We start from the raw sequence: 61441 nt of genomic DNA, 5'->3' as shown, positions 1-61441 counted from the left end.
CAAATAGACATTACAAAAAGTAGATTCAGAAAGAAATATTTTATTTGATTGAACATAGAATTTATTACACAAAGTTTTGGACCATGAGGTTGAGTAAATGATGACTGATTTTTAATTTTTGTGTAAGCTATAACTTGATTTTTTTAGGATTTCAATATGGAAATATGAAATTGAAAGTAAAGATATGGGCAACTGTTTTATGAATTATTTTCTTAGAGAAGTTAATTTACTGAAGGCTACCAAGAAAGCTAGGCTACTAAGTTTATTGAATTAATTCACAATATGTGATTCACATTTATTATTAATGTGGGGGGTGACTTGTCACGCAGGCACAATAGCGCCTATATAGGTCTGGGGGCGGGGCAAGTGCATTAAAAATGTTAACACGTTTTTTTTCCCGTAATTAATTAATCTAATTAATGTGTTAAATTCACAGCCCTAATATATATGTAAACTTGAATGTCTCAAGTAATTTCTCACATAAAAAAAATAATTAAACAAATCAATATTTCTTTTTTTTTGTCATTTAATAAATGGGATAGTTTACACTCAGATGGCCATTATCAGAAAATAAATTCTTAGGAAGATCTAATCAGTTTATTTTCATGATAATGACCGGCTGATCACTTACATATGATGACTCACATTATCCGAGTGTTCTGTGATGTCGTTTACACAGCGTTAACTTGAGGGAGAGATATTAACAGAGCTCTGATGTCAGCTCTTCTCCCATGAGATTCTCAAATTCACAACGAATGTGTTTGTCAGATGTAAATATTGACAAGACAAACTAGATAACATTAAACCATGAGTCAGTGCTGCTACCTGCAATCTAAAATGAGAACATTTTAACTACATTTATTTATACTGTATAGGCCTGTTCATTCATTTACATTTATAAAGCTTATAAATCTGTGCTGAATTGCATTTCACCTGGATTATTCTTGCTCCATCCTGAGTCTCTGTCACACAAACCAGTCTAGAATGTTAATCAAAGGCACCACATGTGACACAGAGGCCTCCCGCTCATTTCCCATTGTTCTGACATCACAAAGGCTTTGGGGGCAGCCAGGAATCGGGAATGGCATTATTATGTCTGGGATGATGAAACCCTGTAAAAGACCTTATAGATCCAGACTGAAGGTAATGAAGTTTTTAGCTCAGTGTTTTACACACAACATTCTTATGTACTCTGTTGCAGTTTGACAAACTTGTATCCTGGTTTTGAGATGCAGTTTTGAAACAGTTACAGTAAACGGTCATCGATAGTGAGGCGTCTTTGTTTACACTGCTCAGATTAACCTCTCTGAGAAGGAAATGATTGTTTTGTTGTCTGAGTTCATTAAAATACACTTAATCTCAGTATATTCCACTGATTTTTAAACAGTATAATCTCGCCCATCCAGTCCAACTAGATAGTTTGTCATGTTTCTCTGATAGTTCCACTTCCTAATAAGCTTGTTCTGCAGTCACAATAAATGCCCGGCACTGTGCCGCGTCCTCAACGTTTGCTGAAAGGGGGTTGTATTCCCCTGGGGATAATATCAAGCCAAATGGCCAGTCAGCCAATAATGATGGAGAAAAGTAGGGCAGAAGGCATCATCACAACGTTTGGAGAAAGAAAAGCTAGTCACTCATTAGGTGACACATGAACAACTTTTATATCTACACACACACAAACACAAAACAAAAACATCACTGATAAAAAAAGAGTAAAGTAAACTTAAAAACACAATAAACCATCTTACAAATTTGCCTTACAAATAATGATGCATACTTTGAGTTTTCATGAGGCAAGTTCTGCATTATGGCTGCTAGAATAACAGCGCAGCTAAGCAAACAATACATTCATGAAAACAGAGTTAATTAAACGGCGGTATGATGTGTCTGTGTGAGTGTGTATTGAGCAGACGGCACACATGTGTGATGGCTGCGCTCTGAGTGGCTTGTGAAGTTTGCTGAAGACTGTTTTTGTCTTGATGTGTCAGGAGCAGCTGACTTCATTGTTCTGCTTCGACTGCTCGCTGTCGAGAATGAACCGCATACAAATGTGTTCTCCCCATTAATGCAAAGATTGTGATATGTGAGATTATTATAGTCACTCATGTTTGCTATGGCTCATACTAAAAATGAGAGCTGCGAACAAACCCCAAGTATAACTTTTTGACTATTTCTCAAATAAATTATTGATTTCCTGTGTCATAAATCAATGAACTTATGCTTAAAAACAATAAAAAAAGGTTTTTTTTAAAAAAGGTCACTTCAGATAAAAAAATTGGAACAAATATAACAAACTTTATAAGTAAGAAGCACTTCCTAAAACTTTCTAGAACTGTTTAGAACTTTCTGGAACTTTCTAGGACTTTTTTTTAGAACAAGTTATAGCTCTAGTATGCTACTCTCTAAAAAATGCTGGGTTAAAAACAACCCAAGTTGGGTTGAAAATGGACAAACCCAGTGAATGGGTTGTTTTAACCCAGCAATTGGGTTGTTTTAACCCAGCGAATGGATTGTTTTAACCCAGCGATTGGGTTGTTTTAACCCAGCGAATGGGTTGTTTTAACCCAGCGAATGGACTGTTTTAACCCAGTGATTGGGTTGTTTTTAACCCAGCGAATGGGTTGTTTTAACCCAGCAATTGGGTTGTTTTAACCCAGTGAATGGGTTGTTTTAACCCAGCGAATGGGCTATAAATGTTTGCCCAACCTGCTGGGTAGTTTTATTTAACTCAACTATTGTATAAACATTACTGTATTTCTTGCTTAAAATGAAACCAAAATACGTTTTAAATTAACATTTATTAATGTGTTTAATAAATGAACATTTATTAATAAGTTTAATGAATAATAATTATACAATAAACATTTATTAAATTGCTTATTAATAAATGTTCACCTTTTGATTATTATTGTTGCCTCTAGTAATTGAGTGTCTGATTTTTAATTTCCAACATATTTTGTGTTTATTTTAAGGCAGCCATATAGTAATTTTTAAACAATAGTTGGGTTAAATAAAACTGCCCAGCAGGTTGGGCAAACATTTACCCAACGCTGGTTAAAATAACCCAATCGCTGGGTTTGTCCATTTTCAGCCTATTTTGGGTTGTTTTTAACCCAGCATTTTTTTAGAGTGTATCTAGCAACCACCCACAACACCATAGCAACATGATAAAACCACTCAAAACACCTTAGCAACCACTAAGCAATGCCCTGACAACTTCCCACACTACCCTAGCAACAGAACTTTCTTTATTTTTTATATTAATATTATTTTAATGGCAAAGTTGTTACCTTTAATCTTTGTTTTTGCAGTAGTGGTATCATTATTGTATTGTGTTAATATATTTTTAATTGGATAAAGCATTATTTAAATAAAATAAATAGAAAATAAATATATAAATAGTACTTAAATTACATTTTAACCATGATTTATTTGCATTTTAAAGTTTAATTTATGTTTGTTTTTGGTTGGTTATAATATAGATGGTTAAACTGTCAGATACCATTAAGTCTTTTTACAAATCAGCTTATGTAAATAAATAGTAAATAAATTACATTTGGTAAAAGTTACTTAAACTTAATCTTTATATATTTACTTATTTATTTGCATTTTTTTGAAGTTTAATTTATGTGTTTGTTAGTTGGTTAGTTAGTTTTTGGTTGGCTGCCAAACTGTCAGATCTCATTTACTGTACCATCAAGTCTAATCTCTTTACAAATCAGCTTATTTAAAGCAAGAATTCCAACTTTTGTTTTTTATAACACCAAGTTTAACTACTTTTGTCTCCTTCAAAAATGATTTTGAAGATGGTGGGTTTGCCAATAAACACTACAGAATGGCAGAATGTTCCAAACTTCAGGCTGTGTTAGAGGCAGGTTAGTGGTCTATTGTCCTGCAAATCCACCATTGAGGGTGAAAATCTTGGAGCTTTTGAAATGGAAACACGCGGCTTGACGTGATGTGACACAGACAGTGGGGGGAAACACTGTGATCCAGAATGTTAAGCTTGTATGCTCGCTAAAGGTTAACACCTCATCTTGCTGACTATGTTGTCTTTCTAAGAAGTTTTTTTAACCAGGGAGAATTCTATCGAAATCAACTCCCCTACAGTATGTGAGATGGCAGAAGCTGGGAAAACACCTTTGAAAATAACTTCCTGTGTCTTGAAATGGAGATTACAATTTCCCCAATGATGGACTTTGAGAAATGAAAACTATGTGAACAAACAGAAATTCTCTGCCTGTACATGAAAGCAATTAAACAGGATGTGCTGCTTAGTCTGCGGGTCAGTCTCAGGCAGGAGGGAAATACATCTAATAATAATGAAATAAAATATAAAAAAAAAAAAAAAAAAAAAAAGTAAAAATACACACACACACATACACACACACAAAAAAGGCAAATAACTTGAACATGAGCAGGTTCCTAAAGGTAACTGGAAAGTTTTATTTTGCTTTCAGTTCCTTTTTTTAAGCATATGATGTATGTGTAATATAAAAAGTGGATGACTCTTCTAGCAGAATATATGTGCTGCTTGGTGAGTTTTTCAGCTACATTATCATTTTTAAGAGACTTTATTAATTTTAATGATATAATGCTGAATAATATCCACTATAGTTCAAGTTAAAATTAAGATATTGCTGGTTTGGTGTTGATAAAGGAGTAGTAGAGCTTCACTGACGGAGCTTTAAGTAAAAAAAAAAAAAAAAAATAGTTGGAAAACACTGTGAAATCTGGTTCCTGGAGCAAAACCAGGCAAGTGGTGCTCACGGCAGAACCAAATGACGTCCAGCTCCACCTTGAATGTAACAAGTGTGCCGCACAAGTCCTGAAAAGTGAAGCCAAAATGTTTCGATCGCCCCCAGGTGGCTGGTCCCAGTATAGGTCATAAACCCCGCCCACTGTAGGGTACGTGAGACAAACTAAACGATCAAATGACACTTCAAATAATTTTTTCCCAAAGATGGTTTCTGTCATTTTAGGTAGTTTTTATCACGCTGATGTAAGTTTTTTTTTTTTTTTTTAAATTGGTTTTAGTCAGTTTTTTGATGCTATAAAAACGCGAGTGTGATGTCATGATTGACAACTGAGATCGACAGCTTCTCTGAAGCACCAACGGACTTTTTTCGGGATTTTCGGGAGGAGATTGGAGCTTTAACTTTAATTTCTATATTTTCATAGCTGTGTATTTTACACCAACATAACCGATTCTGCGGGAGTGTGGGCGGGATCTTGATACCGCGCCTCCACATTCCGCTCACTACTGCGCAGACTCAGGTCCCGAATCAGCGCAAGATGTCAGCACCATATTGGGACATTGGTGGCTTCACTTTTCTACAGTGGAAGAGAGTGAAGATGCGTCATCCATCTTTTTTTAGTCTATAGCAGGGGAGGGCCACTGTCCTGCAAAGTTTAGCTCCAACTTGCCTCAACACACCTGACTGGAAGTTCCTTGTGTGCCTAGTAGACCTTGATTAGCTGGTTCAGGTGTGTTTAATTGGGGTTGGAGCTAAACTCTGCAGGACAGTGGCCCTCCAAGAGCAGGATAGTGGCCCTCCGAGAGCAGGATTGGACACCCCATGGTCTATAGGATATAATGGATGGAGTTTGACCTAATCCAGCTCCACCTCTGTGGACCTAATGGGTGGAGTTATATTTAGCAATAGGGTTATGGGTGGGGTTAGGGTGTGGTTGGACCGTCTAGCTACACCAATCACATCCAGCAAGGGAGAGTTATAGATGTCAAGCTCAGATCAGCCTCTCAAACTAGGAGAGAACTACTGGTCAGTGTGATTTTGCCAAGACATGTTACTGGATCAATAGCTGTATTTTTTGTTTTTTGGATCCTGGAACAACATTCCTGTCCAAACATGTAATCCTAACCCTATCCCTTAACTTCATAATTTATCCCTAAAATCAGAGGGAAATGATAGGTGAATAAAACACATGTACAAGCACCTAACCCTTGTTGTAAGCCTAAACTTGACATAAACTGTAAACCTGTCTCTTAAATCTTATTGGTTGATTGAAATGTTGTTTCAGGATCAACAAAGATGTCATGGTGAAGATGCGGTGAAATCACATTCACTGAGAAGGTCTAGTGTAGAGACACCTTGTGGTAGAACAAGGAACTGCAAAGACTGTTTTGATGATGTAACTATTTATGAAATAAAATGTGTTGATGAAGAGGAACACATATATATATATAAAATCACTCTCACCATGTTCCTCCAAACATGTATATGACTATCTTTCATACAAGTTTCAAAAGATATTTTTGTGTGAGCTATTTCTTAAAGGGTCACCAGGCCCCAGCCTCATTTGTTTGAGGTTTGCGTGAGCGTCTCGGAGATATCACATCTTTCTAAGAGAAGCGTTCATGACAGTTATGAGAGCAGTCATGGGTCTGCAGTACAATGGCAGCACTGTTCACCCTCCCAGAGCAAACCCTCTGTCACCACACCACACCAGCTCTCTTTAATATACAAATACTTGAAGGTACCACACCTAATAAATCCTCCTCAAGCACTGCAACAACTAGATCATTGTAACTTTATAGCTAACATAGCTAAGTTTTCTTCCCAAGATTGTGTGTGTGTGTGTGTGTGTGTGTGGTCCTGGTAAACGAATGCAATCTCACAGAAATTCATACGTATTTCACGAGGTGGTTAATTCTTATGAATTCGTATGACTTCACTCGTACATTTTCGTATGATTGGTCTAGGTAGTTTAGGGGCGGGGTTAGGGGTGGTCCTTCCTGGTGATGCTTTTTGAAAAATCATACAAATTGTACAAAAGTGCACAATAGAATATACAGTTTGTACAGCATAAAAACAATTATGTCTCTGGAAAACCATGAAAATCCTACGTGTGTGTGTGTGTGTTGTAACACTTTACAACAAGGTTTGTTTGTTACTACTAAACTACATTAATTAACATGAAATATTGTGCAATACTTCTACAGCATTTATTATTAGTCAATGTTAATTTCAGCATTTACTAATACTATTTTCAAAGTTCAAACGTGATGAAAGGTGACAGAAAGACTACAAAAAATATACGTATTTCAAATAAATGCTTGAACTTTCTATTCATCAAAGAATCCTGAAAAAAATGTATCATGGTTTCCACAGAAATATTAAGCAGCATAATTGTTTTCAACATTGTAAATAATAATAAATGTTTCTTGAGCAGCAAATCATTATATTAGAATGATTTCTGAAGGATCATGTGACACTGAAGACTGGAGTAATGATGCTGAAAATTTAGCTTTGATCACAGGAATTATTATATATTATTAATATATTAAAACAGTTATTTTAAATTGTAATAATGTTTCACAATATTAGTTTTTACTGTATTTTAAATCAAATAAATGCAGCTTTGGTGAGCAGAAGAGACTTCTTTCAAAAACATTTGAATTGTATAAATGTGCATAAATATACAGAAACTTTGTCTTTGATAAAACAGAGCATTTTGAAAAAATAATTATATTGGAAGAATTAAGAGTGGGGTTATCTTTCTCCAGTAATATGGCCTGGGAACGTCTTGGCCCCCTGAGGGTCTAGGAATCTGATCCATACTCTAATCTCTCTCTATCGGCTGTGACACACATTAGTGCTGACAGGGGTCCTCCCAGCTGCCCCCCTCCCCCGGCCCATGATCCCACACACAGCTGGGACAGTGCGCCTGCGCGGGAAAAGACAAGCATGCAGCAGCAGCACACTGCACTCACAATAAGTGCTGAGAATGCCATGCATCTTTTGTCACATGTTAATTGTTTTCCAAATTTTTGTTGCCCTGTAGGCGGTCCTCACAGACTGCCAAAGCTCTCTGGGGAAATATCAGACTTCATAAAGTAAACTATTAAGAAATTAGCTGTAGCCCAAATCATAATTTATCATGAGCGGGTGGTGACTTGAGCCAGTAAACAACCACCTAGCAACCACCCTAGAAACCACATATCATTTGCATAGCAACACCCTGGCAACCACCCACAACAAGTGGCGGCAAGTTTTACAACTGCAAAAAAAAAAAAAAAAAGTTTCTTCCTCTTCCTCTGTAAATAACATTATATCAAGATTGAAATTAAGTGACTTTACACTTCATTCAAGAACATGTCTGCCAGTGGTATAAGAAAAACTGTTTCCCTTTAAATTAAGTTTATTTTTCTTACTCAATTGGTAGATATTTTTTCTTGTTTAAGCACAGTCATTTAATTTTGATAAATTTTTCAGGACTTGTTATCTTACATAGGTTTAGATATTTGTACTGGAAAACATGACAAAACTGAGAAAGATGTGTGTTTTTTTTGTTGTTGTTTTTTTTGCCGTGCACCACTCACATTTTTTTAGAAAATGTAAAAAAAATTTTTATACATATTCCTTCATTGTTTTAAATACAGAATGAGTCATTTTACAGAAGAGAGAAATGATTCTTTTATTTTTATAAATCGGTTAAATAGACATAAATGCAACAAAGGAGAAAGATTCATAGATATAGTCTGAATTCTGAATTAGGCCCATACTCTTTACAAATGTAGAGAAAATTAGGAAGAAAATCATAAAACACATGTGACGGCAGCAGAGAGTTGGATGTACATTGTATATTGCATAATTGTATAACATAATTATATAAATGTTCTAATAGCAAGTGATGTGTTCGGAAAATAAGAAATAACAAAAAAACATGAAAGAACATGTAAATAGATTAATTTCCTTTAGTCTCCCCTGGTGAGAACTGGACGGCCAAGCAAAAAAAAAAAAAAAAAAAAAAAAGACAATAATTGAAAAGTTATTATAATCTGTTAGGTATTTATAGAGGAAATTTTACAAAACTGGGTCGAACAAAAATAACCAATATGTAATATATGGTGTCCAAATGTTGAGATTGATATAAGGTATAAATAAATAATTTTGATTTGTATGGAACTATTAGGGCCCTGTCCCAAATGGCACTCTACTCACGGTCTTCCTAGGAGTCTGCACTTTCGTGATGTTACGCCACTTTGACTGACGGGTAAAAGTCTACTGCAAAGCTCGCTTCAGTGTGCATCGAGGGTGCATATCGACCACAAAGGGGGCGCTCGCGAGCACTCTTCTGAAACCTAATATGACAAATGGGACGACACCTTACAGTCCGTTGGACTTAAAGGATACGCGCATGCCTCCAAATGTGTCTGATTGCATCCTGCAGTACTGCAAACCACGCCCCCTACTACAAATCATGCCCCCTACTACAAATTATGCCCCCCACTACAAATCACGCCCCCTACTACAAATTACGCCCCTACTACAAATCACACCCCTACTACAAATCACGCCCCCCACTACAAATCACGCCCCCTACAACAAATCACACCCCCTACTACAAATCACGCCCCCTACTACAAATCACACCACTACTACAAATTACGCCCCCTACTACAAATCACACCGCTACTACAAATCACGCCCCCCACTACAAATCACGCCCCCTACAACAAATCACACCCCCTACTACAAATTACGCCCCTACTACAAATCACACCGCTACTACAAATCACGCCCCCTACTACAAATCACACCGCTACTACAAATTACGCCCCTACTACAAATCACACCGCTACTACAAATCAAGCCCCCTACTACAAATTATGCCCCCTACAATGAAACAGCCAATTAGCACCTCCCTCTAGAATCATCACTAGTACCTCTCTTCTTCTACTTTCCTTGCTTTTTAAGCTTCACTATCGCCACCTAGTGACAAGCATACAGATCCTATTACATTGATCAGCAGACACCGTAAGTCATCCTGTTTGCTTTTACTCAGATTTAAAAGTATTTTAATTATGAAATTTTAAGCTATAATTACCATAGGTCTGTATTTGATTATATCATTTCATTTTACTAACAGCTGTTATTTCATACTTAAAGGGATAGTTCAACCAAAAATGAAAATTCTGTCATAATTTTCTCACCCTCAAGTTGTTCCAAACCTGTATGAGTTTCTTTCTTCTGTTGAACACAAAGGAAGATATTTTGAAAAATGTTTGAGACCAAACAATTGATGGACCCCATTGACTTCCATAGTATGAGAAAAAAAAAAAAATACTATGGATGTCAATGGTATACTACGGAAGCCAAAACTGTTTGGTTACCGACATTCTTCAAAATATCTTCTTTTGTGTTCAGCAGAAGAAAGAAACTCATACAGGTTTGGAACAACTTGAGGGTGAGAAAATGATGACAGAAGTTTCATTTTTTGGTGAAACTATCCCTTTAAGTAATATTTGAGAGCAATATAAGTTAGCCTTACAAACATGTCATACATAAACATAAAATACTTCAAAAGATTGTTTTAGTCAAAGACCTTCACGCTTGTTTCTTTGTCGGAGGCGTAACTTGTAGGGCATGGTTTGTAGTATTGCAGGACGCAGACAGACCCTTCTCCATGCGGCGGCCATTTTAAGTCCACTAGACCGTAAGTGCATATGAAGTGTGCCATTTGGGACAGGGCCTAAAACGATTCAGAAGTTTTGCATTTTAATTTAATTGCAGTTTCAGTGAGAACGCCGATTGAATTAAGCAGACGATGGGTCATTGTTTTTACAACCAGATAGTGTATGATTACATAAATAAATACTTTATGTAATACTAAATACTTTACATGCGCAAACTCGCATGTTATTTACTTTGTCCCGGTGAAAAGGCATCTTAACGTGATGCAACCGTTTTAATGCGCAATGCAACGTAAGATGAGTAGTGTTAGTTAAAATTTTTTACATACCGTTACATTTTAACATGCACAGAAAATAAAGAAAAGGGAGTTTATATTAGATGGGATTACATTTTCACCTTCACTTTTCCATCTTATGACATCACTTAACTCTGACACATTTCTCTGTGGGAAAACAATAGACGTTCCTCCCTCCTGTCAAAAACACATGTAGCACTTGCTTAACAGGGAATCGTTGCACTTACTTCCGCTCTCTTTAAATGCATGGGGGTTCAGCCATGATTCATGGCATGATTTCAGATTTAGAGTCAACCTCATAACCAAATAAATGAAACTGAGGGTGATTTATATGTAGGCCTATTGCATATGCACAATCGTTTTGGCAAAGATGAGCGATCAAAACAAAGGCGGGGCTTTATTTGGACTTCTCGGGTGCCACAGGGTCCGTTTGCACTCCGGCATCAGAATGGCGTTTTTGGCCCTGTGAGACACACCAACGCATAACGCAACATTAGTGATCCTAACTTAGCAAGGAAGTGTTTGTTTTTTTACTGCTCGTCCGTAATGGTGCCTGAAGCAAAATCCCTCACAACCTGTCTGACAACTGCTGTTTTTTTTTTGCTAAATAATCAACAGTGGATCTTGCTCCAACACGTCCCTTTTAGTTGTAGTCAATGGTGAATTTGTGCGCTTTATTATGCTTTAGTTGTCATCATACTTTTGTCCGAGATAATTGAGATCATCCCACTTGAAACTGCCTATAACTGTGGACAATTATATTTATATTATATAACACAAATTTATCTTCATTTATAAAGAAGCTAAAAAAAAACAAATATTGCAACAAAGATTAGAATAACACATTTAGATTATGAGATTTCATGCAATATTATTAGATTTCATGCAATAATAAAATATCATATGCATATATTTTGTTCCCAGTTTAATCTAATGATATTTAAAAATCATTTTAAATATTTTAATTAGCATTTATTAAAGCGCAATACAAATAAGAGTTCATATTTATGTGGAATTGATTAATCTAGATGTTGGTAATTGAGGCCATCTAGTGGTCATACACTGTTGATTCTTGTATCATGTTCATCACCTCGAAGATCATGTTTGAAGATTAACAGCCAGCAAACAATACCAAAATCATCAGGATGGTTAGACGTCGGACAGAATTACAAACAGCATTTAACTGGCAAACTACATGCAACTGAACAGGTAAACTACATAGACATGTTTGTCCTCTGTCAACTCACTAGCCCTCGATTATCTCTGGATTTTTACTTAACCAGGTTTTTGAAGAACAGCTGGAGGGAATTCCTCTTCTCCAGCTTTCGTGGCATGTTGGGCGAGGCGTCTGTGCTTCCGACTGATTTGTTGTCCGGGGCCGTTTGTGGTGCTGGCGCGGCCGGTTTTGGCTCCTCTTTGGCCTTCACGGCTGGAGCGGCTTCTGCCACAGGAGGTGGAGCTGGTGTCTCCTTCTTGGGTTCTGGTGCCTTGTGTTGATATAAATGAACGGTGGTTAATGAGATGAATTTTGAAGTTTTGTGCACATTATAATTTATATTATGTACACTCCTGTTCAAAAGTTTAAGGTCAGTATTTTTTTAAAGAAATTAATATTTTTTGAATCAGCAAGGTCACAGTTTTGATCAGTAAAGACATTTATAATGTGACAAATGATTTCTGTTTCAAGTAAATGCTGTTCTTTTGTATTTTAAATTCATCAAAGAATGAAAAAAAAAAAAAATAGTGTAAAAAAAGTGTATGATGGTTTCCACAAAAATATGAAGCAGCAGTGTTTTCATCATTGATAATAAGAAATGAGTAACACTTTACAATAAGGTCCCATTAGTTAACATGCATTAATGAGCAATACATTTTGTTACAGTATTTATTAATCTTTATTATTGTTAGTTAATACAAATGCAACTGTTCATTGTTAGTTCATGTCAGCTCAGGTACATTGAATTTTATTAACAAATACAACTTGTGATTTTAATAATGTATCAGTAAATGTTGAAATTAACATTATCTAAGAATAATAAATGCTTTAGAAGTATTTTTCAGCGTTAGTTCATGTTAACTAATGTAGCTAACTAATGTTAACAAATGAAACCTTGTAAAGCGTCACCAAGAAATGTTTCTTGAGCACCAAATCAGCCTATTAGAATGATTTAAGTTATTTTAAATTGTAATAATATTTCACAATATTACTGTTTTTGCTGTATTTCTGATCAAATGAATGCAGTTTTGATGAGAATAAGAGGCGTCTTTCAAAAACATAAAAAATCTTACCACCCCCAAGCATTTATTAATAAATGTATTTTATATATTATAAAAATATATAATATGTAATATTCTACTAAATATAAAATATTACATATATATTAAAAACTAAATTTTCAATCATGTAATTATTTATATATAATATTTAATACTTAAATATACTTAATATTATGGAAGCTTGTTTCCACCGTGAAATATTAAATAATAAAGGTGTAATAAAAGTACAATTCTTACTTTTTTCTCACAATTGTGAGTTTATATCTCACAATTCTGACTTTTTTTTCCTCAGAATTGTGAGTTATAAAGTCAGAATTGTGAGTTATAAAATCAAAATTGCGAGTTATAATGTCAGAATTGCGAGATATAGGCCCGGTTTCACAGACAGGGCTTAGCCTAAACCAGGATTAGGCCTTAGTTCAATTAGGATATTTAAGTAACTTTTATAAACGTACCCTAGAAAAAAAACATTACTGGTGTGCATCTTGAAACAAAACAATGGCACTGACATATTTTAAGATATGTCAGTACAAGTTGCTTAACAGCTCAAACATGCATTTTAGTCTAGGACTAGGACTAGCTCGTCTAGGACAGCCTTGTCTGTGAAACTGGGGGATAAAGTCATAATTGTGAGTTATAAAGTCATAATTGCGAGTTATAAAGTCAGAATTGCGAGTTATAAGGTCATAATTGTGAGTTATAAAGTCAGAATTGCGAGTTATAAGGTCATAATTGTGAGTTATAAAGTCAGAATTGCGAGTTATAAAGTCAGAATTGTGAGATATAAACTTGCAATTGCGTGTTACAATGTGCAATTGTGAGGAAAAAAAGACTTACGTTTTTTCTCAGAATTGCAAGTTTATATCTGACAATTCTGACTTTATAACTCGCAATTGCATGTTATAAAGTCAGAATTGCGAGATAAAAAGTCGCAATTACCTTTTTTATTTAGTGGCGGAAACAAGCATCCATATAATATACATATATAATATGAATTATATTAAAAAATAAAACATTATTATTAATATATTAAGTAAGTAAAAAAAAAACCAAATAAGTGCAATACAAAAAATTGTCACAATATATCATAGTGATCAAATAAATCAACCCACGGACAACCAATAATTTCCAAATCTATATCTCAAATACACTGTCACAGAAAGAAAGAAAGAAAGAAAGAAAGAAAGAAAGAAAGAAAGAAAGAAAGAAAGAAAGAAAGAAAGAAAGATATGGGACTAAAGGATTTTAATTGAAATTAATCACTGAGAAAACGGTCCATACAGGCTATATAACATTGCTGAAATATTAACTCGATTAATAACTGTGCCACTAAAGGCCTGTTCACACCAAGGACGATAATTATAACGATAACAATAAAGATATAGTTCTAAAAATCGTTCTAAATATAAAAGAATAGCAGAGTCCACATCACAAGTATGACGAGAAATGATATTGTTGAAATCACTTTCAGAACAATTTTTTTCCAGCTGATGAATGATAAAAACATTGAAAGCCAATCAGGATCATTTAAAGAGCTCAAACATTTAAAGCGTCAGATGACATAAACTGCAGTGCGTGCTTAGAATAAACAGAACGATATCGTCTGCTGGTGTGGACGCTAATATAGTTATCATTATAGTTAATGTTCTTGGTGTGAACGGCCTTTATATATGCGTTTTTCACCCTGTAAAAATCGATTAAATGCGCTAGGGAACATATACAGACAGCACAAACACACATGTCAGATGTAAGGTTGAGCAGGGCAACAAAATCAATCAGTTTGGTTAATGCAAGAATGGCCACTGTATAGTGCCATTTACCGATCGAGTAGACATGAGGGAGATGCTGGCGGCAGCACTAGACGTGGCTGCCTGGATCCTAGTGCTCACTTGGCCTAGCAGTACCTCAAATTCACACAAATCTGTTATTGCATGCAGTGCTCGAATGCAGAAACACAATCTGAAACACTCACACATGTACCTGGACTTTAATTATTCTGAGGTTTACCTTGGGTTTGAACATGTTTCCAAAAGTCGATTTTTTCTCTAGTTTCTTTTCTTCTGGTTTTGGCGCTGGAGGTTCTTCAGGTTTGGCAGCGGCCTCAAGGGTGCTGCTCTTAGATGCGTCTACCTGGTGCATCAGAGAAAGAGCAGAAAAAGATTATTTTTATAACAATAAATGAAAAAACAGTGTGAGGGTTTAAGAAGGAGGTCAAATGATTGTGAATCATCAGTGGAGAGGTTAAAACAGATAACATCTAACTTAACTACTGACTGCTGCATTTTGATGTGTATGTCTGAGCCTCTTATTCTTGTGGCACTTTCCAAAATGAGGGTATAAAACAGTGAAAAAATGTTTAAATTCTATATATATGTAAATGTATCCAGACATGTTTGAAGTTTTGTTAACATAATATATATACACACACACACACACACACACACACATTATATATATATATATATATATATATATATATATATATATATATATATTTAATTTAAATTAGATTTATATTTAATTAATATTTTATTATGACTGGATACATTTACTCATACATACAATGAAACTCTACAATATTATTTAATTTTTCATTCTTATTTAAATAATTTTGGAAAATTTCATTGACAAAATTCAGACATAATAAATTATAAATTAAATATAAATATAATATATATGTATATATATATATATATATATATATATATATATATATATATATATATATATATATATATATATATATATATATATAATATTGAACAGTTTCATTAAAAAAAAAAAAAACATATATTACCTAAATAAAAATCCTAAAATTACTCACAAATCAATATTTCAAGATTCTATTGTTGGTTTATAGTTATTGATAAACTTATATTTCCCATAAGCTAAAGAAATATCTATCTATCTATCTGTCCGTCCGTCCGTCCGTCCGTCTGTCCATCTATCCATCCATCCATCCATCTAAGATCAAAATTTAATTTGTGTAAAATGTAGATTATTTTAATAGTTTCTGTCAAAGCTGTGCCCCTTTTCATTGTAAAATTTGGATACATGTTAACATAAAATTCACCATTCTATGTTCAATGATACTTCATCTAACATGTCTTCTCTCTCAGAAGAACACAGTAGTAAAGCAACACTGTTTTATACCCTGTTTATAGAAAGTGCCAAGTATGTAAATGTAAGTGCGTAAATAGTAAACAAAGGATTTTATTTAGGAAGACAGTCCCACCACCGTGCCGTGCACAAAGAGACAATCGATCAGCTAAATATATTTACCTGTACCTCAACCGGCTTTTTCTCTTCAACCACAACAGGCTGCAGGCAAGCAAATATTGGCATTAATTTTACAGTAATCTACAGTTCCCATGGCACTTTACACTGCCCGTTTAGCAAGGACAAATACTGAGTCACTGGTTACACGAAGCCTTTACATGAGCCTCGAGTCGCTGAATAAATCTGATGTAAGTATGAAGTGGAGGAATGGAGAGCAGTGGAACCCAAAGCACATGGTTTAGTTGGCCGACTGTTGTGACATGAGGTAATGGCTGCTGTCAACATGATGTCACCATAATGGACGTTCAGTGACTCATTCATTATTTTCAATGAGTTTTCCGCTTATTGAATGGCATAATGTATTATGCCTATGTGTGAAAACATTGCAAACACATTTTATACCTCAGAATATTATATATTATAGCTCTCTCAAAAAGGGAAAAATAATAGTAGCTCCTTGGATTAATTTGCATGTCTGGAGTTATGATAAAGAAATGGGGTCAGTTTTGTTAATATCAGAATAGCCTATGCTTGTTATCATTTACCACTCTTGATGTCTTAGCACTGGCTCCACTGGTTGTCGCCGCCTGAACTTTTGACACCACCTTGCCTAGCAACACCTCAAATTCACATTACTGTTATGGTGTGCCACATACACTCTATGCATATAAAGTATAAGAGTCTAAGGCCCACCACACAGCCAAAAAGAGAAAGGCTTTATTTATGTGGTTTATTGTAACCTACATGTACTCCTGCCAGGTCTGGGCTTACCTTTGGACGGAAGAGTTTGCTGAATGAACTGTCTTTAGTTTTGGTCTTGGCAGAGCCCTCTGCTTTTGTTGCAGCTGCTGCCGCTGCTTTTGTTGCAGATGTTTCCTCTTTCTTTACCACCGGCTCTGCTTTACTTTCCATCTTAGGTGGCGCAGGGGGAGGTGGAGGAGGGGCCTTGGGTGCTTCCTGTACCTGATTAAAAGAGTGCAATTGGTTTTATTTAAAGCACAGAACAGCAGATGGTATACATTTCCATCCATCCATCCATCCACCTATATATATATATATATATATATATATATATATATATATATATATATATATATATATATATATATATATATTATTTTGGAAAATAATTAAATGACAGTTCAGAGTAAATATATCTGGACATCCTTAATTTTCTTATTGGGGTTGCAAACTTCATGCAAAAATAAATAAATAAATAAATAGATAATAATAATAACAACAATTAAAAAAAAAAAAAATAATTAAATGACACAGTTCAGAGTAAATATATCTGGACATCCTAAATTTTGTTTTATATTATATATATATATATATATATATATATATATATATATATATATATATATATATATATATATATAATTTATTTGTTTATTTATTTTTAGGATGTCCAGATATATTTACTCTGAACTGTGTCATTTAATTATTTTCCAAAATAATGTAAATAAGCATGAAAAATTAAATACAATTTTACAATTCCATTTTTTTAAAAATACTTAAAAAAAATCTAGAATGAGTAACAGGATTGCAGCCTGAATGACTCCGTAGAATCAAGGTAGTTATGGACCAAATGTTGGTTTATAGTTATTAGTTATTGATAATTATTAATCCCCATAAACTATATATATGTGTGTGTGTGTGTGTGTGTGTGTGTGTGTGTGTGTGTGTGTGTGTGTGTGTGTGTGTGTGTAAAAGGGTGAAATATTAATATATATAATATAATTATATAAATATATAATATAATATAATATAAATATTATAATTACATTCATATATATTAAAATGCTCATAATATTAAACGGCTCACATTTGTTGATGGTGCTGGTGGGGTCTCTTTCTGTGACTGAGGAACAAACATTAGGACAATAAATATCAAGCATCATCTGCATAATCATACATATTTTTTTGCAAAGTAATCTTAAGTTTGATTACTAATATTGATTATAAAATATACTAATACTAATATTGATTATATACATTTGTATTAATTTATTCATCATGCTTTATTTATACATGTGCCGCAGAGCTGAAGTCCAATGAAAAAAGGTCTGATAAACAGAATTTAGGGTGTCACTTTAAAAATGCTCAGCTCTATAATGATAACTGAAAACAATCCTGAAAACCTTCAACAGTATACTGATACTGTAGATTGCCAGATTGGAACAAAAACTTCATAAAGTGAATATTTATATAAAATTTAAGTTACAAAAAAAGAAATATATATAAATATATATGCATAATATATTATAATATTAGTAAAAAAATTGCAAATTTTAATAATTAAAATATAACATAACATAACATAACATAACAAGCTCATGAATATGAATGAGTAGTGTTGTGCCAGTCAAGGTGTTATTACCTGTTCTTTTGAAGCTTCAGGAGTGGCTTTGGCTTCTTTGCTTGTTTTGGTCGGAGTGACCTTTGCATGCAGAAAAGAGAATGGAGACAAGTTAACATTAGAGTGACTGTGGAAAAACGTCAGAGTGGCATGTTTAAGCATATATTGCTCCTTCAGGTACTCCATGTCAGAAAGCCGGGCCTGCTCATCTGCATGGAGATGAAGATTGAGATATCAAAAATGTAACTTTTGTGAGGATAATGCCTGTCTGTCAAACCCCAGACGCAGTTTAGACGGACTCGCTTTGCCACAGGCGCACAAAGAGCTCCCTGGCAGGGACCGTTCTGAACATGTTTCTCATATTGAGTCAGCCTTTGTCCTCTGGAGATGGCGTAGGCCTACCCGTGCTTTATCACAGCACATCACAACTCCAAACGCACAGGCCTCCCTTGTGAGCTCACATTATGCAGCAAACAAAAGACTGCCACAGTCTGACATGTCCAAAGGCTTGATTTAGCAGAGTGCCAAGGATAGTTTAACAGATTAAAGATGCAGTGTAACAAATACCACAATGATGGAGTAAAAATGCATCATTGTGGTCTGGTACAGCAAGTCTAGATTGTTGAATAGGGGTCAGTTATACAGAAATACACACCTTCTTGCTATTCTCTTTAAGTTATATATTATATAAACACTGCACACTCAGTAATATTTCCTTAAAAAAATATTTTCATTAGGGACGCACGATATATCGGCCACCATATCGGCCGATATTTGTTCATTTTTAATGTTATCGTTATCGGCCCGATAAGAAAATTTGTCCGATATATTAAAGCCGATAAATAATGGATTATGTCCTTCAGCTGAGACACTTCAGATGCACACTGTCTGCCATTATGGTTTTGAATTGCTTGAAATATGATTTAAAAATCACTTCAAAAAGGAAAATACAGTGCAACATACAGCTCAAGTCTTTCATATAGGTTACATAATATTATAATGAGAACATTATAACTGTGTGCTTGGGACCTGGCTTTTAATGCTGAGACTTTTGTTTTTTTAATCAGGCACTCAAAAATTATATAAAAAATTTTGATTTAGATTTATCGGCCAATATATTGGTTATCAGCTTTCAAATATAAAGAATTGGTTATCGGTATCGGCCAAAATTTTCATATCGGTGCATCCCATAGCCCAATTGAGAGAACAATGCACTTGAAACACCAAGGTCATGAGTTCAATTCCCTCAAAAAAAATAAATAAAATAAAATAAAAAAATCTCTTGAATGCACTGAAACGACTGAATCTGTCGAATGCATAAATATAAATGTCATTTTAAAGAAACTTATAAAGTTTAAATGATTAAATTATAAGGAAAATAATTAAATTTGTACTTACAAATGTTTTGAAAAAGTTCATAACTGACTTTTCTGCTGCTTTAATGTCCTCTGGCGGGTTATTTTCTTCTGTGACTTCCACAGGACTGGGTTCGAGAGCTTCACCCTCCGGCTCCGGCTCAGGCTCAGGCTCTGTGCTGGTCTTTATGTCCACTGGATCCTATAGAAAAATCCAGAGAATTAGCCCTTGGAAATGTGTTACAACCCTTACAGCTGATGTGCAATAGATGCATTGAAATAGGGGCACAATTCCATCCATGCCTCTGCCTACTCGAGCCAGCACCAACAATCATCCTATTATTAACGCCTGTTTCCCCCCCCTCACTCATTGATATTCAGCAATGTGCTGGACTTAAAGTCTGCATGTGCTTTATCTTACAGTAAAATGTGTCATATTTATATTATAGTATGTGTTTGGCTTAATGTTGAGCATGTCACAGATATAACTGTGATGTGGGTGCTGATGACTGGAGTACAGTTACAGTAGCTCTTCGTTAGCTACTAGATGTTATTTGCATTTCATGCAAATTTAAAACAAGAAAAAGACAAAACAAATACTTATGTCTGAGACAGTTACACTACTGGTCAAAAGTTTGAAATAATTACACTCTAGAAAATGCTGGGTTAAAAACAACCCAAGTTGGGTTGAAAATGGACAAACCCAGCGATTGGGTTGTTTTAACCCTGCGGTTGGGTTAAATGTTTGCCCAACCTGCTGGGTAGTTTTATTTAACTCAACTATTGTTTAAAAATTACTGTATTGCTTGCTTAAAATGAACCCAAAATATGTTGGAAATTAACATTTATTAACAAAAGTTTAATGAATAATAATGAAACAATAAACATTTATTAAATTGCTTATTAATAAATGTTCACATTTTGATTATTATTGTTGCCTCTAGTAATTATGTAACAAATTTTTAATTTACAACCTATTTTGGGTTCATTTTAAGCCAGCAATATAGTAATTTTTAAACAGTAGTTGGGTTAAATAAATCTACCCAGCATGTACTAACCAACTTGTTTTTAACTCAGCATTTTTTAGGATGTTTTAAAGTTTTTGAAAGAAGTCTCTTCTGCTGCATTTAATTGATCAAAAATACAGCAAAACAGTAATATTGTGAAATATTATTACAATATAAAATAATTGTTTTCTATTTTAATATATTATACAATTTTATTCATTCCTGTGATGGCAAAACCAAATTTTCAGCATCATTACTCCAGTCTTCAGAGTCACATGATCCTTCAGAAATCATTCTAATATGCTAACAGTTTCCACAAAGATATTAAGCAGCAAAAACTGCTTTCAACATTCATAATTGTAAGAACCATTATTAATAATTGAGCAGAAAATCAGCATATTAAGAATGATTTCTGAAGGATCATGTGACACCGAAGACTGGAGTAATGATGCTGAAAATTCAGCTTTGGTCACAGGAATAAATTACATTTTAAAATGTATTAAAATAGAAAATAGTTCTTTTAAATTGTAAAAAATATTTTACAATATTACAGTTTTTCCTGTATTTTTGATCAAATAAATGCAGCCTTGGTGAGCGTAAGAGACTCCTTTCAAAAACTTTAAAAAAAAAAAATCATTTAGAGACAACACAATAATCCAACATGCAAACAAACTTTCAAGTGTTATTTTTTGATGTAGTAAGTTTCGACGGCACTTTCAGGAACAGTTCATGTTAATTGTGTGTTAATCGATGACAGGCATCTTGAGGAAAGGAGCTAGTACGTTTACATTTTGAGTGAATTGCATGCGGTGAGTTTGTCCATGCAGTGCCTTTCTCGTTGAAAGAACATCGGTGTCGTAACTGACCTTATTCAGAAATGTGAACTCATCCGGGCAAACCTCAATTGTAATGTGAATAGTGCTTTCATCAGCACATACATCTACACTGAGCGGCTTATAGGAAGCATCTTCTAAAGCCTTAGTGCAAATGGACTTGAGTTGGGAAAGAATTTGAGTAGATTCTGCTGAATTACATTTACTTTTAGTGAGCGCAGGTTCTTTTGAACGTCCACTATGGGCAGAGATGTACAGTGGTCGAGCCGGTTCCTCAATAATAACCCAACTTTCCTCATCTACAGCTGCCTTTCCATTAGCATCTAAGATAAATTCGAAAGCGGCAGGGGAAATTTCTTCTTCAGCAACCAGCGCTGACTCCACAGATGTTGTTAATGGTTCCTCTGCAACAACCAATGACTCCTTGAAATTGTTCCTTAGGACTTCTTCTGTTTCATTTGCATGGCTCACTGTTTCTTGTTCCTGAGTAATCTGCAAGATTTCCTCAACAATAGCCGCTATTTCTTCAGCAACTAGCAATGGCTCCTCAGTTCCAACGACTGGTTCCTCAACAGGAGACAAGACCTCGAAAGTATCAACTGCTAATTTTACAACTGAAGACATGCCGTGCACAATAAAACTATCAGCTTCATCAGCTACTTTCGTCAGTTTTTTGGAAATAGGTTCAAGTTCATCAATCAGATGTTTGGTAGCTTCACACATTGGAATTTTTTCACATGCTAATTCTTCCCTTTCATCTGATATTATGCTTTCAACAATTTGAATAAGTTCCTTGTCTTCTAACAAGGCCCGTTCAGCATCCTTAAGTTCTTCATCTTCTGGAACCTTAGCATCAACCGCTGGTGGTTCTTCAGACTTCAGATGTACCTCACTGGCTTTTCTTGTAACTGGTTCTTCACTTAGTGGTTCTTCAGCAACAGCTACTGGTTCTTGTTTAGCGTGCAAATCTGGCAGGGCCTCCAAGCATGTCTCGGCTTCAACATTCATGCTTGATGACTCCATTGAGATGTTCTTTGTCAATGAGCTTGGGCTTTCGTGTTGTGCGGGAATGGCGTCAACCAGTTGCAGTTTAAGCTTCTCCGCAACCTCCTTGAGAATCTCCTTTTGGTCTGAATTAATGAAGACTTTTTCCTTTTGGAACGAGAAATTGGTAAATGTGAATCAGAATGCACTATTTTTGCAATTTACGAGGATTAGTTGTTACCTGGTAGATGCTCGGCAGAACACTTCAGGTATCCATCCAAAAATAACCATGAGCTAAAGCACAGTTTAATAACAACACGTGTGACATTTTCTAATAACATACTAAAACATTCTTTATTTTATGATGAATCTGCTTCGAGCTTTTTTTACATACTGCATACTATATTTTCCGATGTCAAATAATGGTAACACTTTAGTTTAGGGTCCAATTCTCACTATGAACCACTTGCTTATTAGCATGCATATTACTAGGATATTGACTGTTTATTAGTACTTATAAAGCACATATTAATGCCTTACTCTGCATGACCATATTCTACATCCCTTAATCTTACCTAAACTTAGTGTTAGTTCACCCAAAAATGAAAATTATCCCATGATTTACTCACCTTCAAGCCATCCTAGGTGTATATGACTATCTTCTTTCAGATGAACACAATCAGAGATATATTTAAAAATATCCTCGCTCTTCCAAGCTTTATAATGGCAGTGAATTGGGGGGTGCGATTTTAAAGCAAAAAAAATGCATCCATCCATCATAAAAGATATCCACACGGCTCCAGGAGGTTAATAAAGGCCTTCTGAAGTGAAACGATGGGTATTTAAAAAAAAAAAAAAAATCCATATTTAAAGCTTTGTTAACTATAATAACTAGCTTCTGGCAGACGGTCGTACGCAACAATTAGTGGTGGAAGAGTAACCTCTGACCTGACACATTATGTAATGATGAAGCGCAGAGGAAAACAAAACACCGGTCACGAATTAGACGTCTAAAATGAGGAATTTTAAAGAGAAATGTTGGGGGATTTCGATATAAGAGAAAAGGAACTTGAGTTTGTTGCCAAGCCCTATTTGTTTAGACTGCGAGAGGCGCCTAAGCTTATGATACTCCTAAATACTATGTCATACATCGCGTCAGAGGTTACTCAATATGGTCGTCCTCTGGAAGCTAGTTATTTTAGATTATTAAGTTTTAAATATGGATATTTTTCCTACAAAAACCCATTCAGAAGGCCTTTATTAACCCCCTGGTGCCGTGTGGAGTACTTTTACGATGGATGGATGCACTTTTTTTGGCTTCAAAATCACATTATAAAGCAATTATAAAGCTTGGAAGAGTCAGGAATTTTTTTTTAAATATCTCTGATTGTGTTCATATGAAAGGAGAAAGTCATAGTTTCTTCCAAAAGTCATAGTTAATAGTTAATAGTGAGAATTGGACTCTAATCTAAAGTGTGACTCAAATAATTTTTCTGTCCACACTAATAGCAAAAATGCTGTGCAATGTGACAAATCAAAGCCAACTTGATGTTTAAAATACAACCATGTTTCACTGTGGACAGAGAAATCAAGTGGCCGGAAAAAAGAAGAAATGATACTGAATTAGTAAAATAATAAACGAACAACTTTGCAACTTCTACTCACAGGCTGCACGTCAATTTTCAGATCCACCGCTGTGACCTGATGTGCGTCGACTGAATCTTTGCTTTCTGACGCAGGTTTCGCAGGTTCGCTCTTCTTTTTGAACATTTTACCAAAGAAGTTGGTCACCTCATCTTCACTGGGCTTTGGGGCTTTTTTGGGTGGTTCTGCATCTTTTGTGACAGTCGTTTTTTGCTCAGGTGTTGTTTCCACATGTGCAGGTCCGTTGGGTTTACTGCTGTCTACCTCGTCTTTTACTGGTGGTTTTGGTTCATTTTTGATGACCACTGGTGGGGTTTCACTCTTTTGCTTCACTGTTGCTTCTTTGCTAGCCACTAGACAAAAGAAAATAAAAGAAATGATGTATGCAATGCACAAGGACACATAATATCTATGCTGTCTTTAGTTATCAATTTGATAATCTTTTTGACCAATAATAAATCATAATCCACACCCACTTCTTATGGCTTAGGCCTTATTTATATCCAATTTAATGGTCCTAACATTTGAAGGCATGTCCTGAAGTTACCGCCAAAGTTACACAAGCATATTCAACAGGACTGTGCACATGCATCTGCATAAAGTGTGTTTCTGGCCTTATTTCTACATGCATGCATCTGTTCTGTGGGATATATATCACTCACATCCAGCAAGTCTTTCAACAATCAAAGAGCATGGAAAATGTACTTGTGAGTACACTTCTCTTCCATAAAGGCTTTGTGAAAGTGTTAGCCACCACAAACTTGCAATGCATACAAAACGCAAATTAAACATTGCTTTATCCACCATGCATCTGGCTACAACACCCAAAGTTTATACAGAGCTTTGCACCATGTTCTCGACTTGCTGAGTTAATCCAAACAATGTGAATGCCAGCAAGTTTAGCTTGAAGTTACTGTTGCAGATCTTTACTTTGGGAGTATGAGGGGAGACACATTGGTAACACTTTATAATAAGGTCTAGTTTGTTAACATTAACTAATGCATTAGTTAACATGAACTAAGAATAAGCAATACATTTTTACAGCATTTATTAACCTTGTTAATGTTAGTTAATAAAAATGTTCATGTTCATGTTAGCTCAAAGTGCATTGATTAATGTTAACAGGTACAACTTTTGATTTTAAACTACTAACTAATGTAGTTAACTAATATTAACAAATGAAACCTTATTGTAAAGTGTTACCGATACGTTTAGTCACATAAACAAAATAAATGTGCAGCATATCATATACATACCAGGTTCGGTTACTTCTGGAGTCGGGACTGCATGTCCATTCATTTCTCCATTCTGGACTTTTTTCTCAACATTGGTCTGGTAAATGACATTGGTTAGTTTTATGATCTGATGTTATTTTACATTTTTGTTTGAATCATTGTGCCTTGGTTTAAATATGCAAAGCTGTCTCAGTAAACACACTATCACATGATCATCTTTAGCTGAGAAAGTTTCACATTTTTAAAGACCTTGCCCACAGAATTATTTAAGAAAATGGAAAAAGAGTTGTAATCATTTATATTAAATCATTTATAATCTGACTTCATCAAAATTACATACAAATATCTACCAAAACAAACACATAGCTGACATGAAATTACTTGCCACATTGAAAACATTTGCTATCATCTAAAAATGTAAACAAAATAGTTTTAAGACTATATAGAATATTTGCACTTTTAACAATGTGTTTTATGACATTGCTAAAAACAAGCTTACAATATTATTTAAATGCTGGAAAAGCACCTAAATATAACATTTTCTTGTATATATATTTAACTTAAACAATATTGATGCTTTGAAAAAGAAAGTTCTGTTAAGATAAGGTAATAAAACAATGTTATATGTCAACTGCTTACAAAACAAATAATAATAATAATCAAAAATTAAATTTACCTTCTGCCGTTTTTTCTGAGTTGATTGCTCGTTCCCCATCTTCACTTCAAGTCAGCAACTGAATCAATCGGCATTGACATTATGCAAAGCACATATTAATATGAGGAAAATATCCACTAAATATTTTTTCTAAAGTCTGTTACAAGGGTTGAATTCAATAAGATCACTAAAAGTCCCACACTGCAAAAAATCATTTTCTTCCTCAGTATTTTTGTCTTATTTTCCGTACAAATATCTAAATCAAGATGCAATTCCTTAAGATTTTTAAGATTTTTTTTATTCAAAGTCTTATATTCTAAAAATTAAGTGACCTTAAGCTGAAAAAAAAAAAGAATAAGTTTGCCAATGACGTGAGAAAAATAATCATTTTCCCTTTAAATTAAGTTTATTTTTCTTACAAGATTGGCAGATATTTTTTAAAGCATAAATTCACTGCTTCTCAAGTAAATATATCTTGATTTAAAAAAGTTTAGATACTTGAAAACAAGACAAAAGTGCATCGCTACAGGGTGGAGCAGCTTCTGACTTGTTTTGTGAAGGTTGTAGGTTCAATCCCAAACTGGGATGATAGTTATTAAGATATTAAATAATACTTCTAATTATTATATTACTTAAATATAATTGTACATACTGAAAATACTTGCATTTACCTTTCCACTGTCTTGTGCCCCAAACTGAAAATTAAGAGTCTGTGTACAGTTTCCAAACCTCGATTACAGTAATCACCAGCGGTCTGCTATCTGTCAAGCCTGTGTGTGTACACATATACCTGTCCTAAGAGAGGGTGGGGCTCAAAACTTATTACCTCAAGACACTGTGGATGAGACATGGCCTGTGAACCCATTCGCACTGATGAACTCAGCATCATGTCCTTTTGTTTCTCACTGATGAGCTTTTCCACCTAAAAAGTGACAGGATTATAACACACATTAAAGATAAGGCATCAGACAGTATCATCCACTCATTCAAAGAACTGAGACAGAGAAAGTGTCAAGCTGATCTGAGAACAGGTCTCATGGGCGAGTCTGTTTTGTAGGTGTGGTTGGCCCCAAACAGGATGTGTGTAGAGGATACAAAGCAAAAAAAAAAGTTTATTTGCGCAGTATGACTCTCATCCAGGGCTTGAGTACAGAGTACAGAGTACATGATATCAAGCTTACAAAACTAAGCCTTTATTTATTTAATGATTCCTCACTTGCAGAATACATTATGACAAACATAATGTATGTAAGAGTGTGAATAACAAGAAAGGCTACAATTATAATATTTTGGTGCCATTTTTTACACTACCATTCAAAAGTTTGGACAACTGCTTTCAACATTGATAATAATCAGAAATGTTTCTTGAGCAGCAAATCAGCATATTAAAATGATTTCTGAAGGATCATGTGACACTGAAGCCTGGAGTAATGATGCTGAAAATTCAGCTTTGATCACAGGAATAAATTACATTTTTTAAATACATTCACATAGAAAACAACGGTTTAAAATTGTAATAAATTTTCACAATTTTTTACTGAAACTAGATTTTCAAAGAGGTCTCAAACTTCTGGATTTCACTGCAGGTTTATTGATTGGATTATCTGATCTTTACAGCCGGTTAAACTGATCAATTTAAGGTCATCATCAAACAAAGAGAATTTTTTTTTGATGTACTGTGATAAACCCTGGGATTGATCAGTCATCGGCTCCAGACTGTAAAATAAAGTGAATCTAAATACAAAAGATTTGTAAATGGATTGCTGTGGACTGTAGGCAAATGGAAGGCTTATGTTTAATGACATGGAAACTATATTTTGATTTCTAAGGCAAATATTCAGCAAATAATGATATATGTTGTATAATTAATCAATATATTACACTTGCGGTCAAACATTTGGAATAATTACGATTTGTTAATGTTCGGAGAAATGCCTCTTATGCTCACCAAGACTGCATTTATTTGATAAAAAAATACAATAATAACAGTAATATTGTGAAATATTATTACATTTTAAAAGAACTGTTTTCGATTTGAATATATTGTAAAATGTAATTTATTCCTGTGATCAAAGCTGAATTGTCAGCATCATTACTCCAGTCTTCAGTGTCACATGAACCTTCTGAAATCATTCTAATATGCTGATTTACTGCTCATTTCTGATTATTATGTAATAATATGCAGTTATGCTTCTTCATATTTTTGTGGAAACCGTAATACACTACCATTTAAAAGTTTGGGCTAAGTAAGAACTTAAAAAAAAAAAATAGAAATTAATACTTTTATTCAATAAGGATGCATTAAATTGATTCAAGTGACAGTAAAGACATTTATAATGTTACAAAAGGTTTGAACCTTTATTCATCAAAGTATCCTGAAAAAAATGTGTCAGTTTTCACAAACAAATTAAGCAGCAAAAACTGTTTTCAACATTGATGATAATAAGTAATATTATTAAAAATTGAGCACTAAATCAGCATATTAGAACGATTTCTGAAAGATCATGTGACACTGAAGACTGAAAATATTTTATTATGAATATAGCCAATAATTTATTCACAATAGAACATAGATAACACAACAAATGTTTAAACTGAGAAATTTTACATTTTTATGCTCAAAATGAGCTCATTTCAAATTTGATGCCTGCTACAGGTCTCAAGATAGGGGGCAACAAATGGCTGAAAAAGCAAGAAATTTTGAAAAGATTCAGCTGGGAGAACATCTAGCAACTAATTAAGTTAATTGATATCAGGTCTGTAACATGATTAGCTATAAAAGGGATGTCTTAGAGAGGCAGAGTCAATCAGAAGTAAAGATGGGCAGAGGCTCTCCAATCTGTGAAAGAGTGCATAAAAAGATTGTGGAAAACAATGTTCCTCAACGTCAAATTGCAAAGGCTTTGCAAATCTCATCATCTACAGTGCATAACATCATCAATAGATTCAGAGAATCTGGAGAAATCTCTGTGCGTAAGGGACAAGGCCGAAGACCTTTATTGGATGCATGTGGTCTTCGAGCCCTCAGACAACACTGCATCACTCATCAGCATGATTGTGTCAATGACATTAATAAATGGGCCCAGGAATACTTCCAGAAACCACTGTCGGTAAACACAATCCGCCGTGCCATCTGCAGATGCCCACTAAAGCTCTATCATGCAAATATATGAACATATGTGAACATGGTCCAGAAGCGCCGTTGTGTCCTGTGGGCCAAGGCTCATTTAAAATGGACTGTTTCAAAGTGGAAAAGTGTTCTATGGTCAGAGGAGTCCAAATTTGACATTCTTGTTTGAAATCACGGACGCCATGTCCTCCGGGCTAAAGAGGAGGGAGACCTTCCAGCAAGTTATCAGTGTTCAGTTCAAAAGCCAGCATCTCTGATGGTATGGGGGTGCATAAGTGCATACGGTATGGGCAGCTTGCATGTTTTGGAAGGCACTATGAATGCTGAAAGGTATATAAAAGTTTTAGAGCAATATTAAATGAAAAATATGTCAAAGACAATCATGAACTCTTTTGATTGTAGCAGCTTGAAACCTATATCAGGCAAGAATGGCACCAAATTCCAACACCAAAACTCCAGAAACTCATAACCTCGATGCCCAGACGTCTTCAAACTGTTTTGAAAAGAAGAGGAGATGCTACACCATGGTAAACATGCCCCCGTTCCAACTATTTTAAGACCTGTAGCAGGCACCAAATTAGAAATGAGCTCATTTTGTGCATAACATTGTAAAATTTCTCAGTTTAAACATTTGTTACGTTCTATTGTGAATAAAATATTGGCTCATGTGATTTGAAAGTCTTTTAGTTTTAATTTTATTCAAATTTAAAAAAACATCCCAACTTTTCCAGAATTCGGGTTGTGTATATATATATTATATATATATAACAGTTATTTTAAAATGTAATAATATTTCACAATATTACTGCTTTTACTGCATGTTTTATCAAATAAATGCAGCTTTGGTGAGCATAAGAGGCTTCTTTCAAACACATTAAAAAATCTTAATTATTCCAAACTTTTGACCACCAGAGTATGCAACATAAAACTTTTAATTGATTAACAGACCTAATTTGTAATATGTTGTATTAACAGATTTTGACAATGATTCTCTCATTCTTAGACTATTTGGAAAATGGAGGAATACTAAGTGACATTAATAAAATACTATTTTTGCAAACAACAGTAGCAAAGATCAAGTTTACTGTATTAATTCTGTGATGTAACCACAGAATAACTGACAGTAAATGCATGTCATTGTGATCCCTGCTTATATTCTTGATTGTTTTATCATAAATTACCAATCTACTTGACCTTTAAGATATTTTTCTCGACATAATATTAATTCTTTTCATTGCACAAGCATAAATACAGGCTGTCCTATACAGTATATGCTGATTATCTCCCACGTTTTATTCATTCTCCAATCCTCAGACTGTCCTCTGGCAGTAAATGCAACTATTTGATTCACACATGGTCGTTTGAGCTGAGGAATCCTCTCGCTTTGCCAAAGTGCACTGTACACCCTTTAACATCTCATAAAATAAATGTCAAACAAAACTCTAATATGTACAGTGTGCCGTGTTTTCCTATTCAACAGAAAGCATGACAACAAACAAAGGAGTAGATCAGCAGAGAGTGAGATTTTGTCATGTAAGCGCCGTTCATGGATACAGAGTCACATTGTAAATGTACACACTGGGGGCGAAACGCAAATTCCTCTGTGGTCACTGTGAACTTGATCTGCCACCATGAAAGGAATTCTTGCGACATGCTAACAGTGAAAAACCTCGGGAAAACCTTGAAGGCGTTCCTCAAAATTATCCAAACGACAAATGTTTTCATTAAGCTCAAAGGCTGCACAGAATGCAATAGTTTCATATTTATCGAATTATAATTTTGGCATGCATACTCAATGTAAATTAACTATAGCTATTAAAAAAGAATTATAAACAAATAGTAATGACAGTCAGGTTGGGAAAAGTGGGGAAAATTCTCTCAGTATTTGTCTTTAGGCGTAACACTGTTTACAAAAAGGATGTTCAAGAAGCTTCAAGCACTAGCAACCACAGTGAGTTTGTTCAGTCAGGTTGTGTCCACTGTCATTATGTTAACTAAATATTCAACAGCTTGTGTCTGGCTTGACTGTTTTACTTACCACAGGAACGTTGGACACTCAGGTCACATGCTTATCCTGAAGCTGAAAGAGATAGTTCACCAAATTCTGTCATCATTTCCTGTCTTGCACTTCTTAAAAACATAAGATAATTTGAGATCCTTTACGAAGAAGAAGAAGTTTTATTTATATAGCGCCTTTCCATAGCTCAAGGTCGCTTCACATAGTGCTATACAATATATTTGCACATCCACATACACAATACAAACACATAAGGCCAGATTTAGCCACATTGCTTAGCAATACAAAGGTTCAATTGTGTCTGAAAATGCATTAGATATATAGGAAAGCATATAGGAAATCCTAAAATGCATAAATAAATGTAGTCATTCGTTTAAAAATGACTCAAAAATATAACATGAGCAACAAAAAATAACCACAACAATGACAGACTTTAAAATAATCTAGACAAGTCTGTTATAATGTTGGATTCCTATGAGAATGGTGAAGTTGAATGTAAGTATACAGGATTGGCCCTGTGGATTTTTAGATTTTAAACAAGTAGGCTAGCGTAGGCCTACAACAAGGTTTGATAAATGTTTTTAGTGGCAAAACTCGGTTAGGATGGAAATAACAGCTGTAATTTTTTCAGGGTCAACAAAGGTAAATAAAAGGTTCATTTTCAATAAACCCTGCCTGGGACATAAAAGTACAATGTATTTAAATCTGTGTGGAAATAAATCTAGGCTACTACTGTCCAGAAGATGTCGTAAGTGTTCTGAAAATCCTAACCACAAAGAAACTATGGATAATTTCAAGAAAAACGAAATGCTTGTTAAGTCGGTTATTACAGTCAAACGTTATATTTCATTCTTCCGCTCATAAAAGTACTACATTTTTGAAACGGCAACAGAACCACGCAATAAACTCATGAATACCCACGTGCTCCATTCAGCCGCCGTTCACGCGCGTGCACGCAGTCCGACTCCGCTTCCCGTTCAAGATGGCAGCCACCATGAAGAAAGGAGTGGTATGAGTTCACATAAATTGCTTTCTCTCTAGATTCCCGACGTATTTTTGTGCTTGCTTAGTAACATGTTAGTGGTGCAGAAACATCTAAATAGGTGCACGAGATAGTTGAGGGACGCTGGAGATTATTTATTTTCATTAGCTAGATGGCTAACGTCAAAATTATTCATGATTGTCTGGCATATTGACATTTAACTCTTATTATTTACGTTTACATTCATCGTTCTGCTGTAAACAGCTGTACATTTTCTTGTAGCTCATGTGTTACTCTTCTCATAAGTCAATATCTGCTTATGACACTGTATGCTTATAAGGTTACAGCTTTACGCTATATTATCTTCGGCTTTATTTGAAAATATATATATTCATAGATAGAAATGCATCTATCTATGATTCTAACAAACACACGCACACACACAAACAAGCAAGCTATTCTATGATATGAGTGGAATTATTTGCTGAGTGCTTTTTACATCATATAAGTTTTGCCATTATTTAATGTTATATAATGTCATTTAATGGCACTTCATATGTTTACAGATACAGGATGCAAAGAAAATTATTGTGTGGCATTATTTTTTTAGTGCTTTTTATATAATACTTTATAAGATTTGTTTATATTGGAATAAATGTGATTTAATGCACAGTTTTGATTAAAAAAAAAAAAAAAATCTCTTAAATCATAACAGGCAGCTGAAGATGTCAATGTAACATTTGAAGACCAGCAAAAGATAAACAAGTTTGCCAGAAATACAAATCGGATGTCTGAACTGAAAGATGAAATCGAGGCCAAAAAGGTAAATAGACGGTTTGATTTTTAAACATTTTAGACTGCATTTTGTTCAGGCAGATGCTGATATTTTTTACTTTTTTATAGAAATCTTTACAGAATTTAGAGGATGCCAGTGATGACATCATGATGTGTGAGGATGATGCAATGCTGATCCCGTATCAGATCGGAGACGTGTTCATCAGTCACTCTCAAGAGGAGACACAGGAAATGCTGGAGGCAGCAAAGGTGACATGACCCAAACCAAACCATGAGCCTTTACTTGAGCCGTGTGTGTGTTTTTATGTATCCCGCAGAGCTAGTTAGCCGTACACATTCTGGACCGCAGAATCTGTAAAACCTTGGAAGTGTTGTAGACTAGTGGATAAAGATCTGGAAAGGTTATAGGTTCAAATCTCATGAGATTCGATTCCATGAACTACAAGCATTGTGTCTTCGAATAAAGACTTAACCTCAGGTTATTGCATGAGGGATGTAAATACATGTACTTAGTTCTACTGACCATGACACTGTATTATGCTTTATTTCATAAAAGAATATTTTCTTTTTGCTCATATTATCTAGTTATTTTCCCTTGCATACTTGCAGCAAATCAAGTACAAAGCAACCTAACACAAAATGGTTGAGCATCTTGATGTTGTTGGATGACCCAACTGGCTTCTAACTTTCTTTGCTTTGCAAAATAAATTTTTACTTGTGTTTCTTGCTTGCCGAGTGTTCAATTTGAACCCTGGTTTTACCACTCAACATTTCCATACTGATATTCTGGTATCCACAGGAAGCTCTGCAGGACGAGATCAAAGCTCTGGAGGGTCGTGTGTCATCCATACAGGAGGTGCTTGGAGATTTGAAGGTTCAATTATATGCCAAGTTTGGAAACAACATCAATCTAGAGGCAGAAGAGAGCTGAAACCTCACGCATGTGGACTTGACCTCACAGACTGTCATTCTCCAACAGGATATGACATTTCTACTCTAACAACAAGTTCTCGCCCTGTTTACTCTGGTGACGTTTGTTGCATTTCACATGTTATGTTTAGTGAATTATCTGCAAGTGGTTTTGGGGCTGGGTCAATGAAGCATCCAGGAAGAGAGAAAGAGAGGCACTGATGTAAAAATAAAAAAAAAGAGGCAAAACATTTACATTGTTTCTTTCAGTTTCATTTTTTTCTTCAGTGGATGCTTATTATTGGCACGATTGTATTGGCCTAGCATAGTGGTTAAAGTTTTGAGCTGGTAATGGAAAGGTTACAGGTTCTAATCCTTCACTTTTCAGCTCATATATACCCATAGTGCCCTTGATACAGATATTTAACTTCAGGTTATTGTACTGTGAGTTGCTTTGGATAAAAATGTCAGGTAAATCATGTAGTAGTGTAGTAAACCCAAGGTCATTTATTTATTGTTTAATGAAATTTAATTAATATTTATTTTAAAACTTACATTACCATTCCAAAAGGTTGAGGTCAGTGAGATTTTTTTCTTTTAAAGAAATTAATATTTCCGTTTAGCTAGTATGCGTTAAGTAGATCACATCAAAAGTGACAAATACATTTATAATGTTATAAAATATTTCAAATAAATGCTGTTTTTTTTAACTTTCTATTATCAAAAAATCCTTATCAAACAAATGTAGCACAGTTTCCACAAAAATATGAAGCAGCACAACAGTTTTCAACATTGATAATGGTAAGAAATCTTTCTTGAGCAGCAAATCAGCATATTAGAATGATTTCTGAAGGATCATGTGACACTGAAGACTGGAGTAATGATGCTAAAAATTCAGCTTTGCATCACAGGAATAAATTACATTTTAAAGTAGGTTAAAAAAAAAAAAAACAATACTTTTAAATTGTAACTATTTCACAATATTACAGATTAAATAAATTTGATCAAATAAATGCAGCCTTGGTGAGCATAAGAGACTGGTAGTGTGTATTTTAAATTATTTTATATGTGAAATAGTGATATACATAACTTTTTTTTTTTTTAATTTATGTTAATAGTAATTAAATGTAATATTTACATTTCATTTCAGCAGATGCTTTTATCCTATGCAATTTGCAGATTTTAATCCAAATTAAGAAACATTCAATTTGATTACTAGAATAGAGCAGCATTTGTTTTAATTTTTCGATAGGTTTAAAGTTGTGAAGGGAAGTTCGGATTATTTACTGACTCAGATCTTTGAGTCTCGTTCAGCAAAATAAACAAATCTTTTTTTCAAGTCATTTCATTAATTTGAGCAGAATATAATTAAAATGTTAAATGCTAATAGCCAAATTCCCCAACACATCAACTTACACAAACATTGAACACATTTAGAATAAGAAAAAACTATAAACAGATATGATTAGTTCACCTCCTGAGTCTCGTTCATCACAAGTTATGGAAAAGAACTATCATGACAGAAATACACAAATTTATAAATTGTAAGAAATTTGAGACCAGAAATGCATCACGTAACTGGAAATTATTAAAGTCTCCCTGAAATCAAAATTGAAGTTTTTTAGCTTTTAGTATGAATATGTTCGCCTTAAGGTTATGAATAAGCTGGTGTGTTCCAAAACAATGACAAAATTCGCATTTAGGAGATATAAGCATTCAAAACTTAGTCTCTCACTTTCGCTAAAATGGATCACGGATTTTCATGACATCACATCACACTTCAGTTTCTCATCAAATCTTCTGTCCAATCAAATGCTCTCTAGAATCTGAAGTCCCGCCTCCTCCTACACTCTTACAGACACCGAAGCCTCGACTGAAATCGGTCATTTATTCACACATTTACTAGTTTCTACATGGTGAATGGCACATAGTGCACTATATAGAGAATAGGGAACGATTTAGACAGTGTAAATATGCTTTCTATTGATGCGAATGAAGTCCGTTTTCACATTAGTTTCATATGAACCGCCGCAACGCGAGCAGCACAATCTGCTCTGGCCCAGAGACACGAGAGCACAGAGCGGATCATATGCGCGAGTCGGCACAGACCACAAAAGGTATCGGACCCATTTGAATTCTGCACAGAATGCTGTATATAAGCGATATAAAGGACATTATGAGGAGAAACGGCTAGAGATTAGATGGAAACAGAGATTTTACAGCTCTGTCTAATGGCTCTGGCCAAGCTGAAACATAAACGAAACGCTATTGGCTATTTTAAAAAAAGGGGCGGGGCTGTTTGATATATCGCCCTGTCTTCCTGTTTCAGTTGAAATTATGGCAACACATTGAATAATGCTGTGCGTTCCAACACTCTTCAGTGGGCCTTAAACTAATTTTTGGCTGTCACATCACGTGACAAAATGACTCAGACGCGAAGACTTGTGAGGTGAACTAATCATTTCTGTTTCCTGTGCAGACTGCATAGCTTTAGCCTATAGGGCTGTCATGGGGTGAACGAGCAACTCGAATTCGAAGACTCGAGAGGTGAACTGATCATTTCTGTTCCCTGTACAGAACCTATGGGATGTCGCCGTCAACACAAAATGAACAAATCACTCTCACTCAACTCATTGTTTCTGAGTCATATTAAAGATTCATTCAAAATGAACGAATCATTCATGATCAACCCATCACTAACATTTACCCACAGTGAATTGAACTCATGACCCTTGGTTTTCAAGATCAGTGATCTAACCACAGAGCTAAAGCTAATGACAGTGCTTCTCTAATTCCTCATAGACAGTTTTCACAAATCACCAGCAATTAGCAAGATGCTTAATCAACTCTTTTAAATCTTACAATGAGAAATAAAGGCTTTTAAATTAGTAGAATTTAGGATTAAAATGATTAAAAGTCTTCAGAATTCAGGGGGCATCCAAAAAGCATTGAATTTATCTCAATATCAGAGATGAATAGTGAGTTATTCACATGTTGTATTGATTTTCGGCATTGAAGAACATTGGCTGGACTCTGGTAAGGAATACAAAAAGCCACATTGAGCATTAAAAATCTGTGACCCTCATGCGTTATTTGCACAATATGTTTCTTTAGAGAGGACGTCATGACCTGCATGATTTGTTTATCAAATACATGGTGTATTCTGTTAAGTAAGAAGTATATTTATTACTCCCTCTAATTGCATCATTATAGAGTAAACATAGTCACTACATGGTGGCAGAACTGTGCTAATTGGCTTAGAAATAGTGAGTGTTGAATTCCAGCTGTTGATTTCTTCATCTGCATAATCAGATGTTGGTCTGGTCCCTGCTGGAGCAGGAGTGATGGCACTGGCCTAATTAAAGAGAGTGTGTGAGTGTGACCTGACCCCGCTAATAAAATATCAGATAAATAAATGGAGTTCGAGGCTTTGGTGGCTGAACCTTGGAGAATCCAGATCTCAATTAACTAGTTCTTCTGCCCAGTGGGCATTAAGAGAAGCTCCACTCACTCTCATTCTGCATTATGTGCAGCCTGTTCATGCTGTTTCCCACACAACCTATTCTTCCTTTCTTCATTGCGTTCCTTTTTCCTTTATTTCATTCTTTCCCATCTTTCTTAATTTATTTCCTTCCTGTGCTTCCTTCCCTTTCTTCATGCATGCCCTTTCTTCCTCTTTCCTTCCTTACCTTCTTGCTTTATTTCCTTACTTCCTTTTCTTGTTTCCTTCTTCCTTCATTTCCTTTCTTTCATCATTTCCTCCCTTGTTTCATCATTCCTTTATCTTCCTGCTCTGCCTTCTTTCTTCTTTCCTGCTTTATTTCCTTCCCGTCTTTCCTTCCTTCATTCATGTACTCTCTTCCTTTCCTCCTTTCTTCATTTCCTTTCCCCTTCCTTTTCTTGTTTCCCTCCCTCCTCCCTTCCTTCACTTTCTTTCCTTCACCTTCATTTCCATAATTTTCGTTTCCATATTCCTTCATTTCCAGCTGTCCCTTTGTTCCTTCCTTCTTTCAGTGCTGCTTCATTTTTTCCTTAATGTCTGCTTCATTTCCTTCTTAATACCTTCCTTCCCTTTCTTCACTTATATTCTATATTCCTTCATTCTCTCTTAATTTTTTTATTCCCTTCTTCTTTTCCATTTGTTTCTTATTTCTTCATTTTCTGCTCTCCCTTCCTTCTTCCCTCACTGCATTCCTGCATTCCTTCTGCATTTCTGTCATATTTCCTTCTTTTTTCCCTTAATTTCCTTTCTTACCTTCTTCCTTTGTTTCCTTCTTCCATAATTTCCTTCCTTTTCTTGTTTCATTATTCCTTAATTTTCTTATCTTTCTTTCTTTTTCTTTCTTTCCTCCTGCGTTCCTTCCTTTCATTTACTTTCCCCCTTTCCTTTTCGTTTCCCTCCTTCCTTCCTTCATTTTCTTTATTCCTTCATTACCATAATTTTCTTGTTTCCGTATTCCTTCATTTCCTTTCTTACCTTCTTCCTTTGTTTCCTTCTTCCATCATTTCCTTCCTTTTCTTGTTTCCCACCTTCCTTCCTTCATTTTCTTTATTCCTTCATTACCATCATTTTCTTGTTTCCGTATTCCTTCATTTCCTTTCTTCCATCATTTCCTTTCTTTTCTTGTTTCATTATTCAGTAATTTTCTGATCTGCTTTTTTTTTCTTTCTTTCTTTCTTTCTCCTCACAGCATTCCTTCATTCCTTCTGTATTTCTGCTATATTTCCTTTTTTCTTCATTTCCTTTCTTACCTTCTTCCTTTATTTCTGTCATTCCTTGTCTTGTTTCCTACTTCCTTCCTTTTCTTGTTTCATTATTCCTTAATTTTTACTTTTAACTTTTCTTTTTTCTTTCTTTCTTTCCTTTTCTTTCTTCATTTCCTTTTCTTGTTTACCTCCCACCTTCCTTCCCTCCTTCCGTATTCCTTCATTTCCTGCTGTCCCTTCATTCCTTCCTTCTTTCTGTTGCTTCCTTTTTTCCTTAATGTCTGCTTTATTTCCTCCCTAATTCCTTCTTTCCTCCCTTCCCTTTCTTCATTAATATGCTCCTTCATTCTTCATTTTCTGCTCTCCCTTCCTTCTTCCCTCACCGCGTTCCTTCTGCATTTTTATTTCCTTCTTTTGCTTCCTTTCTTTCTTGATCCTACTTTCCCTCTTGCATTATGTATTTTAATTATTATTCTTAAGAGCTTGTTATTTATGCGTTAGTTTCAGTAAACACTCCATTTAGCTGCCAGACACTGAGCTGTTGTTATAAGTATCAGTGCTCAAGTGATAGTCATGATTGTAAATTACACTGTATGAGCCTTTTGCAGTTAAATCATGCTTAACTCAAGAGTGTTATTTGTGCAACTATAGATTTTTCTTTGCGCTTTTGTGTATCTTCCTTTTTATAGATATGATTTTTATATTTTCTGAAGAAATGTAAGTGGTGCTTGCAGGGACCACAATGCTAGTGTTTTGTAAATTGTTACAATGGCATTGCTATATCATGTAGCTAAGGTTTTTAAGTGTTTTTTAGGACATGCTACGTGGTTGCTATAGGTTGCTTCTTATTGGCTTATTAGTCTCTATGATATTCTGGTATCTAAATATAGCTCAAGTCTCTTCAATGTTAGTCTATTACAGGGTTCGGCAACCTATGGCACGATAATTAACTCAGAAACTTACAAATGGCACTTCATGACAAAAAGGTTGCAGACCCCTGGTCTATTGGACTTTTTGCCCGTTTTAGCATCTACACTCTTAAACAAAGTTTCTTCATTGGCATCAGTAGTTCCATGAAGAACCTTTAACATCCATGGATGCTTTCCACGGCACAAAAAGATTATTGAAATGTTCTTCAGTTCACACTAAGAAAAAAAAAACCCTGAAAGGTTCTTTGGGGAACCAAAAAACCTTTTGGATCCTTTATTTTTAAGGGTGTCCCAGGTGAAAATTGTAAGTTTGATTGTTTAAAAATTTAGCACAAATAAAGTGACACATTAAACTTAAAAGAATTAGTAATTACAAATTGTGCTGTAAAGTATGATGGTTTGCAATGCACATCCACATTCTTTCCACTGGGAGTCTCTGTTTCTCAAGTAATTTCATTCCAGGCGCACTTCTACCGGATGCTCACATCAGATAGTCTATGGGGGTTACATCGAAAGGTCGACACCACCAAATCAAGATTTCTGATTGAATCTCTCATTCTAACAAGCTGCTGAAAACGTGTCTTGTTTATACATTTTGATCACCGTGCAGCGTTATTGCCTACAAAACAGATGGCAAACGCATGGTGCGCTGTGCCGCCCATGGGAGAACAACCACAAATCTGTCTCCCGATACTCTTTCTTTTCCTCTGGGGAGTTTGTAGCCATCGCTCAGTATCTCCCTTGACTATAAAACCGTACAGAGATGTATCACACTTGCTTCTGTTTGTGTCAGAGGTAATCTCAATTGCCAAGTAACAAACATCACTAATTTTTAATGCTGCATGCTGCTACTTGTGGATTATTTAGCAGGATAAGAATCCTTGGTCTGCAATTGGTGTGCTTTCCCAGTGTTGTCTTCTATCCTTATGGGGACTATGTATTATCTGAATAGGTTATATTGCTCATTTTGAAATATGAAACAGTTTAGAACAGACTTTTAAAATTATTTTTAAATTCACACCTATAAGAAATAATTTGTGGAAGATATACTGTAAGAAATGCAGCAATCTCAAAGGCAAATCTGATAGGTTGCGTAATGAACTTCGTATATTAAATATCTAATGCACTCAGCAGGGGTGTTCAGATATCTATCTACCTGCAGAGATTGTTTGGATTTCAGAGATTTCAGTGCAGCTGAATGTCATTTGAAGCTGTATTTCTGAATTTGAAATGATGTACAGAGCAAATTCACTTTTAAGCAAATAATATGCATCATATTTTGCTGAGCCAACATAAATTTTTGGTCTTCATGAGGAAAACAGCCTATAAATCATACTGTTTTTTTCTTAGTTATTGTTTGTTTGTGTGGTTGTGTTCTTTTTTTTTGAAAATTTAAGCGGCTGTTTACACGACACCGTTTTCAACTAAAAACGGAAAACTTTTTATGCCTTTTGGCCGTTCATTTACACGACAACGGCATTTTGGTGGCCTGAAAATGCAAACTTTTGAAAACGGGTTTCAAAGTGGCCGTTTTTGAAAACGATACCATTGTAATCTCCGTGTAAACTGCAAAAACGCGAATCTGTGAAAACGGTGAAGGTTGGTTTGGTCATTTTCGCAGATCCTTGTGAACGAGGATAGTTTTGATAACGTCATCTGTACAAAGAAAAAACTTTTCCATTTTTAATACATCATTGGCGTGTAAACGTACCCTAAAAACACAAAACTTTTTGTGTTTAGCTGTTCATTTACACAACAATGGCATTTTGGTGGCCTGAAAACACAAACTTTTGAAAACGATACCGTTGTCATCTCTGTGTAAAATGCAAAAATGCGAATCTGTGAAAACGGTGACGTCATGCACATGCGTATTACATGTTTAGTCTATCCAGCTTATTTTTCAACATGAAGGTAATGTGTTTTCTGTGAATGACTTCCAATTTATTAACCACTAATAACGAGACAAATATCAAGTGCAGTAAACTGTAAAAAATAAGCTGGATATGCATGTGCGTTTGGCGCGAGTGCTTTGTAAAAGAATGTGTATGCGCAGACACATAATCTCTCTTTACAAAGTGAAATCGCCAACTACTTGTGTGGCATGCATAATACAGCATTTTTAGTAATTTTCACGGATCCGTGTGAAAGGGATAGTTTTGATAACGTCGTCTTCTGTACAAAGAAAAAACGTTTCCATTTTTAGTACATAGTTGTCATGTAAAAGTACCCCAAAAAGGCAGAAAGTTTTCTGTGAGGGTGGTGTTTAGGGTTAGGGTATAGAATATACAGTTTGTAAAGTATAAAAACCATTATGCCTAAAAAGTTGCCAACGTGTGTTTTCTACTAATGTTGGCCACAACCCTTTCAAGTTTTTTCAATTTTACAAAAGTGGTAAGATTCTGTTCTTTTGAACTTTCTATTCATCAGTGAATCTGGGAGAAATGTATCACAGTTTCCACAAAAATATGAAGCAGCCCAACTGTTATTTTTAACAATACTGATAATCAGAAATGTAGCAAATGAGTATATTAGAATGATTTCTGAAGGATCATGTGACACTGAAGACTGGAGTAATGATGCTGACAATTCAGCTTTGAATCACTGGAATACATTACATCAGGGGTGTCCAACCCTGGTCCTGGAGGACTACCGCCCTGCAGATTTTAGCTCTAACCTGAATCAAACACACCTGAACCAGCTAATCATGCTGTTCAGGGCGGCTTGATAATTACAGACAGGTGTGTTGGAGCAGGGTTGGAACTGAAATCTGCAGGACGGTAGCCCTCCAGGAGCAGGGTTGGACACCCCTGCATTACAATTTAAAATAAAAAGCAGTTATTTAAAAGTGTAATTATATACTATTGTTATTTTTACTGCATTTTTTATTAAATACATGCAGCCGTGGTGAGCATAAAGTCTTCTTTTGAAAACCATACCGACCCCAAACTTTTTAACGGTAGTGTATATGTGTCATAAACCAGCTTGAACACAATGACGATAGCAGATGTTGGAATAATAAACTGGTAAGTTTTATTATAGAAGCAGCGGGAACACCATCCAATGCAGGTAAGCAGTGCAGCGATCATAAAACAATGGAGTCTTTGATGATGATAACTGGTTTTGTCTTACAGATGATCCAGGCACACACACACAAGAGGGAGCAGATGAGACGAGAAGATGACTTGGAACGAGGTAACAGTGTGTGTGCTATTTAGTGCTTGTGATGAGGGCTAATGAGTGACAGCTGTGCCAGGGAGGATCATGGGGAATGCAGTCTGTGCACATTGTATATATTGATAAAAATTTCATTATATTAGGGTGCGTTTACACGACATCGATGTACTAAAAACGAAAAAGTTTTTTCTTTGTACAGACGACAACACTGTCAAAGTGATCCCCATTCACACCTATCCACGAAAACGACTAAAAACACTGCATTACTCATGCCAGGCCAGTAATTGGCGAAGTCACTTTGTAAAGTTCCTATAAAGCAGAGGTGTCCAAACTCGGGTCCTGAAGAGCCACTGTCCTGCAGAGTTTAGCTCCAACTTACCTCTATACACCTGCCTGGAAGTTTCCTGTATGCCTAAAAACCTTGATTAGCTGGTTCAGGTGTTTAATTGGGGTTGGAGCTAAACTCTGCAGGACAGTGGCCCTCCAGGAGCAGGAATGGACACCCCTGCTATAAAGGGTATGTACGCGATGTTACCGTTGGCTGTGGTTACGCCCACCGAGTGGCAAAAAGACTGAGTGGCAGCATTGGTTTTCAGCATGAATGCTGTGAAAAACACATAAAACACATTCAAACCGGGAAAGAGCTTTGCGATTGACTGTACAAATAGATTTGACAAGAAATCTGAGGTATATTTTTACAGACTGCCAGAGAAAAAAGAGAAGCAAACGGATCGCTGCAATTCACAGAAACAACTGGACTCCAGGCAGCGAAACCGGCAGTTGAATTTTGGGGTAAAATCATACCCTGTATATTGTATCATTATATATTGTATTGACAACTCATCAATTAAATATTTGCCATCTTATATTCTGCATAATTGGGTGTTTTTAAATAAACACTGACAAAAACTATGCAAGTTTTAGGACTAGATGATATATAACATTGATATAAGTGATCACCCAGATTTAGACCTACCTATATTGTATTTATATAAAGCATTCACAGGCAAATTTGCTTTATGTATTTCCCCGGCGTCAAAATCAGGCACATATAAATGTCTGGAAACACGATTCCTGGCTGCATGTCAATATCCGTGGATTACTGGATCTTTGGTAAGTTGTAACAGGAACACTATCGAGTCCAACCTTTAGTTTAATTGTTTGTTTTACTTGTGTTTTTACAGATTCTCCTATTAAATCCAGTCGTGCAGCAGGCTCTTTTGAAGCAGGATCAGGGAGTGTGTTCCGGCGGGAAAGTGATGTCAATGCATACCCTATATAGACTGAACGTGTAATACACATGTGCATGACGTCACTGTTTTCACAAATTTGTGCTTTTGTTGTTTACATGGAGGTGATAACGGTACCGTTTTCAAAAACTTGCGTTTGCAGGCGCCCAAAACAGCATTGTCATGAAAATGAACGGCCAAAATGCATTACAAGTTTTACTCTTTTTTTTGAAAATGGTGTTGTGTAAATGACACCTTATACTAGATGTATTGCTAGAGCCATAATCTTTTTTGGACTGACATAAAAATACGACTTTTTTGGTCTATTTTTCCCTGTCTGCTGCATTTGACGTCACAGCTCAGGACAGTCACCAATGGCGGATTTGGACTTGGTAAATTCCCTGTGTTAGGCAAGCTCTCTATTGGTAAAAGCTATATACCAGGGGTGGCGAACGTCAGTCCTGGAGAGCCACAGTCCTGCAGAGTTTTGCTTCAACCCTAATCAAACACACCTGAACAAGCTAATCAAGATCTGAAGGGTTACTAGAAAAATACAGGCAGGTGAGTTTTTGTCAGGGCTGTAGGACTGAGGCTCTCCAGGACCGGAGTTCGCCACCCCTGCTATATACTGTACTTTAAGTATGCAGTATAAGTATGTGAGTTGGCACAACCACTTGAAATTCTCATACGGGTATATGAAGCATGTTTAAACTGTGTGAAGATGACTTTTCTTTGCATCTAGCATATTTAAACTGACAGGGCAGAATATGCTCGCAAAACAGCAAATCCAACAGTCTTCACGCACTTGACGGAAAAAAGCCCGTTCACTTGACATCTCACGTAGAAGAGATTATGACAGCCTGACATGTACAGGAACGCTGGGGGATTTGTGGCAGATTATAAACCTTGGCCCACTGCTGGATGTGGCATGGAAAAGAGCTCAGGGACGCGTGATACGACGTGCAGCGTGGGCCGTGTAAAGGAACTCATTGAGGATTCGGCGTGAAAGGCGCTTCGTTGGTCCAGATGGACTTGCAGTGAGGAAGCAATCACTGGCAAGGACTCGGAGATGAATTCATTTGCCAATAATTACATTTCAATCACTGCAGCTTGGGATGCTCTGCTAGGATGCTGAGGGCTTGCTGAATGAAGTCGTATTAATGTGTGTTTGAACTTTGCAGGGAACAAAGTCTTTGAAACAGTTTCAGAGCCGTGACTGTCATTATTACTAGTCTGTCATTGCCTTTGGGAGAGCGAGTGTTGTTTTAAAGGGATAGTTAAACTTTTGTCACTATTTACTCACCCTCATTACTTTCTTTCTTCTGTAGAGCAGAAATGGAGGACAAATATCCTGGTCATTTTTTGTCCATATAATGAAATTCATTGTGAAACTGAAGCGTTCAAGCACCAAAAATACAATGAAAGGGCCATGAATACGGGTTTCGATCAACATGAGAGTAGGGGGCTTTTTGTTTAAATGTAAAAGCGAAGACTTATATATTGAATATTTTTGTCATACTCTGGTGACTCGGTCTTCCCTCATCACCGAGGCGACACGCTGATCATTGTTTTCGGTTTGGACCGCATCCATTTACAAGCTCCACCAGTCCTCTTTCTCTGTCTCGCTCTCTCTCTCTTTTCCAAGGGCAGATATCCAAAGACTTTCTGATTACAAAATCACTGATCATTTTGCCACTGCCCCGCATTTGATTCATCCTCAGCATAACATTACCGAGACCGGGCTTCCACTCCGTAAACCCATCCAGTTAGTCTAGTCACGTCAAAAGTTCTACAACAAGCAACTTTCCTGCACACAGACAGTTTTCTGTGAGCCTGCATAAAAATATGAAATAAACACTGAATCCAAATGCACTGAGCATTGTTTAGCAACTTGATAATAACTGAGCAAAGTTCAGAAAGATTCTTGTTTTGAAATCTTTGTCTTCTGGGGGTTCAAAGCAGCCCAGAAAACCGTATTATAAAAATTTGGGTAATACTTTGCAGTAACGTTCAGTTAGGTATCCTGAACCAATGAGCAATACTTACTTTGTAAATATGCGTTGCTCATTACTAGTTCATGATTTAAAGGGTTAGTTCACCCAAAAATGAAAATTATGCCATGATTTACTCACCCTCAAACCAGATGTATATGACTATCTTCTTTCAGTTGAACATAATCTGAGATATATTTAAAAATATCCTTGTTCCGCTAAGCTTTGTAATGGTTGTGAAGGGGGGACCACATTTTGAAGCCAACATAATGCATCCTTCCATCATAAATATAATCCATACGGCTCCAGGGGGTTAATAAGCGAAGCAATGCGTTTTTGTAAGAAAAATATCCATATTTAAAACTTTATTAACTATAATAACTAGCTTCCAGCAGATGGCCGTACACATCGATTTGCATCAGAAGAGTAACCTCTGACCCGATGCATGACGCAATGTCGAACGCGATAGCTCAGAGGATAGAGCAAATCAAAACACCGGTCTCGAATTAGAAGTCTAAAACAAGAAATTTTAAAGAGAAATGTCAGAGGATTTCGATATAAGAGAAGAGGAGCTTCAGTTTGTTGCCCAGCCCTATTTGTTTGAACCGCGAGAGGCGTCTAAGTTTACGCCACTCCTAGATCCTACGTCATACATCGCGTCAGGGGTTACTCTTGTGGCGCAAGTCAACTTGTGCAGTATGCGTACGGTCGTCTGCCGGAAGCTAGATATCTGAATTTAGAAAGTTTTAAATATGTATATTTTTCTTGCAAAAATGCAACGCTTCGTGTCAAAAGGCCTTTATTAACCCACTGGAGCCATCTGGATTATTATTTATAATGGATGGATGAATTTTTTCGGGGCTTCAAAATCAGGCCCCCCCTTCACAACAATTATAAAGCTTGGTAGAGCCAGGATATTTTTAAACATATCTCCGATTGTGTTCGTCTGAAAGAAGATAGTCATATACACCTAGGATGGCTTGAGGGTGAGTAAATCATGGGATAATTTTCATTTTTGGGTGAACTATCCCTTAACCTTATTGTAAAGTGTTACCAAACCTATGACTTTTAAACTATTAGTTGCATTCGATTAGTGTAAATATATTGATTCGAATCTATATTCACTAAATTGGTCAGCATCTTGAATTTTAACGTATAGCCTACTTTCATTTTAAAGGGTTAGTTCACCCAAAAATGAAAATTCTGTCATTTATTACTCACCCTCATGTCGTTCCACACCCATAAGACCTTCGTTCATCTTCGGAACACAAATTAAGATATTTTTGATAAAATCCGATGGCTCAGTGAGGCCTGCATCGCCAGAAATAACACTCCCTTTTTCAATGTCCAGAAAGCTACTAAAAACATATTTAAAACAGTTCATGTGACTACAGCGGTTCAACTTTAATTTTATAAAGTGACGAAAATATCTTTTGTGCGCCAAAAATAACAAAATAGAGACTTTATTCAACAATATCTAGTGATGGGCGATTTTAAAACACTGCTTCATGAAGCTTTGAAGCTTTGAATCAGTGGTTCAGAGTGCCAAAATCACATGATTTCAGTAAACAAGACTTCGTTATGCCGTAAGTGTTTTGAAACTTCAATAGTTCACGTGACTTTGGCACGCTCCGAACCAATGATTCGAAACAAAAGATTTGTAAAGCTTCGAAGCTTCATGAAGCAGTGTTTTGAAATCGCACATCACTAGATATTGTGGAGTAAAGTCGCTATTTTGCTATTTTTGGCGCACAAAAAGTATTCTCGTCACTTTATAATATTAAAGTTGAACCACTGTAGTCACATGAACTGTTTTAAATATGTTTTTAGTAGCTTTCTGGGCATTGAAAAAGGGAGTGTTATTGCTGGTGATGCAGGCCTCACTGAGCCATCGGATTTCATCAAGAATATCTTAATTTGTGTTCTGAAGATGAACGAAGGTCTTACGGATGTGGAACGACATGAGGGTGAGTAATTAATGACAGAATTTTCATTTTTGGGTGAACTAACCCTTTAAAGTACTTTAAAGTATAGTGTTGTGTCACTACTTTTATAGGGATGTGCCTGAAGCAGAATACCCCCAGGCTTAGTTATAGTTTTAGCTGTCAATAACAACATTGCTATGAATGAACAACCTATACATGGCTGTGTGTACCAGCCAAACCTTTACCCCTTGTGCCCGACTAGGTCAGGTATCACACGGTGCTTTCATGCTGGGTTTGAGTTTAGGAACGTTTTCCTCTCACCTGCTGATTTCATCCTCCTGTGATGACTCATGTGTGCCTCCTGATGCTGTGGTCCAGCTTCTGTGAGAAAGGAAGCAAATGCATTTTGAGAACATCCCCAGCGTGTAATCAATCAAAGTTCCTCTTTGTATCAGTCATCCATTGCTATTAGAAATGAGCTAAACTGATTAGAGGGGAAGCACAGAGAACTTTTATCATCTGTCTCTCTCTCTCGCACCGTTCTCTCCCATCTGCAGTGCTCTGAGACAAAGCACTATTGGGTATGAGGGATAAAACATTAATCTTCTTTTAGTAAGTGTGGTAACTGCTTTATTCCCGTGAGCTGGCCAGCGGCTGCCTGGGCGACTGCTTCCTCCAAATATGCTTTCTGCTCACTTATGGTCCTATGCTGTGGGGCACAATGGGTTAGAAGATTCATTTTCACATATTAGTGTATTACAGATGTATGCTGAATGTTTAGTTACTCGATAAAGATTTAGAACGTTTTCTTTACTCTAGTAGTCAGCAATGAGAGCAGTAAGAAATAAAGTCTTAAACCAAAGAAATAACCTATAAATGAAAATTCTGTCATCATTTATTCACCCTCATGCTGTCAACTGAACTTATTAACTTGCTCTGATATAATTTACACACAACCAGATTTGCATCAAAACTGCATCTGATGCTCAGGATACTTACAAATTTGTCCCAAACATTCCTGTATATCCTCCATGTGAATGGGTACATCACTTGGAAATGGAAAGATATTTCATGATAGATGGATGTCATTAAGGCCCCCTTTCACTTGGCATTAATTTTTAATTAACATCTGGAAATTCTTTAGCTGGAGTCCATTTACACCTTGCATCCCACACCACAATAAATTATTTTCTTCCTTGTTATTTGTGTCCTATTTTCCAGTACAAATATCTAAACATTCTTAATACATTTACTAGAGATGCTAAATGATAAGATATTAAGTAGTTTTCTGGAGAAAAAAAAAAAAAATCAAAATTAAGTTTTGCTGAAAACAAGAAAAATGTCTGCCAATGGGGTAAGAAAAATAAACTTGTTTTAATTTTAAGTTCAATTTTTCTTACCCCATTGGCAGAAACATATTCACATTTACTTGTGCAAAATTACATATTACATGTTTTTGACAGAATTTTTAATAATTTGATTATATTTTCAGGTACCAATAAGACTAGATCAGATAGCTCTGTTTAAATGAATAATTAAATGCATTCTGCAGATTTTCTCCCAAATGTTTCAGTGATCCGATCACAATGCATTTATACCTACCTTTTAATATGGCCATGTGCTTTCCGACTGTAATTCGATCACCGCAAACGCATGTTCATGTGAGGTGTAAAGTTGTCTCTGTTTTTGTTTTGTACTGTTTTACTTTGTTGTGAAAGTAATTTTACTTTGTTCTGTCCAGTGGAAAGCAGCATTACTTCTTCCAATAAACACACAATCCTACAGTCAGTTGTTGTCCAACAGATGACCACTGTGAGAAGGTTGACTGGTTTGTAACCCCAATATCCCTGAGCATCTGATGGTCGGCTGTAACATCTGCTGTCTCATTTGCCATTCTAATTCAAATCCCATGTGGCTGAAATAGGGAGAGAGCGGACTAATTGACACAAATTGCAACATACTTTTTCAAGAGTTGTTTTCAGAAATATTTACGGTCACATCTCACAGAGGTCATTGCTCACGGACACTTACTAATAAAGAGTTATATTAATAGAGTTAGATTTAACTATAGAGGGCAACAGTTGGGTTCTGCATGGAAGTAAAAGTTTTTCTCCGTATGGAAATTTATTTTTAATGAAAACCTTTAAACCTTTAAAGACAGACCTACTGTGAGCTACAAGGTTGTTAATTGATGGTATTTGCTTCTGTTGAAGCCGTCATCCCACATTTTATTTATTTATTAATTAAATAGTCATGTTTAAAAGAGGAATTCATGATGAAAAACTACATTACCCATGATGCTGTACAGAAAATCCCACCAATCAGAGAGTCGCGACAAGCAACATGCACCAAAGGACCTCTTTAGCTCCGCCCACTCCTATGAAGCAATGCAAATGACATAATCAAGTCTCCCTACACTCAAAAATCCTTAAATATTTGTACAAACCCGATTCCAAAAAAGTTGGGACACTGTACAAATTGTGAATAAAAAAGGAATGCAATGATGTGGAAGTTTCAAATTTCAATATTTTATTCAGAATACAACATAGATGACATATCAATCGTTTAAACTGAGAAAATGTATCATTTTAAGGGAAAAATAAGTTGATTTTAAATTTCATGGCATCAACACATCTCAAAAAAGTTTTCCACAGTTTTCCACTTTGCCACAGTCCATTTTAAATGAGCCTTGGCCCAGAGAAAACGCCTGCGCTTCTGGATTATGTTTAGATATGGCTTCTTTTTTGACCTATAGAGTTTTAGCCGGCAACGGCGAATGGCACGGTGGATTGTGTTCACCGACAATGTTTTCTGGAAGTATTCCTGAGCCCATGTTGTGATTTCCATTACAGTAGCATTCCTGTATGTGATGCAGTGCCGTCTAAGGGCCCGAAGATCACGGGCATCCAGTATGGTTTTCCGGCCTTGACCCTTACGCACAGAGATTGTTCCAGATTCTCTGAATCTTTGGATGATATTATGCACTGTAGATGATGATAACTTCAAACTCTTTGCAATTTTTCTCTGAGAAACTCCTTTCTGATATCGCTCCACTATTTTTCACCGCAGCATTGGGGGAATTGGTGATCCTCTGCCCATCTTGACTTCTGAGAGACACTGCCACTCTGAGAGGCTCTTTTTATACCCAATCATGTTGCCAATTGACCTAATAAGTTGCAAATTGGTCCTCCAGCTGTTCCTTATATGTACATTTAACTTTTCCAGCCTCTTATTGCTACCTGTCCCAACTTTTTTGGAATGTGTAGCTCTCATGAAATCCAAAATGAGCCAATATTTGGCATGACATTTCAAAATGTCTCACTTTCAAAATTTGATATGTTATCTATATTCTATTGTGAATAAAATATAAGTTTATGAGATTTGTAAATTATTGCATTCCTTTTTTATTCACAATTTGTACAGTGTCCCAACTTTTTTGGAATCGGGTTTGTATATATATACATATTTTGTAATCAACTTAAAATACATTGTTTTATATATAAAATCAACATTTGTAAATGAGTATTTTTATATTTCTCCATTGTTTTTAATTTGATTATGCCATTCGCAATGCTTCATGGGATTGTAGTTCTTTCTATTACTAAAGCCGTTAAGAACACAGTCTTGGAACTTTTGTATTTTTGTCCGATTTTCAAATACTTTTTTGCTTTAAATCAAAGTTTGTAATGTTATGATTCTTGTTGTTGCTGATTGACTTGATTCATGGCTTATGATGCTTTAACAAAGACTTTTTTTAAAATCCCCATGGGAGAAATTAATGGAAAAAAATTCTTCTGGAACCAACACTGCTGACTGGAACTATGTGAGAAACAGACCAAAATCACTTGATCATTTAATTTAATTTGTGAACGATTCATTCAGACTGGTTTTGTGAACTGGATCAATCGATTCATTGAAAAGATCTGACTCAAATGATGTGTTAACAAATTGGACATGGCATCTTCTGAGTTGGAATATAGTGCACAAATCAAAACTAACACTTTTATGGTGCTGCTTTGTCATTTTTAAAGCCCTCATCACTTTCATTTAAAGGAGCAGCCAGGATATTTTTTAAAGGGTTAGTTCTTTGGAACACAAATTAAGATCTTTTTTTTAATGAAATCTGCGCGTAATGAGAGCACCACGTGAATGCGGGTTGGAGATATTAGAGAATATTTTGTAAATTATGGGGGGTTTTTTTGCACAAAGCACCAGCGTCACTTCATAAAACTAAGGTTAAACCACTGGAGTCACATGGATTACTTTAATGATGTCTTTACTACTTTGTGGGACTTGAAAGTGATAGTTGCGTAGATGTTAATGGAGGGACAGAAAGCTCTCAGATTTCATTAAAAAGATCTTCATTTGTGTTCTGAAGATACATGAGTAATGAGTAATTAATGACAGAATTTCCATTTTTGGGTGAACTATCCCTTTAGAGAACTCACTTTGTCTTCTATGGTTGAAAGTTTGGAACAACATAAGAGAGAATAATGTCAGAAGTTTCAGTTTTAGACAAACTATTCCTGTAATGCCTAATTTATTGAATCATTTCCATGAAATGGTGCCGTATAATTTAGTGCATCTATTTGAAACTCTGTTCCCTCTACTTCTGCATGGCCGACAGACTTTAATGGAAAAACAAATGACTCGCACGGAAAGAAAAGTCTGCATCTCCCTAAACTCTCCACCGGTAATACATTTCCAACTTGATTAGAGGTAAAAGCTTGGAAGTTCTTTCATTTCTGTTGATTTAGTTGATAAGGGAATGAAATGGAAAGCCATTTCTTCTTGCAGTATTAAGGTTAATTTCAAAGAGTCTGCTCTGTCTTTTTGTAATACCTGATTATTAGGGATTTGTCCTCTGAAACGAAATTCTCTGCAAACTATGTCAGTCTGAGGAAGTCTTAAACCTCAGATGTACCTCTACCGCTACAAAAAGATCTTTATAAACAGTACTATTAGATTTGTGGCTGTTGTTCAAGGAATTTAAAGTACATGTTGCTTTTGTTTGAATTAAGGTGTCCCAGGGCTTTAAAAGCATGCTGTGCCATTTAGAAACGGAGCCAGCGAGAGTAAAGCAAACATATGAATAGGCACTCAGGTTTGACCCGGCCTCTGTTTGTTAGTCTCCATGCGTCGCACCTCTTATAGACCTGGCTGACAATAGATGTGGGTGGTAATCTGAGTTTCTGAGAGCTGTTGTCAACATTGGCAAAGTGTAGCATAAAAAAGCTGCCTCAATCTCATGCAGGCCTCCCATTGAGTGTGTTTAAAAGTGAGAAGGTAGTCAAAGCCAAGCTTCATTTCTCATTTAATAGTGAAAGCCTTTCACTAAACGCAGCTTGAACTAAATATTCCAGGCCTAATTCCCTCCAGTAAAGCATGTTCATAATTCATTTCAGAGATGCGATTGCTTTGTTTTCTTTCAAAGAGCTGCTCAAAGTTTGTAGTGATTATTCATTTTCAGTGTATAATACCTGTTCTGGGTCATTAGGGAACTTGGGAAAATGATTTGGAAACAATTTCAGGGCCTGCATACATCAGAAGTTTGTAAATTAGCATCACAAAGATATTCGCTGCCAGTGTCAACATGGTAAGACTTCATTACAGTGACTCGCTGCTAAATTGTTTTTGCAGAACACACTGAGCAGCATAATATACATTCATACATGATATAAGTCAAATATACATATTCATAATCAAGACTGTGTATGCATCAAGACATAACTAAACAACCAGAAAAAAAACATCTTTTGAGTAACTGTGCTTCATTATAATATTTTAAGACCCCATTATATCTAAATTAGAGTTTTAAGGCTCTTAGTTCAATGTTTTATTTCTATACCAGGGGCGTTTCCTCCGAGGAGTCAAGGGAGGCAGTGCCTCCTCAAAAAAAAAAAACTGGATGAGAAAATAATCGATATTACAAAAATAAAACAACGCAAATGTTACAAAATTTGCCATTAAAAAATGTAAAATCACTAGTTTTTCTAAAGAAACACTGTCAAACAGCGACACCCGCAGGTAAAGTTACAGCGGGAGTCCACGTCTCTGTGCCTCCCTTCAGCTCATAGAAACAAAGCAGAGCCCCCTAAGCGTGCGGTGGGTTTAGTGGGGGGGAATTGAGAATGAATGGGGGAAAGTCACGTGAGAGGTGGCAATGCCTCAATTGCGCTATGATTGGATATGATCGGTTATGATTGGACATGATTGGTTAGTGCGATAAATCCCGCCTCTTGTTTTCGTGCGCGTTCTCGTCGAATCGGTCTGAATGAAGACAGTAGGCGTTTCTCAATGTCAAGGAAGGATCCTCGGAAGCCAGAATTTCGAGGATGCTACTTCATCGACATCCGCCGAAGGACTGTTCCAATGTCGAGGATCCTCGAATTTCAAACAAGGACTTCGTTCGAAAAAAATATCCCATATACAGGAAAGGATGCATATGTGTAGCCTTCGCGCTCTTCGCGCTCTCAAATCACCCACAATCCTATGCGCGCAGCTTTGCGATCTTGTTCAAAAAATTTAAAAAAAAATGTCGGACGTTAGCGGGCAATATGCTTTCAAATGTAAGTATATTTACGTTACCAAACATTTGTTATAACTGTAGTAAATATGTCAGATAAATAAAGTTTAACGTTTAAATGCCAGTACAAATTACTACCGTATTGATATTATAAATTATACAAATACAAATTACGTTATTGATGGCTAACTGAACCGGACCGTCATTTAACAATTGTTAGCTTGGTTGCCTTTTCACTGACGTAATGACGCAATGACGTGCACTTGCTAGTCTGTTCCATTTACGTGTTCTCCGAATGCTAAAGAGGAGCCTCGCCTAGCCTCTGAAGGAAGTGACTAGTGATGGCGTTAATGGGAAGACTAATTAAAAAGTAAGTAAACAACTGTCACTTACATATTACCGCTTTGTGTCATGTCAAAATCAAACTTGAAATAGCCTGAAAACTCGGGGGGTTTTAGTGAGCAATCAGCGTGGTGAAATTAAAGGTACATCTTCGTGTACAAGCTTGATGACTGCTGAAAATAAATTGACTATTAAAAATAAAAGCTTAATATTAGTTTATAAATAATATATATTGTTTAAATTGTTACTGCCTTTAGTTATTATTTTAGAATAAGTGTAAAAATGAGTAAAAACACTAACTTGATGAAATTTATACTTGGTTTTAATAAATAGAACATTACATATTGTAAAAATAACAAAATAGAACTGTATTTGGTCTGTCTTTTTATGTAATGTTAACCTAAAATTGTGTAACAGGGACATAATTGAGGACTTTGCCTCCTCATTTTAAAACACCACCGCACACCACTGTTCTGTACGATAGTGCGCACCTAAACATTGGCATTAACTTGTATTTTGATATATGCGCATTTAGAAATGACAGAATTTTTCTTCTTGGAAAACTTATACACTTTAATAGGATCTTTTTGTATTATTCTTCAGAATTTGTAGCTATAAAGCCATGAATTGTACTTTCACTCATGGAATAAATGAATCATGACTGACTGTAAATAGAGCATTTTCTGCAATTTTGTAACTGAAATTTTGGCTTTTGTGTGATGTAGTTAGAAGTATAATCCAAGACAACTTCCATATCGGCCAGTGCAACATAAAAAAAAAAAAAAAAAAGACTGAGCTTTTAATTATAAACATTAACTCTACTCACTCAGTCTATAAGCAATTATATTCAAATGTTGCTGCGGAATAGAGCTTTGCAGTGATGTCGTATTTTTATAAGCCAACCCTGGTTCGCTCGACAAAAACATAATTTTTCCATTGGCTTTTGGATAATTGCAGAAAATTAGCTCAGTGTCCAACAAAAGATTATGACTCTTAAGGACCTTTCTCACCAAGAACGATAACTATAAAGATATACAGTACTGTGCAAAAGTCTTAGGCACGTCAGTATTTTCACCCCAAAAAATGGTTTTAAGCCAGTTATTTATATCTTTTGCTGTAGTTTGTCAGTAGGAAATATCAGTTCACATTTCCAAACATTCATTTTGCCATTAATTTTAATAATCCAATGAGATGTTTGAACATACAAGAAGTCTGACAACAGCCAGTGCTCCACAATGAGATCTGATCTCACCATCATTGAATCTGTCTGTGATTACATGAAGAAACAGATGAAACGGAGACAGACTAAATTCAGAAGAACTGTGGCGTGTCTCCAAAACGCTTGAAGAAACCTTCCTGCAAAGCTACCTGAAAAATGATGCGCAAGTGTACCTGGATTAAAGCTGTTTTAAACGCAAAGGGTGGTCACACCAAATATTGATTTGATTTAGTTAATAGAAGTTAATTGATAAGTAAAATCTATTTATATTGTACGCTGGTGTGGACGCTAATATAGTTCTTGTTATAGTTATCGTTCTTGGTGTGAACAGGCATTCACACATTTTGTTCATCATGATAATCTTTGCAAATCAAGACAACTTTTATGAATTTTGAAGTCTACAATCGCTAGCAGTAAAAATACAATCAATCGCAAGAAAAGCTAAACATAGACTATAAATGAACTACACCACTGTGGCAAGACTTCAACGTCACCACCATTTAGCTTCCAATAGCTGTAGTCTTTATAAAAATTAAAAAAAAACATTTCCCTGAAAGTTTGAGTTAGAATAGTTTGCAAGAGCACGATTAAGCACAATAAGGTTGAAAAAAATGTACTAGTGAGTGTTTGAGTTTACTTGTTAATGTCCCTGACAACCTCTGTAATCCCATTAAGCCGCTTTAAAACAAACAAAAAAACCACAAGGGGTATTACTAATGTATTTCATGTAGAATAAAACATGAAAATATCTTGAGCTTGTGTTTACCAGACTTTATTTCACACATTTGAAATTTAACAGAACACGTTTAAAAAAACAAACAAACAAAAAAAAACATTGACTTCAGAACGATGGAACTGGAAGTGCTAAAATGTAAACTCGCTTCTGGGTTTTGGCCTGCAGTAGTTTACATCATCCCTGCAGCACTATTTAAAATTTTAGTTTTCTACGATGTGCAATTTCAGTATGTATCTCAGTGTGTCCTAGAGCCTTATAGTCAAGCCACTGAGAAAAATTATGACTAAGATGCTTTACAAAGTTTGTGCATCAAAACTAATGAGAAATCCACTGTCTCTTGGTTGCATTAGTCATTTAAAGAAAAAGGTGTAGTGTTTACTTTTAAGTACAGTTAAATGTGGATTCTTTTTTTACTTTCACTAAAGTAGGCCAAATTGTTTTGGTTAGGTACTTGGACTTTTAATTAAGTACAATTATGACACATAACCTATAATTATGCATAATTTTTCAGTGCTTGTTACATTGCTACCTTTGCGTCTATTCAGACAAGTTAATTACCTTATAGGCTAAACTGATTTTGAATGCATTTTAGGGTGGGCGTAAGTGCTGTCCTGGTGAGTGTCCACTTCAGCGTGTGCCACAGAGGTGTGTGACTTTTAATGTCTCCAGAAATAGCGAAAACATCAGGTTTGTTGTGTTTTAGCGAAGAAGATCCACTCGCAAACTTCTGTGAGCATCTGTGAACTCTGATCCTCAGAGTGCACTTTAACTTTCCACCATCATTTATTAATACAGCGTCACCTGAGGTCTCCATTCGTGAAAAGACAACACCAGAGCAGCGTCCCCAGCCGACAATTACACTTAAACAACAGTGTGTCCTCCTAATGAAAACCAAGGAGATGGTGCCACACACAGCTCTCCATCAGAAAGACTGCTGAAATGGTGACAGGTCTAGTCCTTTGTGTCATTTCAGAGTGTCTCCGTAAACCTCAGAATATCCCTGTGTGTTGTTGAGCAGACATACGTGGGTGGCTTTTTTTCTTAAGCATGATAGATGGAGTTTGTTGTAGAGCTGCCCGACTGTCCGCATTGTGTCCCTATTCTCCCGGAGGGGAAGAGACCGCCGTCGAATAGCAATATAGCACTTCCAGCAAGCTTTTGTTTCCCCTCAATCTACAGCGACTGAATTGTTTAGCGCTTTTATTGGCTTCCTACAAAGATCCTCTGAGTCGAACGCTTATTGAAGACGAATGCGTTCAGAAAAGCAGCGTTTCATTGTTCGCCGTTGGCTTTACTCAGCATTACTCAACTAAATTAGACACGTTTTCTTGCTCCAAATTATTCCCAGTAAAGCTTTTCCACAACTCTGCAGTAATGGATAGCATGGCTAGTCTCACAAGGTTTTGTAGGCCTGAATTAGGCTGAAATATATGTAAAACATTACTAATGCACTCACTGATGAGCTAGTGATCTGATATCAACCACTAGGTACGTCAAGTATTATGGCATACCCTACAGCATTTGGCCTTGGCTGCCCAGAAAATTTTATATATATTGTGCAAAATAGTTTAGCTTATGCATAATTTTATACACACGTTGAGTTTCCATGTTTTAAAGGGACACAATTATTTTTATGATGTACAAACCTTCTGCATTTTTACATTTTCAAAAATAAATAACAGCATAAATATCATGGTAATTGCGTGTACACTATTTTGTACTTGGATTTATATTATATAATCTATTCAATTGGTAACTTATTTAGCCTCTAGCAACTCGCTTATCATTCCAGAATGTATAATTTTGTTGCAAAAATTTTATTTTATAAAATAAGTATTATTTTATAAAACTTTTATTTTTTTATTGACATGGCAAATTGTAGCAAAAATGACAGTGATCTATGTTAGTAGAATACATTAATAAATAAAAACTGACTGATGTCTTTACATCCTTCATTATGTGTGTATTGTGAGTGGCAGTTTCTCTTTGCAGATGATGAGGTTATGGTATGTGACAGTATCTGAAATACACAATTGAGTTTAGAGTTACTGTGTGTCTCTTCCATTCGATTATGTAAAAATAATTATGTTTATAAAGGCCAAAATGAGCAAAAATGAACAGTATGAAATTTTTGTTAAAATTTATAGACATTTTAAGAAAGAAATAATTTACCTGTTGAGAGTGTGTAGACAGTCTGTGTAGTTGTATAGCTGACCTCCAGAAAATCAGTAATGAGGTGGCTTTGACAGTTACAGATTTGAAAAACAAAAAGGCAGGAAAAAAGAACCCTAAACTCTAACACAAAGAACCATTTTAGCATACAAAGGGTTCTTCAGGATGAAACAGTTCTAAATAGAACTTTTACTACATGTAAAGAACCTTTAAAGAACCATCTTTTTTTTTTTTTTTAGAGTGTATGGGGGGGAAATGATGCAATGTAAGTGAATGGTTACTGAGGCGGTCAGTCTATAACATCTTTTGAGCAGTTTCGGAACGACAAAAGGGTGATGACAATTTTAATTGACAATTTAAATGATGACAATTTCAATTGACAGTTTTTCAGTTCAATTGACAAATTTTTGAGTGAACTGTCCCTTTACGTCTCAAAATATATAGTGATTCTTTGTTAAAACTGGGAAATAAAATTTGAAAACAGTTTTGCCTATCTATGAAAAAAAAAAGTGATCCCTCGTGGGTTCTTGAACACACTTTTGTAATGTGTTAAACTCTGCATTTCCACATTGTTGTGAAGGTCAGGCTGGACTGCAAAGGATGATAACTGTCTGCCTCAACGTGCTGTTTGGTGTGTGTGTGTGTGTGTGTGTGTGTGTGTGTGTGTGTAAGTGTGCGCACGTTTCTCCTCAATGACACTGTCATTAGTGGTTTGCTCGGGCAGAGTTGTTGACCCCGCTCTGTGTTAACAGTCACCATTTGATAAATATCTGATGTTTAAATGCAAGAATCTTTTCGATTGCACTGCATTTTGTTGTTGTAAAAAAAAAAAAAGTATAAAATTAAGCAAATATACAGGTCATGTGAATACTTCCCTACTATATAGTATGTGAAAAACACTATTTGAACTTTGTCCGAATTAATAGTATTATAAAACAGTAGGCGAAAAATACCGGCATGGCTACTTCTGGTGAGATTCTGAAGTGTGCATTCTATAGACACTTTACAATCCCATGAGGCCACGGGAGAGGATTTATGAATGAAAGTGAATTGATGCAACAGATGCTCACGACAATGACAACATGGCGGATGTAGTACAGTATGCCCGAATTTCATTCAGTATGCGATTTCAAGAATCAAACTCATTATTAACAATGAAATATACAGTGCCTCTTTAAAGTTTGTGAACTCCTTGCAGAATCTGTAAAAATATGAATAATTTTAACAAAATAAGAGAGATCATAAAAAATGCATGTTATTTTTTATTTAGTACTGTCCTAAGTAAGATATCTTACATAAAAGATGTTTACATATAGTCCACAAGACAAGAATAGTTAAAAATAAATAAATAAAAATAGCTGAATTTATAAAAATTACCCAGTTCAAAAGTTTATATACCCTTGATTCTAAATACTGTGTGTCATTACCTGGATGATCTACGACTGTTTTTATGTTTTGTTTTGTTGTTGTTTTTGTGATGGCTGTTCTTGAGTCACTTGTTTGTTCTGAGCAGTTAAACTAACCATGTTCTTCAAAAAAATCCTTCAGGTCCTGCAAATTCTTCAGTTTTCAAGCATCTTTTGAACCCTATATATTTGAACCCTTTACAACAGTGACTGAATGATTTTGAGATCCATCTTTTCACACGGAGGACAACTGAGGGACTCAAACACAACTATTAAAAAAGGTTCAAACATTCACTGATGCTCCAGAAGGAAACACGGTGCATTAAGAACCAGTGGGTGAAATTTTTTTGAATTTAAAGATCAAGATAAATTGTACTTATTTTGTCTTCCGGGAAACAAGTATCTTCTGTTTCTTCCGAAGGGCAGTACTAAATTAAAAAAAAATTTAATCTAAACAAAATAAGAAAAATTTGGACATCTTCATCCTGTTAAAAAATTTTCACCCCCCGACTCTTAATGCGTCGTGTTTCCTTCTGGAGCATCACAGAATGTTTGAGTCCCTCAGTTGTCCTCAGTGTGAAAAGATGGATCTCAAAATCATACAGCCACTGCTGGAAAGGGTTCAAATATGCAAAAGATGCTGGAAAACTGAAGGATTTTTCTGAAGAATGTTTGGCAGGACAAACAAGGGACTGAACAACCATCACAAAAAAAACAAAAAAAAAGCAGTCATGGATCATCCAGGTAACCACACACAGTATTGAGAATCGAGGGTACATAAACTTTTGAACGGGGATATTTTTATAAATTCAGCTATTTTTTTTTGGTCTTGTGGACTACATGTAAACATCTTTTATGTAAGTTATCTTATTAAGGACAGTACTAAA

At 35.6% G+C, this 61441-nt stretch overlaps 2 protein-coding genes across 3 annotated transcripts; one reads left to right on the top strand and one right to left on the bottom strand.

The window, feature by feature from the left end:
* Positions 1 to 8413: 8413 nt before the first annotated feature.
* Positions 8414 to 32516, bottom strand: bcas1 (brain enriched myelin associated protein 1). 2 transcript variants are annotated; one of them, XM_051880298.1, is made up of 17 exons: positions 32434 to 32516; positions 31534 to 31575; positions 27192 to 27287; positions 26387 to 26444; positions 25732 to 25807; positions 24497 to 24828; positions 21881 to 22999; positions 20051 to 20209; positions 18674 to 18733; positions 18119 to 18154; positions 17062 to 17253; positions 16836 to 16910; positions 16294 to 16332; positions 15019 to 15141; positions 14832 to 14915; positions 12015 to 12221; positions 8414 to 11197 (listed from the first exon to the last, which is right to left on the bottom strand). In XM_051880298.1, exons 4-17 carry the CDS (start codon positions 26423 to 26425, stop codon positions 11132 to 11134), a joined length of 2607 nt encoding a protein of 868 aa, XP_051736258.1. In that variant the 5' UTR covers positions 26426 to 26444; positions 27192 to 27287; positions 31534 to 31575; positions 32434 to 32516; the 3' UTR covers positions 8414 to 11131. The 2 variants fall into 2 exon arrangements, with proteins under 2 accessions (XP_051736258.1, XP_051736259.1); XM_051880299.1 differs by lacking the exons at positions 14832 to 14915; positions 16294 to 16332; positions 16836 to 16910.
* Positions 32331 to 34453, top strand: pfdn4 (prefoldin subunit 4). Its single transcript, XM_051880306.1, has 4 exons — positions 32331 to 32521; positions 33210 to 33317; positions 33398 to 33538; positions 34089 to 34453. The coding sequence occupies exons 1-4, from the start codon at positions 32495 to 32497 to the stop codon at positions 34218 to 34220; spliced, it is 408 nt and encodes a 135-aa protein (XP_051736266.1). The 5' UTR covers positions 32331 to 32494; the 3' UTR covers positions 34221 to 34453.
* Positions 34454 to 61441: the final 26988 nt, after the last annotated feature.

Source organism: Ctenopharyngodon idella, chromosome 22 (assembly GCF_019924925.1).
Source record: "Ctenopharyngodon idella isolate HZGC_01 chromosome 22, HZGC01, whole genome shotgun sequence".
NCBI lineage: Eukaryota > Metazoa > Chordata > Actinopteri > Cypriniformes > Xenocyprididae > Ctenopharyngodon > Ctenopharyngodon idella.
This window is presented reverse-complemented; position numbering and strand designations above follow the sequence as displayed.

What these genes read in the sequence shown, in the direction of transcription:
- pfdn4 (XM_051880306.1), top strand. Translation starts at nt 32,495, where the DNA reads ATGGCAGCCACCATGAAGAAAGGAGTG. An exon ending in CCACCATGAAGAAAGGAGTG is followed by an intron (nt 32,522 to 33,209) that starts GTATGAGTTCAC and finishes AAATCATAACAG; the next exon opens with GCAGCTGAAGATGTCAATGT. An exon ending in ATGAAATCGAGGCCAAAAAG is followed by an intron (nt 33,318 to 33,397) that starts GTAAATAGACGG and finishes ACTTTTTTATAG; the next exon opens with AAATCTTTACAGAATTTAGA.
- bcas1 (XM_051880298.1), bottom strand. Translation starts at nt 26,425, where the DNA reads ATGGGGAACGAGCAATCAACTCAGAAAAAACGGCAGAAG. An exon ending in CTGAAGCTTCAAAAGAACAG is followed by an intron (nt 18,155 to 18,673) that starts GTAATAACACCT and finishes TTTGTTCCTCAG; the next exon opens with TCACAGAAAGAGACCCCACC. An exon ending in GCAAACTCTTCCGTCCAAAG is followed by an intron (nt 16,911 to 17,061) that starts GTAAGCCCAGAC and finishes TGTGAATTTGAG; the next exon opens with GTGTTGCTAGGCAAGGTGGT.